The sequence below is a fragment of the Hylobates moloch genome, unplaced genomic scaffold, assembly GCF_009828535.3.
Source record: "Hylobates moloch isolate HMO894 unplaced genomic scaffold, HMol_V3 SCAFFOLD_20, whole genome shotgun sequence".
Classification (NCBI taxonomy): domain Eukaryota; kingdom Metazoa; phylum Chordata; class Mammalia; order Primates; family Hylobatidae; genus Hylobates; species Hylobates moloch.
In genome coordinates this window covers 212,304-283,268 of record NW_026652295.1, presented here as the reverse complement: position 1 = coordinate 283,268, position 70,965 = coordinate 212,304, and the positions used below count along the sequence as shown (strand labels likewise).

General features: G+C 49.1%; 1 protein-coding gene and 1 long non-coding RNA gene across 4 annotated transcripts in view; both read right to left on the bottom strand.

Moving 5' to 3' along the window:
• Positions 1-1,951, bottom strand: part of LOC131382166 (uncharacterized) — a 38,372-nt gene extending 36,421 nt beyond the window's left edge. Inside the window, exon 1 of the long non-coding RNA XR_009211414.1 lies at positions 1,568-1,951. This is a non-coding gene — a long non-coding RNA (uncharacterized LOC131382166). The remainder of the gene's footprint in view (positions 1-1,567) is intronic.
• A 39,430-nt stretch (positions 1,952-41,381) lies between these two features.
• IRF4 (interferon regulatory factor 4) lies at positions 41,382-57,725 on the bottom strand. 3 transcript variants are annotated; one of them, XM_032140541.2, is made up of 9 exons: positions 57,668-57,725; positions 56,098-56,368; positions 54,533-54,719; positions 53,597-53,685; positions 52,790-52,934; positions 51,104-51,211; positions 48,275-48,628; positions 44,938-45,050; positions 41,382-42,607 (listed from the first exon to the last, which is right to left on the bottom strand). In XM_032140541.2, exons 2-9 carry the CDS (start codon positions 56,311-56,313, stop codon positions 42,464-42,466), a joined length of 1,356 nt encoding a protein of 451 aa, XP_031996432.1. In that variant the 5' UTR covers positions 56,314-56,368; positions 57,668-57,725; the 3' UTR covers positions 41,382-42,463. The 3 variants fall into 3 exon arrangements, with proteins under 3 accessions (XP_031996432.1, XP_031996433.1, XP_031996434.1); XM_032140542.2 differs by having other exon boundaries at positions 52,790-52,931; XM_032140543.2 differs by lacking the exon at positions 51,104-51,211 and having other exon boundaries at positions 57,668-57,710.
• Between the last annotated feature and the right edge of the window lie 13,240 nt (positions 57,726-70,965).

Below are 70,965 nucleotides of genomic sequence, written 5' to 3'. Positions count from 1 at the left end.
AAGGGACCCGGGTGATGAGGATGCTGAGTTCACCAAAAGCGCTGCTCAGGAAAAGGCACCCTTGCCTTCCCAATATCCCCAGGTCCCTGGGATCTAGCCAGGACCCTACATGGCCTTTTACCATAGCAGGCTATGGTTTCCTGCTCTGTTTCCTTGAGTGAGCTTGTGTGTCTGTCTCTGGGCTCCCCCGGAGTCGTGCTGAGAGCAGCTCTGGGTTCTTCTCCCCAGGTCAACCACATGGAGAGACAAGGACATACGCAGGTGCACCCAAGGAGGGGAGGGGGCACTCCATGCTGGAGCAGACGCACTGCTCAGTCCCACTGGTAACAGCCGTCCCTTCCACTGAAGCTTTTGCTTCCTAGCACAGTAGCCCCCTGTGTTCAGAGTCCTTTCCCCTGGCCCTTCCCATTACAGGGTGGGAGGCTCACTAGGTGTTCAGCCCTGGCTGCAGCAATCATCTCCTGGGATGCTGGCTGGCGCGTTTGTGCATTCAGTGAAGCTGAGCTACATGACTTTTAGTGTCAGAGATGCTCTGAATTTCTAGGGAAACTGGCTCAGGACAAAGGCATTTGGGATAGTTCAAGACTGGTAGGAAGCCCCAGAAAGTGAGACCAAGCTGGGTGAATTTGTTAAGCAACATTTATCCAGCATGTTGTGTAATGCCGGACCATTCATGTGTTCAGTAAATTTTAGCAATATTTTTAATTTCAAGAGAAAAAAAATGGCCACACATCAGTTATAATGTAGCACACTTGACACCCAGCACCGTATAACTGCCTTACACGTGGGAATCCATTTAACCTATGAGGTGGGCTCTATTATCTCTTTTTTACATTTATGGAAATAGCCACGGAAGAGCTAAAGAATTTGCCCCAGGTCCTCCCCAAAAGGACCTGCAAGTTGCCGGGCACACCACCTCACCACGGACACACTCTGGCCCCACAATCAGGGGCTGCCTTGTGCCTGCAGCTTGGCCATCCCTGAGTGACATCACGGTTCCTGGCCTTGTCCGCACGCCCCCAAGCCTGCTTACCCTGCTACTACTTGGAACTGACTCTGGAACAAGCGAAGAGTTTTCTAGGCTCAACTTAACTTCCGTGCCTTTTTGCCAAAAGCAAATTAAAACCTCAGATATGGATGTGTTGGGGCAGCAATGGCATGTATTACTTCAGCCCCAGCCTAAAGGCTGATTACAAGCGACCCAGTGACAACATGAGCCTGGGACACTGCCCTGCTCAGATTGTAGGTTTTTCTTAACATGATCCCCTTACTATCCCAACAGCTACCACAAGCAGAGGAGAAATCGGGTAGTAAAAAGGAACCATTCCCTCTTTTTCTCCCTTTATATGTGAGGATAATGCCCGGAACCTGGCGGCAACCGCGAGTGCCCACAGCTGCTTCCTGACGAAAGCACTGAGCTCAACCTAGCAGTCCTGGCTTCCTGTGGCTGCTGGAATGGTGTGGCTCTAGGGTGTGAACAGACACTGGGTCCCAAAAGCAGTGAAAAAATAGGGCATGGTTCAGGGAACAGCCCCTTACTGTGGAGGATCCCTCTGTGCACACCTACCTTCCGCGCAGCAGCACTCAGAACCCGTCCTGCGCTCTTCTTAGTCCCCAGGTGTCCAGAATTAGCGGGTTTTTGGTCTGACTGCAACAACAAAGCTGCGGACCCTCGCGGAGTGTGTTGCAGTTTCTTAAAGGCGGCGTGTGCAAAGCACGTCTAGAGTTTGTCCGCTCTGGTATTCAAATGTGTTCGGAGTTTTTTCTTCCTGGTGGGTTCACGGTACTGCTAGTTCACGAGTGAAGCCGAGTGAAGCTGCAGACTTTCGCGCTGAGTGTTACGGCTCCTAACTCGGCGCGCCTGGAGTTGTTTGTTCTTCCCAATGCATTCGTGGTCTCGCTGGCTTACAACACCGAAGCTGCAAACCTTCTGCGTCAGTGTTGCAACTCATAAAAACAGCAGGGACCCAAACACTCATCAACAACAATGAAAAACAAAGCTTACACAACACTGAAACAAACCCCAGCGGGTTGCCACCGCGGGCTCGGGCAGCCTGCTTTTATTGTCTTATCGGGCCCCACCCACATCCTGCTGATTGGTCCATTTTACAGAGAGCCAATTGGTCTGTTTTACAGAGAGCTGATTGGTCCATTTTGACAGGGTGCTGATTGGTGCATTTACAATCCCTGAGCTAGACACAAAAGTTCTCCACGTCCCCACTAGATTAGCTAGATACAGAGTGTCCATTGGTGTATTTACAAACCCTGAGCTAGACACAGAGGGCTGATTGGTGCATTTACAAACCTTGGGCTAGATACAGAGTGCTGATTGGTGTATTCACAATCCCTTAGCTAGACATAAAGGTTCTCCAAGTTCCCACCAGATTAGCTAGATACAAAGTGTCCATTGGTGCATCCACAAACCTTGAGCTAGACACAGGGTGCTGATTGTTGCATTTACAAACCTTGAGCTAGACACAGAGTGCTGATTGGCCCTCACAATCCCTTAGCTAGACATAAAGGTTCTCCAAGTTCCCACTAGACTCGAGCCCAGCTGGCTTCACCCAGTGTATCTCGCACCAGGTGGCAGGTGGAGCTGCCTGCCAGTCCCACGCCCTGCGCCCGCACTTTTCAGTCCCAGGGCGGTTGATGGGATCCGGCGCCGTGGAGCAGGGGGCGGCGCTCGTCCGGGAAGCTCAGGCCGTGCAGGAGCCCACGGCGCAGCGCGGGGGAGACTCAGGCATGGCGGGTTGCAGGTCCCGAGCCCTGCCCTGCAGGCCCGGCGAGAAATCGAGTGCGGCGCCGGTGGGCTGGCATTGCTGGGGGACGCGGTGCACCCTCTGCAGCTGCTGGTCTGGGTACTAAGCCCCTCAGTGCCCCGGGACGGCAGGGCCAGACGGCCGCTCCGAGTGCGGGGCCTGCCAAGCCCACGCCCACCCGGAACTCTAGCCTGAGAACCCCTCACACACCCACTGGATTCCTCTGTGGCACCTGCCGGCGCCTGGAACTGCATCCCCATGCTTAGGGCTTGTGTGACTCCTGAGCCAAACAGCCCGAGAGGAGAGGCCCGGCCCCCACCCATCGCGGTGCCCAGCGCCCACCTGCGCCAGGCTCAGGGAACACTGGCTGAGCTGGTGATCTGTGGGACCCAACGCGGGGTGCCTCCATTTGCTCAGTTATAAAATCAGGGGGCTCAGTGACTTCCAAGCTTCGATATGAAACCATTTCTGTAGAAGGATGCTGGATCAGTCTGCTCTGGCTGCCTTAACAAGCACCACGCACTGGGCGTGCACTCGGGGCTTCAGCAACACACATTTGTTCTCTCTCAGTCCTGGAGGGCAGATGGCTTTGAGCCACGTGTGGCAGGGCTGGCTTCTCTGGAGCCCTCTCCTTGGCTTGCAGATGGTGTCTTCTCCCTGTCGCCTCGCAGGGGCCTCCCTCTGTGTGTGTGTCTGTGCCCTCTCTTCTTAAAAGAGCACCATTCGCGTTAGTTTAGGGCTCACCCTAAAGACCTCATTTTAACCCAATTCTCTTTCTAAAGGTCCTGTCTCTAAATGCAGTCATATTGAGGTACAAGAGGCATCTTCATCCATTCTCTGTCACTTATAACAGAATATCTGAAACCGGGCAATCTATAAAGAAAAGGAATTTATTTCTTGAAGTTATGGAGGCTGAGAAGTCCAAGATCATGGGGCTGCATCTGGTGAGGGCCTTCTTGCTGGTGGGGATTCTGCAGAGTCCTGGCAGTGCAGGGCATCACATGGTGAGGATGCTGAGCACGCCGGCTCATGTGTCTCTTCCTCTTCCTATAAAGCCACCAGTCCCAATAGCATGATAAACCATGAATCCATTAACGCATTAATGCATGAACCATCTATTAAAGGCCCCACCTCTCAAGACTTCCACACTGAGGATTACTTTTCAACATGAGTTTTGTGGGGACAAATCTTCATAGCGTGGGGGTTAGGACTTCAACATATGAATTCGGAGGGGGACACAGTCAGCCCACAACAGATTATGTCACAGCCTCGAGTGGAGCCACAGGACCTCCCGGGGGGACTCTGCCAGGCCTCCATGGCAGTGGCCTGGAGGAAGGAGGCAATTCTGAAAGCAACATCTGAATGATGAGAAGGTGGTTTCGAGATTGCTGTGCTTGTGCTTACGAGCCTGTTTATTAGAAGATTTTCCAGTAAACCTCCTTGTGAAAATGTGGGGATTTTTTCTCCCATTGTTTTGCTGTCCGATGGCAGCCCAGACAGGTGAGTGGAACGTTGGTCTCACCGCTTCCTCTCCACTGCGGCGCTCGGTGCAGCCCTTCCTCTGGCTCGTTCTCCCTCCCTCCCTTAAATACAGAAATGAGTCCCTGAAACATTACTTCAAGGGATGCTTACTCTGTGGGGCGGCCTGCATTGGGAGACTCCTGTGGAGGAGAGAGGGACCAGCCCTGTGGCCTGGGCTGTTTGCATCTGGAGCCCTCGCCCGCACTTCCTTTCGGGAGGCTGCCCGGCTTTCTCATTGTGCAGAGTCCATCCTGCAGACCACTCCTCTCCTGTACTGCATGGCGGAACGCTCCTCAGCACAGTGCTCGCCTCACCCGGGGAAACTGAGTGACCTCAGAAGACAGAATTGCCACGCCAGTAACAGCCCGCATCCCCCGCCCCCATGGCCTCAGCTCGGGAGGGGCCATGCTGCGCGCTGCGTGGTCAGCAGGCTTCGAGGGGCACCGGAGGCTCACCCGTCTGCTGTGTGCACGTCCATGTTATGAGCCCCGCCCTCCCAGCCCCGCAGCCTCTCCCTGGCCTGGACATGCGGTGCCACCCATGAGCACCTGCTGTTTCCATCCGTGCCACCCATGAGCACCTGCTGTTTGTCATCCGTGCCACCCATGAGCACCTGCTGTTTCCATCCGTGCCACCCATGAGCACCTGCTGTTTCCATCCGTGCCACCCATGAGCACCTGCTGTTTGTCATCCGTGCCATCCATGAGCACCTGCTGTTTGCACCCACACAGCGTCTAGAAAAGGAAGCAGCTCAGGGAGCTCAGGACATGCGCTGGGAAGAGGCAGGCGGGCAGAGGGTGGTCCCCAGATTTCCATCCTTAAAAAGGGGTGCTGGAGAGCCGGGTGAGGTGACCGGCCCCATCCTCCCAGCCCAGCGCGCTTGCGCCTGGGTTTCCCCAGCCCCTCCCGGCCGCCTCAGCCCCTGCCTGTGTTCCGTGGGGGCTTCTTGGTTTCTTGTAAAAGACACAATTAGAGTAACCCCAGAGCTTGATTCCCACCTCACTTCATAAACACAACAGGGAAATGCCGGTGACACACAAGCGTTCCTCAAACCACCTTGTTTTTGAGCTCTGCAATGGAAACACACCACTTCCTTCCACTGGGTCAGGCCCACGCCTCCCGGCGGCGGGCACCGCCCCCCAGCTGCCTGTGCCATCCCAGCCAGAGCCCAGATCATTCTTTCCACTAAGACGCCTGAGTCTCCTGGTGGAACCCAACCCTTTCAAAGACTGTGGGTTGGTGTGGGGTTTTTTTGCTGTTGTTGTTTGGGTTTTGGTTTTTCTTAAATTGCATAAGACAGTAAATAGGTTAAATGAGGTGAGTGGGGGTGCTCACCTGCAGTCCACATTCCCAGTACCACCCCCAGCACTCCCTACTCAAGAGACTCCTCTGTGTGGCTGTTTGGACCCAAATCAGCGACCCTGAAGCATGAGCAGAGGCTGGACAGGGAGGCAGAGGCAGGGAGCGGCAGGCACTGGGGGAGGGGACAGACCTGCGCCTTCTTGTCGTGGCCACTCTGAGCAGCCACCTTGCACTGCTGAGTTCTGCTGCTCCAGGGCTGCCCAGCACTGCAGCTAGAACTTCTCCGTGCGGGCCCCCAGCACCCCGTAGAGGCCTCCTTTTTGCATGTGAATAGATGATCCCTGCCTCAACTTCCCCTCCAGGGGCTGCCCCAGCTTGTGCCTCATCTCCCCTACTGCTTCTCATCCTTCCAGGGAGCCAGGTTGGGCCAGGGGAGGGACAGGTCCACCAGGTGGGCATGCAGGCAGGTGGGCAGGTCCTGGAATTGGAAGGCTAGGCCCAGCGCCTGAGGAAGCAACAAGAATTAGACTCTGGGACTGAAGTGTGAGGGACACGCACCTGATATTTCCATAAAAAGTGTGACTCGGCACTGAGCCAGGACCCCTGGCAGACAAGCCCAGGGGCTTCCTGCCACATCACAGCTGGACTCAGGAGAAGCAGCCGAGCCCAGGGCAGAGATGGCTGTGCCAGGCTGGGCAGCTCTGAGATCCCCACCAGGCTGGCTGCCCAGTTCCCTCTCCTAGCTTTGTCCCTCAGTCCTCCTGCCCGGCCACCCCGTCCCTTCTGTTCACCACAGCCTCCAGCCCCACCTAGGCACTTCCTGAAAGCCCACAGTGACCCCAGTATTTTCACATCACCAGCACATAGGATGAGCATTGCTTCATTTGGAAATCGCGGTGTCCTCTCCTAGAGGAGTGGACACAATAAGACCACATCTAGCTTTCAGCATGACTCTCAGAGACCCACTCTGGCCCCAAGCTTCCTGTGACGCTGGTGACCTGGAGTCATGGGCTCTAGAGCTCCACAGAAACAGCCCATCACGGGCCGGAGACAGAGTGACCGCCCCCGTCCCCACCTCCCAGATTCCCTGGCTGCCCCAGTGGGGGCCCCATCACGGGCCGAGCACAGAGTGACCGCCCCCATCCCCACCTTCCAGATTCCCTGGCTGCCCCACTGGGGGCCCCATCACGGGCCGAGGACAGAGTGACCACCCCTGCCCCCGTCCCCACCTCCCAGATTCCCTGGCTGCCCCAGTGGAGGCTCCTCCACTCTGGGGTCCGTCTTCCGTGCCCCTGACTGACCACTGCCCCTTCTTTTTCCTGCCCGAACCTCTGACTATAACGGGGCTGCCCTTCATTTCGAGAAAGATATTTCTGTTGCAATCAACCCATTTTTCCAGGGGCCTGAGTGCCACTGTGCCTGCATTTCTCTGGTAACCATTTCTTGAACAGTTTCTATGATGGTTTCTGGAAAGGCCCAAACCAGGGCCCTAAACAGAGTCTTCAATCCTGTTACCTGTTTTGGTTCCAGAGACTCCACTGCATGACAGCAAAGCTAAAAACCCAGGAAAGCAGACGTGCCAAAGAGCATGTCTTGGGGGGGGTGCCCTGCCTCCCTCTGCTTGTTTACAGCCATCCTGATGAATCCCCTAAACTATCACTTCAAACCCCTAAAGGCTGGAGGAAGAAAAAAGCAAATGCCACCACTGTTGCCATCTGAAAAGCAAGAGCAGCTCTGAGAGCTCAGCACAGCCAGTGTTCATGAGTCCCCCACGCCTGGCCCAGCTGTTCTCCCTCCACACCTCGCCCTGCCCTCCCTCCAGCCGCTCTCCCTCCACACTGCGCCCTGCCCTCCCTAGCACCATCCTCTCGCTTCCTCCCCAGTGTTGTGGTTTGGTCTTTGATTTCAAACTCACTCAACATCCATTCAGTACATGTTGAGCTGTCATCAAATTCATTCACCACGCATTTGCCTAAAGCCTGTCGTGCGGCATCTCTGGAGCTCCCTAAGGCCCTACGCCTGCTGTCCCTCCCTGCAGGGGCCCCCTCGGTGCCAGGCTTGCTCCCGGGACCACACCTTGGTCCCTGAGGAAGTCTTGTCCAGTGGACAAAAGCACGAAAGGCCTGAGGACTCATCTGCTGCGAGGGGACTCCCCTTAGTAAGCTGGGACCCAGGGCCCACATTGCTGTCTGCATCCGCCTGTGTAATTCACGCAATGCCCACCCCAGCTTTGTGAGCCATGTGCTGCTGCACCCCCACTTCACAGATGATGAAAACTGAGGTGCCCCAGGCGCCCAGCCGATCAGTGGCACAACTTGGAACAAAGCCACAAAGACCCCACCACGGCACTCAGGAGACAAGGGTGTGCAGGAGAAGGTGAATAGTGCAGAGCTCACCCGCACCGCGTTCTATGCTCCAAGGAAGCTGCTCCAGTGCTAATGGGAAGATGTGTTGTTGTTGTTGTTGTTGTTGTGTTGATGTTGTTTTTTGAGATGGAGCCTCGCTCTGTTGCGTAGGCTGGAGTGCAGTGGCACAATCTCTGCTCACTGCAACCGCCGCCTCCCAGGTTCAAGCGATTATCCTGCCTCAGCCTCCTGAGTATCTGGGACTACAGGCATTTGCCACCATGTCCAGCCGATTTTTGTATTTTTAGTAGAGATGGGGTTTCACATTGTTGGCTTTTGAACAGCATTTTGGAGCTCTTCTTCCTTCCCTTGGTTCCTTTTCCCCACTTCTCTGCTTTACTTTGGGCCCCCAGTTAGTGGGTTAGAAACTGTAGGAAAAACAAAAAGCTGTATGAGGAAGGGAAGGCCACCCCAGTGCCCCTTGGCCCTGCGGGGAAGAGTTTCCTGGTGCTTCAGGGACGTGGCTTCCCCATTGGCTCTCAGCTTGTAGGGCAGACAAAGCGCAGAAATCACCGTTATGGTCGCCAAGCAAAGCTCACATCGTCAGCTGCAATTTGATCACAGATGACCATAGGCATATTGTAGTTTCACCCCAGAGAGTGACCGTGTGGCTAAGCGGATGGGAGAGGGGGCTGCAGGAAAGGAAGGGGGGATGCCATGGAGGGACAGCCAGCAGGACAGCTGGGGACAGCGCTGTCACCATCGGGGCTTGGGAGGGTAGACGGCTCTCAAGGGCAAACTCTCGCACTCACCGAGGAAGTCAGTAGGTAAGACAATCAGCAACCCGGGGCACAGGGCACGGAGTCTTGGGTGGAGTCCTGGGTGGAGGCAGTCCTGGGTCCACAGTCCTGGGTAGAGGCACCTGCAGAGTCACAGGTGGAGGGAGCCAGGTGCCGCTCTGGGGAAGGAGTGCCTGGGGCTTTTTCTTCCCATTCTAAGCCTTGCTGTGTTCTTTGATATTTTACCACAGATGTCATTACCTTGACAATGTTTTACAAGACCAGTGAACACAGGACCAGAGGAGGTGGGTGCTTGTCTTGGTTTCTTGTTTGGGCAATAGCTTCCCACCTGCAGTTAATGAATATCTTCCCCCACGTACCCCACACAGTTGAGGCTCAAGGGAGATACTTAGATAGTTCCAAAGCAGCCAGGGCAGTTTCAAGTAGTAGCAATAGTAGTAGTGATTATTGCATTATTATCATTTTTAGAACAGGGCAGACATGAAAAACAGTCCAAAAATAAAAATAAATTCAGACACTAATGAGAGCCATTCAACACCATTTCAATGGAGGGGGAATGTTTATAAGGGAACACCTGAGGCCTGCAGAGATGTTGCCTGTATCTGAAAAGGTGCTGGTTGCAGTGAGGGTGGCCCTGCTCTCAAAGAGGCAAACCCACGGTATGTAGACAAAATTATTCAAAGGGTCACCCTTGACCCACTCACTCCACTTGTTAAGAACGTACTCCTTGGAAATAACTATCGATCTACATGCACACATCTAAGGGGGCCAACCCAAATTTCAACAGTGGAGAAACAAGTAACAAAATGTGGCTCTTGGCTGGGTGCGGTGGCTCACGCCTGTAATCCCCAGCACTTTGGGAGGCCGAGGAGGGCGAATCACCTGAGGTCAGGAGTTCAAGACCAGCCTGGCCAACAAGGTGAAACCCCGTCTCTACCAAAATACAAAAAAATTAGCCAGGCATGGTGGCGTGTGCCTGTAGTCCCAGCTACTTGGGAGGCTGAGGTCGGGGAATCCTTTGAACCTGGGGTGCAGAGGTTGCAGTGAGCCAAGATTGTGCTACCGCACCCCAGCCTGGCGACGGCAAGACTCCGTCTCAAAACAAACAAATCCCCCAAAAAATGTGGCTCTTAAATGTGGGCCCTGAGCAGGGGTGAGGTGGGAGGTGTGTTGGCAGCTGGAGCTGCCCACGGGCTCCACACAAGTGTCCTGTAGTGTGTGGCAAGGACAGGGGAGTGGGTGGGCTGCAGGAGAGGGACAGGAATGTCCTCGAGCTTCTCTGTCAGCGCCTCCATCACCCATGTGTCAGCTCGTAAGTGTCCGCCTAGAGGTGATGGGGTCACTTCCTCTCACATTTCAGCTGTTGAAGTCAGTAATGTGGCTGAGCTTTCCTGCAAAGAAGCCAAGGGAGTACAACTCACCAGAAAGTTTGCGAAACCTCATGCTTTCTATAAAGGGAAATTGATTTTGTCTTCAGTGATTGGAGGGGCGTGCCAAAGTGTAAAGACAGTGGCACTGTGCCGTAAACAACGAGCTGACTCCTCTAGGCAGCTGTGGAATAGGAAGGGATGGGAGGAGATGGGATGGATGGGAAGGGATGGGATGGAGTAGGGTGGGATTGAAAGGGAAGAGATGGGATTGGAAGGTAAGGGATGGGAAGAGAATAGACAGTAAGGGAAGAGATGGGATGGAATGGAAATGGATGATATAGGATGTGAAGGGATGAGACAGGGTAGGAAGGGATGGGATGGGATGGATAGGATGGATGGGTGGGAGAGGATGGAAGGGAAGGAAATGGATGAGATGGAAAGGATGGGATGGGATGGATGGGGTGGGATGGGATGAAAGGGATGGGGTGGAATGAAAGGGATGGAATGGGATGGATGGGATGGGATGAGATGGAAGGGATGGTAAGGAATGATATGGAATGGAATGGAATGGAATGGGGTAGAATGGGATGGGAAGGATGAGGTAGATTGAAAGGGATAAGATGGAAGAAAATGGTGGAAAGGGATGGGAGGGGAGGGGATGGCATGGGACAGGATAGGAATGGAAGTGATGGGAAGGCAAAGGGTGGGACAGGTGGAATGGGAAGGGAAGGGTGGGACGAGCTGGGATGGGATGGGATGTGATGAAAGGGATGGGATGGATGGAAGGGATAGGATAGGATCAGAAGGAAAGGGGAAAGGAGAGGAGGGCAGGGGAGGGGAGTGGGGAGGAAGGGATGGGATGCCTGCTCCCCAGATGAGGGCCAGCCTTATTAACTCCCAGCCTAGGAGTGGCATCCTGGGCTGGACTATTACTCTCCAAGACCCTGCTGACATGCCCAGCCCCAGCCTCAACCCGAGAAGACAAAGACCACTTTCTCACTGGCAAGAGGTTTGAATAAAGGTAGTTCAGCAGGCAAGTGTGATATGAAAGGACCTCAGCAAAGGGAACAGGATACTCACGGGGCAGTTCAATGCCAAATGTGCCTGTGCTGCCAGGGCCATCACAATGTTGGTACAAGATTGGTCCTGTGAACTGCAAGTGAGAGAAATAGAGATACACAGTGAGATCATGCAAGCGAACGCAGTACGCTCATGAGAAGGTGCTGGATGAATGCCAGGTACTTCGTTATCGCCCAAGCCATAAGTGGTAGATTACAGAGTGTTAATTACTATGGAAGACTTGGATCGCAGCTGCCTTGCACGTGGCTGCACTGACTCTATCCTGTTGGAACTCTCTTTGCAGAAGAGCTGTTGCAAAACCCTTTGCTTAGGCTTCCTCCAGTTTTCACAGCATCACTGGCAGAGAGTGATTTTGTTACACCCCATCAGCAAATCAGCAGGGCTCTCCTGGGAAATTTAAATTTCCAATGTTTTCTAGTATTGCGTGATGCTCTTCTTTTTGGCCATATTTTTGGACAGTGAACATCCATGGAAAAATCTGAGTTTCAATGCACCTAGACTGGTAGAATATATTTGGTACATTTATGTCAGGAAATACTAAGATTTCTTTCTGGTAAATTCAGATGAATCTAAATAAAGCAAAATGACGGATATTTAATACAATCCTTAGTTGATGTGTATGGTATATTTATGTTAAATATTCTGAGACATATAAAAATTTTCTGAGACATATGTCTTTAAGATTCATTTGTTTCTTGGCACAATGTCTGGGATTTCTTCCAAAATAATTCTAGGGGAGGGGCAAAGGGCAGGTCACAGATGAGACAAGGCTGGGGCTACTGATGAGTATATGTGGCCATTATGCTATTCTTTCTGTCAGTGCGTGATTTAAAAGTCATTTCATGTACATTTTGAACAGACGAGTTCCTATAAGGCATCAGAGCAATTCTTGGTCTGCTGCTGACAATGAAAAATGTATGATGAGATCAAATACCTGGGAGGTAAGAATAATTTTCACATGTTGTTAATGGATGAAAAAAAATTACGTGCAGTGGGCTGGGTTTGACCCACAGTTCGTCGTTTGCAGACTCCTGAAATGATATCAGAGAGAGATGAGCACAAAGCCAAGAAGGGAAGGCGTGAGTCCCGGAATCAGCCCACCGGCCCCGTCTGACAGCGTCTCACCAGGGAAATCTCAGCGTCTCTAAGGAAAGTCTCAATGGAGCCATGCTGACCCCTTCACAGAAAAAGTCTGCCACCCCCTGTGGTACATCCTATATGTTTATGCTCATTTGTTTATTATTATTTGTATCCCCAGCCACAGAGGGCAGGTGTCTGCTTCTTCAACACTCTTCACACTGCAGAGATGAGATCAAGCGCAGTCAGGCTACCTGGAGCGGAACTTGTCCCCCTTGTGAGCTGGGTGACCATGGGTAACTTATTTGACCTCTCTGTCCCACGTCTGTAAAATGGGATGATCGTAGTACTTCCCTCGTAGAGTTCTTTTAACGAATCGATAAGTTAATGCCAGCCAGTAAATGACAGCTGTGTATGTGTTGCAGCAACTATTGCCCTTGTGGCAGTCAGAAGTCATGGAGGCTGAGCTCCTTTGTTTTGCATTTCTACAACTCAGTGTCCCTTCAGCCAGTTTTCCTAGATCTACTCTATTTGCCAAAAAGAAAAAAGAATCCACTCTGTCCTAAAAGAAGACTGACTTCTCTCACGCTTAACAGGTTCAAATTGCGGCAGCTTTCATAGAATGGTGTTTTCTCTGCCTTTACTATCAAGGATTGGGGGCTCCTGGGACACAAGTGCAGGGGCCCCTCCCTGTGCACACTACTGGGTGCTTCTGCCAAGCACCTGTTTTCACCACCGCACCCTGAAAATACAGCCTCCTTCAGCATTTGGCTAAGGATGCATCTCTGGAGAAGCCTGCCCTGGTGAGGCCTGAAGTCTGGTTCCCGTCCTGGCTCTGCCACCACTGCACACACCTCTGCTGGGCATGTGATCTGTTCAGTTAATATCATGTCTTTGCACCTGTCTCCGTTAAAAAACAGTCAAGTCAGTGGTGGGAATGTAAAATGGGGCAGCTGCTGCAGAAAATAGTATGGTGGTCCTCAAAAGTGAAACAGAATTACTACCTGGTCCAGCAACTCCACTTCTGGGTAGAATTCTAAAAGAAGTGAAAGCGGGGCCTTGAGATATCTGCACACCCGTGTTCATCGCAACATTATTCACAAGAGTCAAAAGAAAGCAACCCAAGTGTCCATCAACAGAAGAATGGACCAGCAAAACGTGGAATGATATATGATGGAATGTTAGATGGCAAAACAAAGGGGATTCTAACACGTGCTACAACATTCGTGGACCTTGAGGATATTTGCTAAATGGAATAAACAGGTCATAAAAGGAAAAACACCGTGTGATTCCACTTCTGTGAGCCTCCTACAGCAGTCAAATTCATGGAGACAGAGCAGAATGGTGGCTGCCAGGGGCTGGTGGAAGAGGAATGGGGAATTGGTGTTTGATGGAGACAGAGCTTCAGTTTGGGAAGATGAAAACGTCCTAGAGGATGATGGTGATGGTTGCACAACCATGTGAATGTGCTTGATGCCACTGTAAAATGGTTAAAATGGTGCACGTAAAAATGGTTAAAATGGTGCATTTTTATATTATGTGTATATAAAAAAATTGATGTCCGTGCTTCCTTCGTCTTTCTATTCCCTGCACCTAGCTGAGACCCCTGGTGCTGTCTCCTGGACTCATTCCAGAGCAGAATGAAACACGTTCTCTTGAACATTCACAGTTGTTTCCAGTGAAATTGATTTAGGGAAATAGCCAGATATTACTCAGGGTCCAGTGGTGTTTGGTTCAGCACTTGTATGTGTCGGCAAATGGATGCGACTGTTTGCCTGTGAATCCCACAAACAGAAGCTTAAATCTGTGACCACCACACAATGCGTGCCCAGATAGCAGCACAGCTGGCGCAGCAGGTGTCTCCTGGGCCCAGAGCTGAGCACGGAGGCCAAAGGATGTGGACTTTCCGTGGGAGCTTCCCAGCTCATGAATGAGATGAGGCTTGGCCTGTTCTGGGAGGGAACTGCTCCGAAGGACAGAACTCAGGAGGATGCCACACGGCGAGGGCAGTGTCACGGCTGATGTGCTGCCCCTGCCAACGCCTCAGAGGAGCCCCTGGACCAGAAATCCTGCCTCTGCAGCTCTGCAGGCCTCCATCAGTCTATTAATACCTCAACTGATAAAGAAACATTTCTTTCCCATTCCAACACATCCTAATCAAAAACAAATGAGACCAGCTTGCGGGCAGATTGCCTCATGTTCAGTTCATGCCAGTGGCTGAGGCCAAGGAATTGGGGGAAACCACAGTGTTTCTAATAACTGAAAAACTGTGTTTGACCTGGGCGTTTTCCCCGTGAAAGCTGAGAGTTGATCAAGCCCGCAGGGATGAAAACTGGGCGTCGGTGGACAAATGAGTCACAGCGCTCCGTCCCTCACGGTGGCCCTCCTGCTGCCCTTCGTGGGCTACTGCCTCTTCTTGTGTCTTTCTCCACTGCTCAGCTTGCCCATAGGGGTCTCAGGCACCGCAAGGCCGCTTTGCAAAGAATGGATGGAGCATGCACACACAGTGCCCAGCATATTCCTGCTGGGCCGCAGAGTACTGAGCTCCTCCCCTGTACTACTTCCCAGCTCTGCAGTTAAGGTTATTCTCATTGGAATGGTAAAATGTTTATTCCAAGTGTATGTCATCCAAATGCTCAGTGAAAATAGACCATCTAAGATGAGTTAACCTCTGCCCCCCAAAATGCCGTCTTGTATCTCTGATAGAATTCTTGCTGACTTCCTTTGAGAAGTGGAGCCAGGGGTGGCAGTCCTAGCCCCGTTACCGTGCATTTAATTTTTAAGCACATCTTGCTGAATTATCCCAAGCTATTTGTTGGTGCCTGAGGATACAGAATGAGTAAGATGCCACTCCAGGCCCAGGTGAGAGGTGACAGAGTGCGGGCAGCCTTCGGAGCCCTAACTCACTCTCGGCGCCTCCTGGGCCTTGCTGCCCACTCTGGCCGCGCTTGAGGAGCCCTTCAGCCCACCGCTGCACTGTGGGAGCCCCTTTCTGGGCAGGCCAAGGCCGGAGCCAACTCCCTCAGCTTGCAGGGAGGTGTGGAGAGAGAGGCGCGGGTGGAACCCAGGCCAGCGCGAGTTTCGGGTGGGCGTGTGCTCAGCAGTCCCGCACTCTGAGCGGCCGGTCGGCCCGCAAGCCCCAGGCAGTGAGGGGCTTAGCACCTGGGCCAGCCGCTGCTGTGCTCGATTTCTCACGGAGCCTTAGCTGTCTCCCCACAGGGCAGGGCTCCGGACCTGCAGCCCGCCATGCCTGAGCCTCCCGGCTACCCCCGCCAGTGGGCTCCTGCACAGCCGGAGCCTCCCCGAGGAGCGCCACTCCCTGCTACAGGGCGTCCAGTCCCATCGACTGCCCAAGGGCTGAGAAGTGCGGGCACATGACGCGGGACTGGCAGGCAGTTCCACCTGCGTCCCTGATGCCAGATCCAGTGGGTGAAGCCAGCTGGGCTCCTGAGTCTAGGGGGAACTTGGAGAACCTTTATGTCTAGCTAAGGGATTGTGAGGGCCAATCAGCACTCTGTATCTAGCTCAAGGTTTGTAAATGCACCAATCAGCACCCTGTGTCTAGCTCAAGGTTTGTGGATGCACCAATGGACACTCTGTATCTAGCTAATCTGGTGGGGACTTGGAGAATCTTTATGTCTAGCTAAGGGATTGTGAATACACCAATCAGCACTCTGTATCTAGCTCAAGGTTTGTAAATGCACCAATCAGCCCTCTGTGTCTAGCTCAGGGTTTGTAAATGCACCAATGGACAATCTGTATCTAGCTAATCTAGTGGGGACGTGGAGAACTTTTGTGTCTAGCTCAGGGATTGTAAATGCACCAATCAGCACCCTGTCAAAATGGACCAATCAGCTCTCTGTAAAACAGACCAATCGGCTCTCTGTAAAATGGACCAATCAGCAGGATGTGGGTGGGGCCAGATAAGACAATAAAAGCAGGCTGCCCGAGCAAGCAGTGGCAAGCTTGTCCAATTTCATTGCATGGTGTGGGGGAGTTTGCCTTTTTTTTTTTTGCTGCTTGCAGTGAACCTCGGTGTTGCTGAGTCTTAGAGTCCAAACTGCCTTTTTGAGCTACAGCTTTATTCCTGAAGCCAGCGAGACCACAAACCCACCAAAAAGAACAAACAATGCCAGAGGCACCGCTTTAAGATCTGTAAGAGCGTGAAGGTTTGCGGCTTTATTCTTGAGCTAGTGAGACTACAAACCCACCAGAAGGAAGAAATCTGAAACACAACCGAACATTAAAAGGAACAAACTCCGGACAGGCTGCCTTTAAGAATTGTGACATTTTGCGAGGGTCCACGGCTTCACTCTTGAAGTCGGTGAGACTTAAGAGCCCACCGCTTCTGGACACACAGGGGTGGAGGGAGGGTGCCTGTGTGCTTCCAGGGACTCAGCTGTATTCAAACCATGGGGTCCATGGTTCCACAACCTCAGGAAGCCTGTGGGGTCGGGAGGGCAACGGGAAAGTGACTACAGGACTTTGCCTCTTTTGTGTCCTGTGCTGGGGGTGCCTGGCCATAGCTGAAAATCGCTTGGGTCCTGGCATTTTGAAACTTCCTTTGCAGCAAGACAAATGCCAAGGGAAAAAGAAAAAACGTGAATAGTTTGGTGACAGACACAAGCCATGTCTGTCTTCTCCCTTCCTCCTTCCTGGCTTATACCATGGCTGGTCTCTGTGGCCCTCGGCCCTTGTTCCAGACCTGCAGGTACTTGCCGTCCGCTCACATAGGGAACATGCTGTGAAAGGAAACAGGAAAACGAAAGAGAAGGTAGCAAAGATGATGGCAAAGCACATGTACCCTAAAACTGAAAAGTATAATAATAAAAAAATTAAGAAAAAAAAGTGTACCAGTGTCTGGGATGATCCCTGGGGATCAGTGCTGCCCTTTGTCCTGGCAGGGTCACAGCACACGCCCTTAGCTTACGCATGGGTAAGCAAAGCTGGGTCTAGGAGGCATTTTCTGGCCTGCGCGGTGCTTGGGGTCCTGGCCATGGCCTGATGAATGTTTGCTTCTCTTTGCTGATCCTTTCCTGACCTGAATGAAACGAGACTATAAAAGTTGTCAATTCAGCTTTTTTCTTTTTTTCTAAGTTTAATTTTGGCTCTTCTAGGAACATTATGTATTTGAAAAACAGAATGCTATGGTATTCTTCAGTGGAAAATAATTTTTCTCAGATCCAAAGCTACTAAAATCCCTGCTTTGGATCTAGGGTTGGTATTTTTTTTGTTTTTAAAAGCAAAGGTGCAGTAAAATTTATTTTTTTTTCAAACAGGGTCTTGCTCTGTTGCCCAGGCTGGAGTGCAGGGGTGTGTGATCTCAGCTCACTGCAGCCTCCACCTCCTGGGTTCAAGCGATTCTCATGCCTCAAAAAGCCTTGTGAGTAGCTGGGACTACAGGCATGCACCAGCATGCCTGGCTACGTTTTGTGTGTGGTTTTTTTGTTTTTTTTTTTAGTAGAGATAGAGTTTCACCATGTTGGCTAGGCTGGTCTCAAACTCCTGACCTCAGGTGATCTGCCCACCTTGGCCTCCGAAGTGCTGGGATTACAGGCATGAGCCACCGCACCTGGCCAAATTCACTCTTTCTGGTGTGCAGTACATCAAATTGGGTAAACGTTACCATAAGCATTACCATAAGCACTACCATAAGCATTATCACAAGCATGGCACTGAACAGTTGGGTCCCTCCTCGTGCTGCTGTGGGGCAGACTCCTCCCACCCTCAGCCCCTGGTATTCCCTGATCTCTCCTCTGTTCTTATCATTTGTTGCTTATTCCAGAATGTCGTGTAAGTTAAGTGAAACCTACAGTAGGTAGTTTCTTGGGTCCGGCTTCTTCCACTTAAGTGCATTGAAAATTAATTCATGCTTATGTGAAGATAAGTTTTCATCTTTCTTGGTTAAGGGATGCCTAGTAGCAGAATCTTTTGGTCAGATGGTAAGCGTATGTTTAACTGTATAAGAAACCACCAATCTGTTTCCCAAACTGGCTTACCATTTTTCACTTTCACCAGCAACACGTATGAGTTTTGGTGGTTCCGTGTCCTCTTCAACACTGGGTATTGCCAGATTTTTTCATTCCCATTTTAGCGATTCTAATAGGAGTGTAGAGCCCCTTGTAACCGAATTTGAATTTCTGAAATAATGGATGACATTTAACAGCCTTCCATGCGCTTATCTGCCATCCACATATCTTCCTAGGTGGAGGTTTATTTGCTCATGAAATATTCAAACATGCAGATGTAACAGGTTCTCCTCTGCCCACTCACCACTGATGTAAGGAGGATTGAGTCTTTGGCTGTCGGTGTGCAGCATTCCCATGGATGCTCTTGATTATTTATTACTTATGTTGGTCACCACAAACGATATAGCTTGAGAGACAGCAGGAACATAGAATATTTCTGGAAAAGCACAATGGAAATGGAGATTCCTGCCCATCTTCAACATCAGACTGTTTGGCAATAATAGACACTGGGGGCTACTAGGTGGGGGAGAGAGTGGGGTAAGGGTTGAAAACTACTTGTTGGGTGAAATGTTCAGTACCTGGGTGATGGGATCCAACGTATCCCAAACCTCAGCATCAGGCAATATACCCATGTAACAAACCTGCACATGCACCCTCTGGCTGTAAAGCAAAAGTTGAAATTATATATACATTTAAAAAAGATCCGGCTCTTCAAGCCCACGTCTCCTGATATGCTCCATGAGCTGGCCAAGGCTGCATGGGTTCTGTTGTGTGGCTGCTCCGACTTTTCTCCTGTGGTATCTTTACAGGGTTGGCTAGGATGTGAGTGTAACCTCTGGTGGATGTGGTCACATACAACTGTCTCTTAGTTCTTTGCAAAGCTATGACTGTTCCTGTGAAGGTGTGGTTTGAGGCGGCTGCTGGATTTGACCTTGACTTCAGGAAGTTAAAGGCAGGCGCTTATTCGGAAGTCTCCCTTCCCCCACCGCACCACCCTGCGAGAAGGACATGCATTTCTAGTGTAGGCTTCTGCGTGGCTGCCTGGGTCATGCGTTTTTGTAACTCATTAAGGATGACTCACAGGGAAATGAACAGAGGTGGCAGCTCTGCGTGGGTCTGAGGCTAGTTTAGCTTATTTGTCTAGTGAAGGGGGTAAGAAGGCCAGTGCCATGGCATTGAAACCAGTGGATACCAAGCAGGTGTCAGCCATCCTCAAAGCACATATTTCCATGTGTATCTAGGAAAATAGGTGGCATGAATGAACTAACGGTCTCCCACCACTGGGAAACAAACCTGCTGGAGCCCTGGTGCTGGCGGGCCAACGACATTCTCTCTCTATGGGAGCAGAGCATGTTTTAAAGCTGTTTCAGACGGTGGTGATGCCTCTACTGGAACAGAGACCCATTTCTTGGTCTAATGTCCCAGCAGAGCTAGAAAGCTTAACTCAATGTCTTACTTTCACAAGACCACGTGGCTCCAGGGGCATCCCCAGTCCTCAGAAACATGCCCAGGAGTACATCGACAGATAGTGCACAGGAAGCAGTAATAGCAAAACGTGGCAGAGCAGGAGTGTGACACCCACCACTGCCTTTCACCCCATTCGCCTCAGTCCCCCCTTTCTTTCTTCACCTCTTCCGTATACTTTTCTTCCCAGGCTGATTTCCTTCTTTATCCTCTGCCTTCTCATTTTTCCCACTGTTATTGGACCTGTTTCATCCTGCCTGTTAGTCTAGCAGTTAGATTGTGTGTCTGCTTCCTCCAGTTGACTGATGGTAAAGAGGGTTGCTGTGCACTGTTGCGCGGGTTTTATGCTGCACAATTCCGAGGCACCATTCACACTGTGGTCGCTGTATGTGTATTTATGAATATATACATATATGTAATACGTATACATTTATTAGCACAACTTTCTGATTGTTGGCAATAAAATTGGTTTCAGAAAGAGGTGCCTCTGTCTAATTTGTACAAAGGTCCAGTCAGGCGGATGATGGAGCACGTCTTTTCAAAATATATATAGGCTCTATTTTTCAGAATAGTTTTAGGTGCACAGAAAAATTATGCAGAAAGTACAGGGAGTTCCCAAATGCTGTCTCCCTCACCACCAGGAACCAAGTCTTTTTAAACATCAAGCTCCCATATCCAAGCCCAATGTCTGCTACCCAGGAGGTTTTCAATACATGTTTTTTCAAACATCAAATTGAGTTATTCACAACTGATGATCTCTACCAGAATGTGGTCCTGAATTACCCCGATGAAAATCTGAGAAAGGATGTATTTCCTAGAACCCCCAGAAAGAATTTTACCCAATGAATGGCACAACTCTTAATAATAGCAATAGGGTTCAGCATACCTCTGTGTGCCAGGCACCAAGCAAGATACCTCCTGGGGATCTTGGACTCTATGGGATTATGTAGGCCTCACAGGTTAGTGGAGTAGGTATTTGTACCCTCATTTTTGGCTTGAGGAAGCCTGGGTTCCAGCAGGATAGGACGATGTCTAAAGTCACATCCGTAAGAAGGAGCAGCACCAGCATCGGAGCCCAGGCTGTGCCTGCTGACCAGAGGTATGTCCTCATCTTCACAGCTGAACACCATAGCCACTGGCCACATGTGACCATTGAGAATTTGAGGGGGGCTGGTCTGCACCAAGACATGCAGGAAATACGAAATGCACACTGGGATTAGTGCCAAAAAGAATACTAACTCATTAATCATGGCTTTGATTGAGTACGTACATGTTGAAAGGATATTAGATTATATAAAGTAGATTACTAAAATTAATAATATTAGATTACTATAATAGACTACTAAAATTGATTCCACCTGTTACGTTGTACTCTTTTTGAATGTGGCTACCAAGAACTTTCCAGAAGGGTTCTCATCTGCAGGCTGTATCAAGTTTCTATGGGACACTAACTGCTAGGAGAAACTTAGAGTTTCCTATTCTGAAAGGGAAGAACACGTCAGGGACGCTGAGGACCTGGGCAGTCTGTGCTCCGTCAGCCATCCAGCCCTGGGCAGGCCCCTTTCCTGCACGCTACCTGAGTTTCCCTCTTAAAGAATATGAAAGACTGGACTGGGTATAAGGCAGGAAGCTCTCTCTGGATGCCTGGTTTTAGGCACCCAAAGAGACATTGTGCCCTGCTTCTTGTCTCTCCTAAGAACACAGCCAATTACCCTGGTGGTTTGTGGTTTAGAGACATCACTGTCCAGCAGAGAAGATAATGGTTTTCTCAGGGTCTAGAGGAAATTGTTAGGATGCTAATGCTCTTCCCTTAACCCTGAAGGGCACAAAGGCCATGCTTCTCATTCACTGGGGGGACTCGTGGAGGTAAAGGAATCATCAGATGTAGGAGAGTCAACTGGCTTTGGTTCTTAGCCATTTTTAGCACAGTGTTCCTCTCCTACTCTTCATTTCTTTCTTGTGGTTTATTTCATCAGTGGAGGACCTTGATGTAATTCTTTCCCTGTAATTTGTAGATAATATCTCTCTCACTAAATATAGAACAATGCCTCTATCTGTGCATTTACAGGGAAGTCCTACCTTGCATGGAAATTCAACAAGAAATTAGAATTACTAATAATGACTTAACAGTTGAATTTAAGATGACTAAATGAAGAGAATAACATCATTGGCATAAACATGCAGGGTAACAATTGTACCCATTGCAACATTTCCCTTTAGGTTCCAGCCTCACAGCTTCCAGAGCAGGCACCCTCTGTTTATACAGTACTCTGCCCATTTTTTCAGCTGCCTTGGTGGAAGCCAGCATCTAGAAAAAGCAAGGTGGTTGCCTCCCTGTGTGCTCTGCTCAGCGCCTGCAGAACTGTGTTTGATGTTCAACATTTTAGGAGCAGGACACAGGAGTGAAGGCAGCACTTGCTTCTCTCCTGCAGTGCCACGACTCACTCAATGGATTCTGCTCATCTTGGGATGAAGGATACGGCCGGAGACAGTCGTCACTCCCACAGAGTTATACCACTCGACGGGGGTCTCATTTCCACAGGACTTCTCTGGTATTAAAGAAATCCTTCTCAAGCCTGGGTGACATGCATGAGAGAAATAATGAAGAGATGACACACCTGAACCCAGTAGAGACAGTCCAATGGAACTGTGGGATATTGGCAGCGGCCCAAGAGAGATGGGGACGGAGGCTACCACTTGGGCTACCTTTTACTTTTTCAGATTTTATTTTTATTTATTCATGCCTCCCTGCCCCTGAGGAAGTGAAAACGTTGGGTTTCAAGAAAAGAAGGGTCAGCAGGAGCAGGAGAGCAGGGACGCATGTTTAAAGGGCTGCCGTGCCGCTGCCTCCCCTCAAGCCACTTCCTAACCAGCGCAGCAGGTGTCTCGGCAGGTAGAGGGCTCGAGACTGTGCTGCTGCTTGGACCCATTAGAGATTCCACAGGTGCCAGGTCCGGACAACTGAGGTCTCCTCGGGCCCTCTCCTGTCAGGGCTGCAGGGCCTGCAGAAAGGTGCTCTCACCTCCCACAACTTCCAGGGGCTCGTGAGTCATGGGCATGAGGGCAGTGGGCATTTGCCCTGGCTATGCAGCAAACTGGTCCCTAAGAAACAACTCTTGCCCCAAGATGTGGACAAAGACATGCACGTGAGCCCGCTGGGCATCTTCCCCACTGAGGGCAGCTGCACATGTGTGGCCACGTCCCTGTGCCTTGGTGCTCCTCCCATGCTGAATACGGCTGCCGTTTATTGAGCACCTTCTGTGTGTTGGGCAGTGCGGGAGGGGCCTCCTGTTTTTTTCTTGGCTAAGCCTATAGCAGGGCATCCTGGTTCTGCAGAGGAAACCCTGCACACACTAGCCGAGACTCTGTCCTGCCACCCCTCTCCAACTCAGACAAATGCAGCTGTCTCCACCCCACTGTCCCAGGAGGCAGAGGCAGTCCTCACGGAAGCAAACACGCGTGCACTCCAACCCTCTGCAGCTCCTTCTGCAAATGTGGTGCACTGGGATGGCAGAGCCTTGGCTGTTGCTCAAGAATCGCCTGCCATGCGTAACCAAGGCAAAGAGACAAGGAGAAGCCAGATTTGAAAGAAATCTGAAGATGATGGCATGAGACTCCTCAGATCCAGTGTCAGCACTGGGTCTCTTGGTTTGGCCAGGCAGATGCCTGGTGGGGGGAGGGGGAAGAAGGGAGGGTCAGACACACTCACAGCAAGGAGTGTCCGTGGCTGGAGAGAACCCAGTGGGTTTCCCGCCTCCCAAGGCCAGTGTGGTGGCCTGTCTTTCCCTGCCACAGCCAAAGGAGGGGGTGCTCCGAGACCTACACAGAGAGCCTGCAGACAGCTGCACGCAGGAGGCTCACACGCTCATCTCCCTGGCCTCGATGTCTGAGAAGTGGGGAAAGATGCCTGGAGAGAGAGGGAAAGGGAGACACAGACAGATGTGGGGCAGCCCCGGTGCGAGGAGGCAAGAGCGGACCCAACAGAAGTCGCTTGGCCTGGCTGAGTTGGCCCATCCTGGGAAAAGTGCCTTGGGCAGGGCCTGCAGGGATGGGACTTCCAAGAGCTCTCCTTCCATCCCTACAAACCAAGTTCCTGGGGGACTTTCCCCTGCCTCACCTAGGACTCATTCACCAGAGCCAGCCTTTGGACACCTCTGCCAGCCAGAGTTGTCCAAGAAAAAGCTGTATTATAATACTACCAGAAAGGGAGAGACCCCAGTCCCTCTCCATCTCTACTGTCCTTCCTTCTCACCCTAATAGCCCCAAGCTGCTAAGACCAGAGGTGGAAGGAATGGGGAGCAGAAGAGCAAACCAAACCCACCCAGGGTGTGCTGATGCATGGCTTGCAAGCTACATGGAGGAGTGGGTGGGGCAAGCCTTGATGCGCAGTCTCTGCCCATCCCTGTGGTGTAAAATACTCCCACCACCTTCAAGCTCTCAGCCTGATGCCTCTGAATGCAGGGCTGGAAAAGTCTGCACTTCAGCACACCCTTCACCTCACAGAGGCAATACACACAAACCGCCTCTAAAGAAGAGATGCTAGTAAATGCAGTTGAGAAACAGGAAGTAATGAGTAGCTGGAGTATGGATTACCTTTGTTGCTAATATAATTCATTAGAAGTTTACGTAATGTATTTGTTATGGTGGCTCTGTTGAAAAACAGCAGAGAAGCAGACACTTGGCTCTGGCCCCCGGGGCCTGGCCCCCCCACCCTAGGCCTGCCTCGGCATAAGCAGGACAGGAGGCAGAGATGCCCTGAGGGGTGCTTGCATTTGGCCAGATTCCTCCCCCTGTGCCTTTGCATCCGCACACAGAGCGCAGAGCCCAGGGCTGCTCCCAGGCCTTTGACTGGCAGGAAGCCGTGCCCTGCAGCCTCATTTTCTCCCGCCTGCAAGGAGGCTGCGTGACACTGAGCGGTGACAGTCCTCACAGCCTGCGCTCTCAGCACCTCCTCTGCCTGGGCTCCCACTTTGGCGGCACTTGAGGAGCTCTTCAGCCCACCGTTGCACTGTGGGAGCCCCTTTCTGGACCGGCCAAGGCCGGAGCCGGCTCCCTCAGCTTGCAGGGAGATGTGGAGAGAGAGGCGTGAGCGGGAACCGGGGCTGCCCACGCGCTTGCGGGCCAGCTGGAGTTCCGGGTGGGTGTGGGCTTGGCGGGCCCGCACTCGGAGCATCCGGCCGGACCTGCCGGCCCCGGGCAATGAGGGGCTTAGCACCCGGGCCAGCGGCTGCGGAGGGTGTGCTGCGTCCCCCAGCAGTGTCAGCCCACCGGCGCTGCGCTCGATTTCTCTCCGGGCCTTAGCTGCCTTCCCGTGGGGCAGGGCTCGGGACCTGCAGCCCGCCATGCCTGAGCCTCCCACCCCCTCCATGGGCTCCTGTGCGGCCCGAGCCTCCCCGATGAGCGCCGCCCCCTGCTCCACGGCGCCCAGTCCCATCGACCACCCAAGGGCTGAGGAGTGCGGGCGCACAGCACCGGGACTGGAAAGCAGCTCCACCTGCAGCCCCGGTGCGGGATCCACTGGGTGAAGCCAGCTGTGGGCTCCTGAGTTTGGTGGAGACGCGGAGAACCTTTATGTCTAGCCCAGGGATTGTAAACACACCAATCAGCGCCCTGTCAGAACAGACCACTCGGCTCTACCAATCAGCAGGACGTGGGTGGGGCCAGATAAGAGAATAAAAGCAGGCTGCCCGAGCCAGCAGCGGCAACCCGGTCGAGTCCCTTCCCACGTTGTGGAAGGTTTGTTGTTTCTCTCTTTGCAATAAATCTTACTGCTCTTCAGTCTTTGGGTCCACACTGCTTTTATGAGCTGTGACGCCGCAAAGGTTTGCAGCTTCACTCTTGAGCCAGTTGAAACTGAGAACCCACCACAAGGAAGAAACTCTGAACACATCCGAACAGCAGAAGGAACGAGCTCCTCACATGCCGCTTTTAAGAACTGTAACACTCACCACGAGGGCCTGAGGCTTCATTCTTGAAGTCAGTGAGACCAAGAACCCACCAATTCCAGACATAGCACTAGTAGCCCTGGAGCTGCCCCATGAAGGCACTTCCGGGAGCTTTCTGGTTTTGAGAGTTTTGCTCGTTGGCTTCAAGACAAGCCTCAGCAGGGTTCTGCCCAGGCCCTCTGCCCTGTGACCCTCGGTCGGACCGTCCCCCTATGACCCCCAGATCCCTGCTCCAGTGCCTCTGCATTCCCACTCCCTGGCTGCCACTCACCTCTGCCCTGCTGTGCCCGCTTTTCATCTTCGGGTGCGTGGGTTTACGTGCCCTGCTGGTTGGAAACGTGGAGCAGGCCCCAGAGCTGCTGCCCGCAGAGGGAGCCCGGCCCCTCCGAGGTCCCAGGAGGACGCCCTGACACCTAGGCGCCAGGCCCAGCACGGGGAGGGGAGCGCGGAAGGGAAGGCCCAGGGAGGCTCCGTCAGCAGGGAGGGCGGGACGGCCCCGGTCCGGGGCTCAGCAGCGCCCGCTGCGGCCTGGAAAGGACCCTGCCGACCGGAGAGCCCGAGGCCCAGCGTCAGATGGCTGGAGGTGTTTTTCCCCTGACCGAAAGTTGTGCTTTTGCTGCTGGTGTCGGCTTCCCATCGCCAAGCAGTTCTCCTCCATCTTTTCGGACTAGCGGGGCTTTTGCTGGGCCGGCCGGGAAGGGCGGGCTCGGGGCCCGCAGGAGCTAGGCCGCAAGGAGACGGCTTTGGGAAGCCTTCCTTGTTCCCTGTTCAGGACAGGTGAGCAAAGTCACATGCAACTCCTTACCGATGCCCTTCCGCGACAGGGCCCAGCACCTCCTGCCCTTCTCCCGGGCACCCACGGGCTCCTGGAGGTGGTCCTACCCAGCACGGGCCCCGCGGCCACACCCATCTTTCAGGGGTTTCTCTTTCAAAGTCTCCAGGACGAAAACAGCTGTCCCGAATGCTGGGGACCTACCCAGGTCTCAGGCAGACTCTGGTAGCACTAACGTGCTTCCATTCTCTACCTGGTTCCATAGCTGAGTTTTCTTCTGTGCTGCCTTTTTCTTTCTTCCTGAGGGCTCCCTGCCTCCATCCTGCAGAGGAGGTGGCATCCTGCGCCACACACAGTCTCTCTGGAGGCTGAAGAAAAAGTCTGGAATCAAGAGTAAGAGGCACAAGGGCTCCCTGCTCCTCACCCGGAGTGTCTTGGACAGAGCAGTGGGAGAGCAGGGACTCCGTCCAGGCAGGCCACAAGCCCGTGGAAGCCCCATGGCCCCTCCACTCACCTTCCTCCCTCTTCTGGCTGTGGTCACTGGTGAGGGGAGACATGAACTAGCGCCTGATTCCAGGTGGAAGAAACCAGGTAGAAGGGGAGCGACAGCCTCCCAGGCCAGAGGAGACTAAGAACAAACTGCCCAGCCAGGCAGGTCCAGGGTGGCCGCATGTGGCCAGGCAGCTCACACTGAGAGGGGACGTCACTCCATCCGTCATTCTGCTTGTTCTCTCCTTTGGACGGTTAAAATTATTTTTAAAATTTCAACCTAAACATCTTTTAAAGTTTAATGTTTTGTATCATGATCTGGGTCCTAAATGTCAAAAAAAACCCAAAAAAACTGAATTTTGCTTTGCCATTGCTTATGAACATGAGGGAAAGCAGGTCACTTGGTTGTTTCATGAACCTTTAAAACATTGAGCAAAAGTGATGTGGTCATAAAATCACACGGTGGTGAGTAAGCCCCGGCGCGAGGTCACCCAAGCAAACACAGCCACAGGGATGACTAAAGCGTTGGAGCGCTTCTGAAGTGACTGTCTCAGCTTCAGTTCTTTGCATTTCTTGGCTTTTTTTTTTTTTTTTTGGCCAGGAAAAGACTCCAACATGTAATCATTTACAGAGAAGAGTCATGTTTCAGCAACATGGAAAAAATGTAAATCAATATATGAGACTGGCCATGGACAGGGACTTTATGTTCCTTATCCAGAAGGAAGGCAGAATTTTCCAACAAAGCTGTGAAATTGTAGGAAGGCATCCAGTCACCAGGTTTCAAAGAGAGATTTGCTTGTTGGAGATTTATGGCTGATCAGAGAAAACGGTTGGTCAGAGAAAGAGGAAACTCCTCCCTCTAGTCTATAACTTGACCTACTGATTAAAGTTACAGGGTAAAAATGAAGATCTCCCCTGAAATCAATAATCAAGTAATTAATTCTTCTTAATTGATTAAATTTTCTATTCATCTGATAAGCTTGAGGCCCCAAAAGCAGATGCTAGGCACCATGGGAGGCAGACAGGAATTTGTTGTCTAAGGAGTAGTACTACACCTGCCACAGGTGGAATCCAGAGGACTTCAGATGCATCTAAAGGCATTTTAATTCTTATTAATTACTTTAAAAAGATATTGGAAAATAGATATATCATTGGCCCATCAAACTTGTGGCTTTTACACATTTTATTGCTTAACATGATGCTAAAGTAGATATTTAACTTTAGGCCAGGCACAATGGCTCATGCCTGTAATCCTAGCACTTTGGGAGGCTGAGACGGGCAGATCACCTGAGGTCAGGAGTTCGAGACCAGCCTGGCCAACATAGTGAGACTCCATTTCTACTAAAAATACACATATTAGCCAGGTGTGGTGGCACATGCCTATAGTCCCAGCTACTCAGGAGGCTGAGGCAGGAGAATTGCTTGAATCCGGGAGGCAGAGGTTGCAGTGACCCAAGATGGTGCCATGGCACTCCAGCCTGGGTGACAGAGTAAGACTTTGTCTAAAGAAAAATGTTTAAAACCAACAGTTTTAAGAAAATAACAATACTTTTAAAAGTATTTTAAGAAGTAATGTTTTAAATGGATAACAGATACTAAATGCATAAATCATATTTTAAAATTAAATAATATTTAAATAAATAATCAATAAAAGTTTGAAGGCAGTGTAAATAGGACTAAAATTTAGGAAACACTGAGGTAAGAAGATACTGCCCTACTCTCAAAGGAGCTTCTAATGAATACCAACTTAATAATAGTAATAACTGCTGTGCTTTAAATGTGTCCTCCAAATTTCATGTGTTGGAAACTTAATCCCCACATTGATTTGCTGATGATATTTGGAGGTAGGGCCTTTGGGAGGTAATGAAGATTAGATAAGGTCACGAGGGCGGGGCCCCCATGATGGGACTGGTGGCTTCATAAGGAGAGGAAGAGAAATCCGAGCTGGCATGCCCATGCCCTCTGGCCATGCGACACCCTCAGCCATGTGATGTTATGATGCAGCAAGGAGGTCCTTACCAGGTACCAGTGCAATGCTCTTGGACTTCCCAGCCTCCAGAGTCATAAGAATACATTCTTTTCTTTATAAATTACCCAGTCTATGGTATTCCATTATAGCAACAGGCAACAGACTAAGGCAACTAGCCAATATTTACATAGGATTAACTGTGCCCCAACTATTACTCTTAGCACTTTATCACTAATCCCGACAACTACCCTATGAAATAGGTGTCCTGTTTCATAGAAGAAACTAAAGCACAGAGTTTTATAGGATGAAGATGGAGTGCCTGGGTAGGACCAGCCAGGATGATATCCTTTCACCAACACTTGCTGACCATGGGACCCTCTCAAGATCCCTCCCTGTGCTCTATGCACCCATCTGTAAGGTGAGAAATGAAATGCCTGTCTCCCAGGATTACTTCAAGGATTACAGGAGTTGACACATGGCAGTGCACTTAGCACCTAATAAATGTTAATTAGACCTTCATGCCTAATCCCAAACCCTTGGTTCTTCTCCTTTCTTTGTGAAACAGGCTTGTTCTCTCTGCTCCCATTCTCTTTCCCCACCTAAAGAAATTGGCTCCCATCTGTGGGATACCAAGCATCTTAGAAAGTCTGGGTGTGATGCTGGAGGGCTGCTCACCAGTGGTGTGGATACAGGTACACCATGCCACCTCTCTGACTCTCGGTCGGTCAATGGTGGAAGGGAAGGCAGGCAGGCATCAGAATTAAGAGATAAGGCTATGAAACCAGAAAGGCCTGGATTTGAATCCTGGCTTCCCCTTTTAGTAGTTGTATATTAGGGTCATGGCTTTACACTCCTGGGCCTCAGTTTCTCACCTTAAAAATGGAGAATGAAAATATTTCCTTCTCGGAAATGCCCTGCCCATAGCGTCTGTCTCAGTGCTTGCTGGCCTCCTGCACCCACCCAGAAGCTGTGCAATTAAAGCTGGCTATCCCTGGAAAGAAGGGAGGGTCGGGAACATGGGGAGTCTTCAGAAGATGTTTGTTGAATGAATCCTTTTTAAAATATCAATGTTCTTCAGAAAATAACAAGTGTTGGTGAGGATGTGGGGAAACTGGAATCCTTGTGCATTGCTGGTGGGAATGTAAAATGATGCAGCCACTGTGGTAAACAGTATAGTGGTACCTTTAAAATATTAGTTATAGAATTTTCATCTGATCCAGCAATTCCACTTCTGCGTATACATATGAAAGAATTGAAAGCAGGGTCTTGAAGACCCATTTGTCCACCCATGTCCACAGCAGCGTTATTCACAATAGCTAAAACACGGAAGGAACTCAAGTGTTCAGGACAGATAAATGGATGAACAAAATATGGTCCACCCATGCAATGGAATATGATTTAGCCTTAGAAAGAAAGGAAATTCTGACACATGCTGCAACATGAACGAACCTGGAGGACATCACACTAAGTGAAATAAGCCAGACACAGAAGGACAAATATGGTAGGATTCCACACATACAAGGTATCCAGAGTAGTCAGTTTCATAGAGATAGAAAGTAGAATGGTGGGGACTGGGGGCAAAGGGGCCAGGGAATGGGGAGATAGTGTGGGATGGAGACAGGGTCTCAATTTGAGAAGATGAAAAAGTCCTGCAGATAGATGCTGGATATGGCTGCACAACAACGTGAATTACTTAATGCCACTGAACTGTACACTTAAACATGGTTAAGATGGTAAATTTTATGTTATGCATATTTTCCACAAATAAAAAAGAAGAATCAATGTTCTTATCCTTCCTGTTTCCAGGCAACCCCAAATGCTGACATTAGCATGAGGGGAAACAGCAGGGCCAAAGGCAAAGAGTCAATCCTTAGCTGTACAGAGACTGCAATGACTGAGGAAGGGCAGAGACTCAGGAGGGTCCCAGAATGGGGGTGAGAGCGAGAGGGAGGTTCTCACATGGAGGTTGGAGGTGAGGAAAGGGGATCCCATGGGGATGGGAGGGGAGAAGGGAGATCCTGATTTGTGGGTGCTAATGGGGGAGGGAAGGGAAATCCCATATTGGGGTGCTGGTGGGGGAGGGAGGTCCTGCATGGGGTGCTGGTGGGGGAGGGAGGTCCCGCGTGGGGGGGTGGTGGGGGAGGGAGGTCCCGTATGGGAGCGTTGGTGGGGAGGGAGGTCCCACGTGGGTTGGGGATGAGAACAGGTGGCCGAGGGAGTTTCCACATGGGTGGGTGGGGGTGGCAGAGGGAAGTTCACAGGCTGGGGGTCCCTGCACGGAGGCAGCTGCAGCCAGAAAGCTGAGAGAGCGTTCATCCGCAGTGTCATAGCTCAGAGGACAAAGAAGCATCTTGGGAAAGATGAGGTGGGGGAAAGCGTATGGAGGGGAAATGATAGGAAAAGAAATTAATGGAGACAGGACTGGGAGATGAGCCCTGAGTCCCTGAGTCCCTGGTCCCTTCATCTCAGAGCTGGTCCCACCCCCAGAGCTCTGGGGACCCCACAAGGCAGCTTGAGAAACTGGAAGCCCACCAAAAAATGTAAAGGGACATATCAACTTAGAAAGACTACGTTTGTGCTTTTCCCCCTTTCTAGTAAGAAAATATGTGGTCTCAGGAGAAATTCTGAAAAGCACAAAAAAGCACACAAGAAAATTAAAAATCTCCATGACCCCACATCTCAGGGGTATAATTTACACTGTTGAATGTTCTTTTAAAAAAATTCTATGTATGAGCTCCATAAAATTTAAAAAATATATCACATTATTTTGAAACCTGTTTCTTTTTACTTTACAAAGTAACAACCATTTCCCCATGCCATGAAATACTTGTATACTGCACAATTTGTAAGTGGTTCTATAGCATTTCATGCATAGGTGGCTCATCACTTAGCCAGCATCCTATTGGACACTGTTGGACATGGTAGACATCTAAGTTCGCCAACTGTGTCATTGCCTGATGATTCGATGGTGCTGACTATGAGCCAGGCGCTGCACCAGTACTGGGTGTTTACTGGAAAGTATAGCTCCCTTCCTCAAGGAATTTATAGTACAGAAGACAAATTAATAAACAGACAATTACAATGAAGAATGGGCAGTGTTATGCTGTGGACATGCGTAGAAATCTAAGTCCAGAGCCAAAGTTTTTAAGAAATATACTTCATATTTTCTTTAACAATATAATTGTTAATTTTAAGGTCATATTCCACTAGGGTGATGCAAATTCAAGTTCAGTTCACTTTGGATCCCCCTCCTTCCCTTGAACTGGGGCTGTTTGGCTCCCACAGAGCCAGAGACTGCGGTGGGGGGCAGGGGGTCTTGTCCTCAATGCAGTCTCTGCTCAGACACACCCAGGCATGCCCACTCTTTGGCCCCATGGTCATCGATCCACACAGGTTACCGTGGAGTCATCCTTCAGTCCTGCCCACCTGGCCCCTTCGTAACCTGCGGTTCTCACTGTTCCTTCCCACAAACTTTTCTCAAGTTTGCTGTCTCCTCACGGCTTTTCCCAAGAGGCAGAAGATCGTTCCCCTTTATCAGGGAGTGGCTGAAGTCTAAACACTCATTTCTTCCTTTCTCAGCGAGCACTCGCTCTCCCTTCCTCAACCCTCAGCATTTTGCTTTAGTCTCAAGTAGGAGGCCAGGAGGGGAAAGGGGCTTATCTTTCTCACATTCCCAGCCAGTTTGAGTCCTGAGCGCCAGTGACCCAGCTGCTTGGAGAATAAGGAAAGGGGAATGACATAGTGGGGGAAAGTGTTTCTTAATACAAATATCACACTTTGGAGACCCAAACAGAGGGTGGAATAAGAAGGGAAGCAACGCCTGCAGAAGGGGAGTGTGCCACAGCCAAGACCTGTGGGTGCAGACTAGCCAGGGGAGCAGAGGCAGATGGCAGAGGGGAGAGAAGAAGGAGGCTTTGAGGACCCCTTAAGGACAGACATTTTGCCAACACGCTACCAGCCTGGCAGGAGGAGGGGTCACTGAAAAGACCAGTTTGCCTTCAAACACCATATAATTCATAATGCTACACTAATACAGAGAATATATGGCTGCCTGGGTTAATTTAGGTATAGCCTGCCCAGAGCTCCTTTGCAGAGAGATGAGATAGGACCCAACATGTCTTTCTGGCCTAGGGGAGCACTGGTGGCACACTGGAACAAGCGTGTTTGTCAGGCGATAATTGTTTTTAGGAAATCAAATCTAATACAGTCAAACTTGTGCTGCAGTTACAGAGCAGTTTACGAGAATAAATACTGGTACATAAAATTACTTCAGAGCAATCTGAAGGGCTCAAAACCCTTTGGAATACCCTTTTAGATATAATCAGTTGATATATTATTTGAAGAAAAACTTGCCTATGTATGTATACTGACTTGAGTCCACCTGTAATTGTTAAGCAAATGGAACCCCAAGAAGACGAAAGATTATTTGTCCATTATTTCTATTTCATTAGGAAGGAAACCAAAATACTTCTTCCAAAAATATTGAGGATTATTAACTTAAACACACTGAAAATGCAAGGAAACACTCTGCCCCACCTCTATTTGCCTGATGTCAGGACATAAATCCTTCCTTACTAGAAATTGGCCCAGAGAAGGCATCAGCAAGCACCAGAACAATCTGGGAACAAGGTTTACTATCTTCCCACATTTTCCCAGTCTTTAAAAGACTGGAACTGCCCCCTCCTTTGCTTTGTCTCTGTGCTAAGATTTATTGTTTTTTGTTAAAATACTACTTAAGAAAGATTCCTCATCTACTCTGTCCTGAGAGAGAAATACATTTGAACTGAGGCTTTCTTCTATGTGATGGGTACAATACTCATCGATAAATTTCTTCTGGCTTTTCTCTTGTTAATCTGACTTTTTTTTCAGGAAAGTGTCTCAGGTAAGAAAATACGAGGATTGAGAAAATAAATCAGATTTTCTTTCCTTCAATTTGACAACCACAAAAGAACGCTTTGCTCGCACTAGGGCCAATAGATGGAGCTCTGAGAGATCTGACAGAAACCAGCAGAAAAGGGTAAAGTTTCTTACCAATGTCAGCTCTTCACATCTCTATTTTTAGTGCTCAGTTGAGAGGGGAAGGTAAGTTTTTTCTTTTTTCCTTCGTTTCCAAATTTAAATTAATAGGAGAAAATTATTTGTATAAATTGGCTCTGGATATAGTGACTCTGGTGTTTTTATTTTGGCTTACTGGTTTACATCACTTTGAAATAAATTAGACTGGCTATATTTAAAGTAAATTTCTTTTAGAGAAGTTCACTTTTCAAATGCCTGTAAGTCATTGCAAGATTGACAAAATGCTCTTCTGCCTAACTCTCTAAGCCTTTCTCAGCCCATGGAAGATGTTAATCTTACCATGTTTTTGAAATGTTATTCAGGGAATTAATTAAGCAGCATTCGAGCAGAGATTGGATTTGACACAGAGTTAAAGTTCTTTAGACCCACTACCAAATTGATTTCCTTAGTAAATAGCTTGGGAGAGAAATATTTATACAAATTAGTTTAAATGCCTTGTTTTTAATCATTTATATGAGTCTTGACTTTTTGTGCTACCCATTGGTAATCCTTTCTACCACCATGAACAGCTTTTGATTTCCTCTCTTACAGACTGTCTTTTTTAATTCTTCTATCTATGGACACATGGGGTTGTAAGGCCTTTGTGTACTTTGTCAGATGAGAACCTGAGACCCTAGATGGGGCGCTAGTGAAATTTTCCTTTCTTTAAGTTACCACATGACCAGGCTGCAAATTTTTCAAACTTTTATGCTCTGCTTCCATTTTAAATATAAGTTCCAGTTTCATGTTATTTCTTTGTTCACACATATAGGCATAAGCTATTAGAAGCAGCCAGGTCACATCTTAAACACTGCTGCTTAGAAGTTTCTTCTGCCAAATACCCTAAATCATTGCTCTCAAGTTCAAAGTTCCACAAATCTTTAGAGTAGAGGCTCTTTGCTAATGTGTAACAAAAGTGACCATTACTCCAGTTCCCAATAAGTTCCTCATTACCATCTGAGACCTCCTCAGCCTGGCCTTCATTGTCTATATCACTATCAGCATTTTGGTCACAGTCATTCAGCAAGTCCTTCGGGACTTCCAAATTTTCCCTTATCTTCCTGTCTTCTTTTGAGCCTCCACACTCTTCCAATCTCTGTCTGTTATGCAGTTCCAAAGCTGCTTCCACATTTTCAGGTATCTTTATCACAATATCCCACTACTGGTACCAATTTTCTACATTACTGCATTCTTGCACTTCATAAATAAATACCTGAGACTGGGTAATTTATAAAGAAAAGAGGTTTCATTAGCTCACAGTTCTGCCAGCTGTACAGGAAGCATGGCAGCATCTGCTTGGCTTCTGGGAAGGCCTCAGTAAACATACAATCATGGTGGATGGCGAAGAGAACCAAGCATATCTTATACGGCAGGAGCAGGAGGAAGTGGGGGAGGTGCTACACACTTTTAAACAAACAGATCTTGAGAGCACTCACTCACCATCATGAGAACAGTACTGAGAGGATGGTGCTAAACCACTCATGAGGGACCACCCCCATGATCCAGTCACCTTCTACCAGGCCTCTTCTCTGGCATTGGGGATTACATTTCAACATGAGAGTTGGGTGGGGACACAGATCCAAACCATATCATATGGATATGTTATTAATATGTGTTCTAAAATTGTATAAGATTCCCAAAAATCTGATATGTTTTGGTAAATGTTGTTAGTTATAATTATGGGTATTATGTTAAATTGTTGTAGGCCACAGAAAGTAACCAAATTTCCATGTCAATTGTGTCTTTAACTATGTCCATTTTAAGTCTTGTTATCTGCTATTAATTGCTTTACTATGATACTTTCTCTAAAAGCTCTTTGCAGATCCTAAAGTGTTGCATCTTCAAGAAGGTTCACAGAAAGGACTGCAAGAAGTACTCTTGAATACAGGTTCCTGACAACTTTGAGACCATATTATTGGAGTCATTAAAAATTCCCAGAATGCTAATGAAAAAAAAAACTGGACTCATAAAATTACTAACCCCAAATCAAGCAAAACAAGAATTACATGAAACTAAACCAAGGAAGGACTAAAATGATTTTTTGCAACATTTTTTGTTTAAAACATTTGCTGATTCTTTTTGTTTTCTTTCCATAGTTGAGAAAACTTTTTTCCCTCTACAGCTTTACAGTAATTTTGTAAAGTATATTTTTGTGCACAAATATTGAAACATTTATCCTTTTCTTTACCCGAGCCCTCCAGGATTTAGAAACTGTATGTGAGAAATTTCATTTTTATGGCAAGATAGTTATTTGCATAAGTTCACTAGGAATCTGCTCTCTTCGGATTGGAACAATTGGAAACACAGGTTATATCACCAAGGCTATGACTGGGACGTCATTTTTCCAGATATGACCAGACTGCTTTAAGGAATGAACGTTAACTTTAAGGAGCCAATAAAAACCTTGAAAGAACTGGCCTGGCACTTTGTTCTTGAACTGTGTGGTGCCCTTCCAGCATTTCTAGCCCTGCAGTAAGTACATAATGTCATTTTCTGACAAGCCTGGGAACCTCAAAACATTTTGGAGACCTCAAGAAAAAAAATTTACCCAGGTATCTCAGATAAAATCTGTTGGTAAGTCTGTGGCATGGCTTCCTAGCCTGGAAAGGGTTTTAGTGTTCTAATCTAATAAAATTCTTTATGAAAAGTTCCAACAAAGCCGACTTAAAAAGAGCTTATATGTTAAATCACTGTTCTTGCTGTACTTATGTAAATGATCAGGTTAAATATAATGACACTGAACTTGTTTTGTAAGTAAATTGGACTTACCGTGATTATCTTTGGTAAACAGGGAGGTGACTATAAAGAGAAAAAACATGTTTCAGAACAGCTATAGCATAGCTGTTATTAGATTCTAGCCCTGTCCATTGTTCTAGAGTTTTTAAAAATTATCTGGACTGAATCCTGAAGTTTTAGTTTCCTCTAATATCTGCTGTGGCTCCTCAGACTAACATTCCCAACTTTCTCTCACCTTTCTGACTTGAAATCACTAGAAATTAAAACATGCCTTTCCCGAAGCCCTGCAAACGAAAGCTGAACAACTTGATATAAACTTTGGAGAAATCATCACAATTTATTTATGGACAAAAACTTCACTGGAACGTCTGATGCAAACTATAATCCAGAAAAATCTGTCAGATTCCCGCCACCTGTCCACTCCAACTTAAAATTATTTGAACCCAAATCTAGAAATCTCAGCTGGTTGCTCTCCAGAAACTAGCTTATAGACTGCTCGAAACATAGACCTTTGTTTTCTTTTTGTTTCCATAGAAATGTCTCTGATAAAGTACCTGTGTGCCTACACCATATGGAGACCTAACTGATGGAAGCCCACTTACACCACCTCTGAAATGGGATGCAATTATTTAACAGAACTGACCTATTTTCAGGACTGAAAGACTGATACAATAAGAGATGGAACAATGTACCCAAATTGGTTCCTTTCTGCTTGTTCCAAACTATGTTCTTCTCCTCCTTTGCCAAATCTCTTATCTTAAAACTTCTAACACAAATCTCTCCAAAACTACCAACTTAGTTTTAACATGTGAAACTTTCTGAAAGTAAAGTTTCAAGGGAGGACTGAAGGAAACCAAAATATTTCTCCCCAAAATATTGAGAATTGTTAAGTTAGTAACACAGAACTCACAGGGAAGCACTCTGCTTAAGCCTGTCTCCTGAGATCGGGACATAAATCCTTCCTTCCTGAGAACAGCACTTGCCAGAGAAGGCAGCAGTGGAATCTGGAAACAGATTTTACTACCTTCTCTCATTTTGCCTCCTTTTAAAACACTGCAGCTGCTGTCTCCTTTGTCTTATCACTATGCTAAGATTTATTGATCTCTGTTAAAATACCATTTAGGCAAGACCCTGAAACCACTGCCTTGAGAGAGATACCTTTGAACTGAGATCTCTTTCACGTGATAAGTACAGCACACACCACCTGCTGATTTTTCTGTTAATCTGACTTTTGTTTTCAGGAAAGTTTCTCAACTGAACTTATGAGGGTTTGGAAAAGAAATTTTACCATTTAGCAAAATCAACATTATGCTAATCTACTATTCTAGGGGGGTTCTAGATCCAAACTACAAACTTTTGTGACAGCTCTATGTAACCTTCAGCTGCAAGGATTTTAGCACCAGCAGCTGCAGCCTGGTTCTTTGAGTTTTCCTGCTGGACTGGAAGTTAGTAGGTGCATACGAGCTGAGCCATGTAATCAGTAGAAGCAATGAAGCTGAGAAAGGAGACTCCCTTGCCTGGCTGCTCAGAGAGAGGAAGAGTTTGGAGCTGAGGTCAACAGCAGACGTATGGATCCCCAGGGGTTCCATCTAAATCCTGTTCTCTTTATCTAGTTTTCCATTCGGTTTTCACATTTGGAATGTTAGTTAACCTATATCCCTTCTTTTTAGCAATGACCAAAATCAGAGGAGCTTCGAATATAAACAAAAGAAAACATTAAAAACAACTTCCTTGAAAGCCCTAAACCTTTTAAAGTACAGGTAAAGGAAGAGGAGGCAGATGCTAATGGGAGAGCAGGATGATTACTCTTCACAGACACTCCTCTGTGTGGGAGGAGCCGCCTGGCACTTGGCCAGCGTTTGTCTCTTTAACAAGGTGAACACTTGGAGATCTGATTTCAGGGACACATACAGCAGCCTCTCTGAAGGAACATAACCGCAGGAGAAAGTGCTTTAAAAGCTATTAGGATGCGTGTTTAATAACACACACACACACATTCCATAACAAATTTTTTAAAGTTTTTATTTACCTAAAAACATAAATTTATCAAACATATCAATTTGCTTTGCAGAGCAATTTACATAAAAATTCATGACGTATACCACCTGCAGCACAGCATTATCCACCTTAGTTTGTGAAGCATCCTTTCCTACAGATCTCAGCAACATGCAGAGCCAGTAGGGGAAATTCAAGCTTTCAGTTGGGGGCCTCTAGGGTCCTACCTGCTGGCAGTTCACTCAGCAGAAAGTGGGGTATAGGGGATGCTGAAGAGGGGGAAGTGGACCCCATTGCCTGTTAAGTCTCATCTGTCTCAGAGTTTGAAGCAACACGGGAATTTCCACTGGAGGAGGGTTGGCCTGCCGGCCTGGCCCTTCTCTCACATCCCCTCTACTTCAGCTACATTTCTTATGCACGTTCCTCAAAGCTGTGAAAATCAATACAACAAAAACTGACCTTTACTGCATTCATGTAACAGGCTATCAGGATCTCAAGGAGATCCACCTACATTGAGGATCAGTCTCAAAAATGGGGCATGTAAAACATAACTTGCAAAATGGTGTGTAAGGTCTGACAGCCTTCATGCACCATTCAGACAGATGCGGCTGGCCACAGAGGACTTGGGGAGATACGTAATACAAATAAAGACCTTAACCAATCCCAACACTTTCAGAAAACCTTTCACCTGTGGGGAAGTGGGGACATGTGACTGGAGAGCAATGAAAGGAAGTTTACACTGGATCTGAATTGTTACTAAAAAAGTAACTGACACGCACACACAAATGGCCTTCCTGGTGGAGCATCAACAAAGCCAAGAGGTGCGAGTACCCAAGACTCCCAGTGTTGTTCCGCCCCCGGGGCTAGCTGTATTTATGCCCTTGCTCAAAGACCACCTTTTTCAAACACTAATACCTACCTGCCCCTGGTGGTAACGATACTGTAAGGGCTGCTCATTCCACTGTAGGATTTTACATTTTTTCTCACCATGGCGCAGTCTCTTTTTAGCTCATACCCAATAGTCTAGCTGGGTTTTCTGTAGGGCGACTAACTCTCCTGTTTTCACTCAGGACTGAGGGGCTTCCAAGGTTTCAGTTGTAAATGAGTCGGTCACTTGGTTCTCTATAGTGTTCCAGGAGATATTAATTACTGCTTGAGGTTTTCCTAAATACACAAAATCTCAAGAACAAGACATAAACCAAGAAATACACCTGGGAGACACATACATTTTTTCCATATGACCCAATGCTCTTTAACAAGTCCCCAAATCTTCAACAGCATTGTCCATTGAGTACAAACTAAATTCTAGTTTGCCAATTCCACTTTATCAAGACAAGGAATGAGGAAGCCGTTCCTTTTCAGAGTGCTGAGACAAGTGCTAGGATTCCTAACCCTGAGTATTTCACAGCTAGTTCATTCCCTAGGTCATACCTGGATCACTCAAAATTTTAAAAAGTCAACATACACATAGATGTAAAGATAGGAAAGGAGGTAGTGGCCCCAGCCAACAAGCATTTTCCAGAAAATTTAGCTCCACTGTTAAAGCAGCATAAAATTTTAAAAAACAAAGAAGAAGTCACCAAGCAATTGAAATGGAGCATCTGCTTGGAGAATTAAGAAGACAGAGTGCTCCTGAGAGACTTCTGAGACGGCTTCTCTGACGTGCTGTGTGGGGTTAAATACTCTTCAGCGAGAGGCCACAGGTAAGGGCCCCGTGAAACCGCAGTTCTTTTAGTATCATCGTTACCGTCCCACAGGGTAATATACCCCAAAATCCTTTGCATCTATAAGATGTATACATCACTGCAGTTCACGAAACACAGTCTGCTGCCCAATACATATCCGTGTTGCATGGCTAATGGAATGTCAAACCCTACTGGGTACATGGCGGCGGAGCTCCACAGCAAAGCCTCTGAGCAGAACGAGGTAAAATCTTCACTGTTAGCTACAAAGAGCACTGCATGAAAGTGTGTGCACGATGACCCCATGAGGTTTTCTTTTTAAGTTTATGTATATTTACAGAAAAGTGAAATGTGTTGGAAGAATAAACACCCCTTCTTGTGGACACTCTTAGAGAGGAGAATTTGGGCTGGGAAAAAAGGAGATGCTTCTTATTTTTTTGCTCTTCTCTACTGTTTGCCTTTTCTGTAGTTAATACATATGACTTTAATATTAGAAACTTTTTAAACATTGAAAAATGATGTTTCAGTGCTCACTGCTCACTAAGCTTGATAAAGGCTGCTGTAGGGATACAGCAGGCGCTTACTAGGTGCTTGTTGAATGAATTTAAAATATCCACTGGAAAAGCAGGAGCACACATTTGAGAGCTACACAATCTTCTGCTGATCCTGGGAGTAACAGTAAATATCCTGTAGTATGAGAAATGCCCTGGAGGTGACGCCCCAGTCTACTGCTGTACTTTCTCAAAACCACAAAATTGTAAGTGATCAGGTTTACTTAAGCAAGTGGAGGTCTTTGGGATTCTATAAATAGATGCATTTGGAAAAAGCCAAGTAATTTTAAGGCCCCGTCAAACTATAATTGGCACAAGGAAGCACAGAACAGAAGAAATAAGCAGAAACAGCCCACTGGGTGTGCAGTTCCGGAGTCAGCTCCATCCTGCTTCCAGTGGTGGGTCCTGGCAATGCTCTCCAGCCTGGGAGTCCCCGGCTCCTCCTCCTTTAGTGTCACCATGGCTGATCACTGGACAGCCAAACAAACAGAGGAGCGTGGCACAGAGGAAGGGAACGGATAGGTAAGTACTTGAACAGAAGGGCAACGGTTCAAGTATTAAGATTTATGTTCCTTAATTTCTTCTTCTGTATGCGAAGAATTTTAGCATTTCTAAAGAATGAGGGTCAAAAAGACACAGAAAAAAGAATTAACCATTGCTTAGACATTACTAGATTGTAGAATAGACAAAAATGTCCCATCCAAGAGTAGCTCTCATGTTTTTTGGCTCAAGAAAATAGGAAGTTTACTAACTAGCTTCCAGGGAAGGCCAAGGAGAGGAAGCCAATGGGAAGGACGGCAGGGCAGAGGGGCCCACACCAGGAGACGGCGGGCAGGTGATGGATGGGCCTCCCCAAGGCTACAGGCACGGCTTCAGTCAAAGATTCCATTTCCTTCACTCAGCAAGTGTCTTCCACAAGCACTGCAGCTCCTACATACATTAATACATTTCTTTTATGTGCGAGGCTTCTTCAATTTACATCTTACTTCCCTGAGAAATGGCACAGACATACCTACGAGCAGTCAACACTCTAGTCAGTGTCAATACTGAAAGGCAAGTTTTCTCTGTCTTCCAGCAAGACATAATCTACAACAAATTAAAGAGTGCATTTCAGTAAATGTAAACACATCACTTGGTCAATTTTCACAGTGATCATCAATGATGGCAGTCTATAGAAGACAGGAAATGCAAAGCTACCCTTCCTTTTGAAATAAGCTCATCTGCCAATCAGATGTCACTGATTTTCCATGCTTGTCTCGCCGCAATTCTCCTCAACTGCTGAACTGAAATCTCCACTTCTTCGTTCCTCAAAACAGTAAGAGGGTAGTCAACTGGATGCTTTCACTAAAGTCAAATATTTACAAGGAAAACCATTTGTCTTGGGTGGGTGCAGTGGCTCACACCTGTAATCCCAGCTACCAGGGAGGCTGAGGCAGGAGAGTCTCTTGAACCCGGGAGGCGGAGGTCACAGTGAGCTGAGATTGTGTCACTGCACTCCAGCCTGGGAGACAGAACAAGACCCCGTATCAAAAAAAAAAAAAAAAAAAAAAAGGAAAAAGAAAACCACTCATCTTGACATTTTTCATTCTTGAATGGAGGAATGGCGGATAGATCTGTGGTAATCTTCTGGATTGCTGATGTGTTCTGCTAAATCGTAGCCCCTCAGGAAATGTCCACTGTTTTGCTGAGCAAAATAATATAGTTGTCTGGCTAGCAGAGGTTCTACCTTTAATAAGAGATTTTAAAAAGACATTACTGAGATATCCTGCAACTGGCTCACTATTAAATAGCGCCCAGATTCTAAGGAGACAGTAACGTAAAGCCCAGAGTTACATCTTAGAACACATCAAAACATTTCATATTTGGAGCCATCTAAAAAAGCAATTTTTTGGTTAGTCCTTCCATAGATCAACATGTAAGAAAACAGCCAAAGCGACTTAATTCTGGGTTAAAGATGTTACTTTCAAATCAACTGCCACTTAAAATGTACATTTAACTAAAACTGAATCAAATCAAGTAAAGTGATCAAATTAAAAGGAAGTCTGAGGTAATCTGCAGGGTAATTTAGGCCAATGATTTTGTTTTTCCACAACTGCAGTTCGAAAGAGACAAGGAGCTCATCCTGAATGATCTGATTTCTAGGTAATCTGTATCGTTCTAAACCAGAGGTCAAAGAAATAAAAAGCAAAGTTAAACAACAACAAAACTACTATTGTGGAAAAAGAGAAGTCAACTGGCCTCAAATTTATCCCGTCTGGTTATTAGCGTGGATCACACTCACCAAAACACAAAAACGCCTTAATGTTCAGCTTTCCTGAATTTACAGCATCTAAGGCAAGCTGAATGCTCTCCATCAGTCATGATATTAGAGTCTATATTTTATATATAACGACTTAAGCAAAACTCCTAAGTACCTGAAATGAATTACATTAATGATTTTAAAAAGTGGAACTCATAGGTATACACATGTGTTTATTCATTTTATGGACCACATCTGGGGATCCATCTGGGGATTCATCTTTCCCTGACTTAGAGGACAGTGACTTGCATCATCCACGTCACCCTTAAAACTGGATTGATGTGATAGCTGAGCATCAAAATGATCATCAACTTCTTTTTTTTTTTTTTTTTTTTTTTTTGAGACAGAGTCTCACTCTGTCACCCAGGCTGGAGTGCAGTGGTGCAATCTCAGCTCACTGCAAGCTCTGACTCCTGGGTTCAAGTGACTCCCTTGCTTCAGCCTCCCGAGTAGCTGGGATTACAGGTGTGCACCACCACGCCCGGCTAATTTTTGTATTTTTAGTAGAGAGGGGGTTTCACCATGTTGGTCAGGCTGGTCTCGAACTCCTGACCATGTGATCTGCCCACCTCGGCCTCCCAAAGTGCTGGGATTACAAGCGGGAGCCACTGCGCCCGGCCGATCATCAACTTCTTAAATGCTGCTTATCAATGCCAAGTTTATTTAGTCATTTAGCAATTCCTGTTGTTAACAACGTATCAGTTATTATTTCAACAATCATATCAATTATTAAATCAATCACTGGAGAGAACTCATGAGAAAACTCCTGAGTCTATGGGATTATATACTGGTTGGTTGGTTGGTCTTTATTTTTAAAATCAAGAAGGGGGGTTGTATGTTCAAGATTAAACCATGTTTCATTTCAGTTCTCAATGAGAAATAGCATCAGAGCTAGAATATGATGGGAACTTTGATGTTAGGGGGTGTAACTTTTACCTGGTATTGCTCAGCATGCAAAGCCCATTAATAATGCTTGCAAGTATGTAGCAATGTGAAGTTTTCAAATTCAAAAGTCTTAAGGGTTCAAGATTCTGTTTTCCATGGCAAATTAATGCTTCATGTTGTCTATAGAAACCTTTTCTCATAAAAAAGAAAACTCTAACCCTAATCCTAACCCTATTCCTAACTCTAACCCTTTAGCGTTACTTGCCACAGTTGAACCCATCTTGAACTATGCTAGAGAACATTACAAGAGGGTCTGATTTACTTGAATTCCTTGAAAGATTTAGCCTCTTTCAAATATCATATGCCCAATAATTAAATAATTTCTAAAATTCCAGAAATAAAAGAGGTGCTAGGACACATCTGCAGAGACCTACAAAATGCCTCCAGGGAATGGATAGTTTCCCATTTGGGAAAAGCTTTTCCACTGAATGAAGATCCACTAGCTAGACAGCATTCTTAAAGCAATCTTAACATGGAGAATTTTAAAGGGCAGCTTTTACCATCAATCTTTTTCCATCCCTATAAAATGGAAATATGACAACTTTCCTAAAAAAGATGGGGAAAGAGGCACCCTCCTTTGAGGCTGTCCTCCCTGGTTCTTTGATGAGCAGATCTCAAGTCTGGGAGGAGCACGTGGGTCCTCAGACTGTGCTGCTCTTTGGACCATGCTTCCTCCCTCACTAGTTTAAGGGTTATGCTTATTTTTCCAGGTCATTTGACATTTACTTTTCATTTGGGACTTTTCTAAATGAAACTCTGGCCTTTACAAAGAACAGGAAGCCACTATGGTAGGAGCGTAACTGAGGACTCACGTGAGCTGTGATGAGCTTTCTTTGCCTCTGAGGGTCTGGAAACTCCTCTCCAAAGCACAGAGTCACCTGGAATCTTGGCAGGGAGCGGCCGTGGTGAGCAAACGCTTGCAGCTCTGCAGAAGCCCACAAGAAAAAGACCATATTCAGAAACCCTCATCACCGAACACACCAGGTTAAACAGGAAGCAAGAGCTTACTGTGACTCTGAACACTGCAAGAGGAATGAGCACTCTTTACTTCCCTGAGTAGGGCTCTTGATGTGAACATCTCAGAGACAAAATAGCATGTATGCATTCCTCTGTGTGCTTTTCCCCCAGGGCCCTCGGTCTCCCTCGATTCTTCAAGAGGAACTAGTCAACAGCTAAAGAACACTGCTTTGCAGCATTGGACCCACGGAGATTCAAAAGGTAGTAGACCGCAGTGAAGTTGGGAGATAAAGAACAAGAAACGTAGTCACGCAATGGCAAAAGACTAATTTATGCCATGGACAAGTTTTCATTTAAAAAATCAGAATGTTTTGACATCCCAGGATCATTTTAAAGCCTCATCCCCTCACTACAGAGCCCACATAACCCAGTATCTGTGCTACTGTGGACATCCACGTAACTCAGGCACCACAGAAAATATGTAACGTCAAGGTGCTGACGAGCACCAGCCGTCAGCAGCTGAGTCCCACTGTCACTGTGCCTGAACTGCGTGACTCTGAGCAGACTTCTCGCCTGTCTTCAGGACAGAACAGTAACTTGACTTGAGAAGGGGAGTGGGGCAGCCCCCCTGGCCTCCCGCTTGTGGATGTACACATATGCATCCTGAAGCCACCACAGCTACCCAAAAGACACGAAATGGACTGGAACGTTGTTGGAAAGACGAGCGCCCATCCCCTGACTTTAGCCCATGCCCCCTCCCCTGTACCCAAGACAAATCTTCTGCCTGTAGCTACAATAAAATGTCATGCCCGCAAAAGAAACGAGTTGACACAGGAGCCGCTAAAGCTTCTGCAGAACAGATGCGTCCTTATCAGATACACACCCTTGGGCCGGGCCCCAGGGGCTGTCCCTAGTGCTGTGCAGACCTGAATAGGAAGATATCAGAGATCTCCACTGTTCTCTTCAACTGAACAGAAGTTTCTAGCTAACTTACAGGACTATTTGACTTCCTGCTTTTTTTTTTTTCCAGAATTCAAATCAAACCCAAATGACTTAGTCAGAATGTGTAAAACACATTCACGCTGCCGTGATCTGAGACTACACCTACACAGGCTAATCAGAATGGCGAGCTGGCACAATTCTCTGAAAAAGCATGCCTCCAACCCTAGATAACATGAGAGTGTTTGGTGGGAATCCTTAATTATGCAGAAGCTGGTCGGCACAGCGGCAGTTTTTACGTTCACAGCGTCCTCCTTGAATCTCAGTGAACACTCTGAGGTGACCGGCTGCAGTGGGCAGAGAGCACAGCCCTTGGTTACAGAGGAAGGAATGAAAGCCGAGACCAGCTCTTGCTCACAGATTAATAGTAAGTTCTAGGCATGCAAGTCCACAGCCCAGGACACTCACAGGCGTCCACCCCCTGCCTGGGCCGTCTCTCACGCAGTGCACCTGTGACTCAAAGTGCACCTTCCAGCTTAGTCACCACGGGGGCTCTACCTCCCTAAAAACGTCCAGGAAGAGGCACTCAGAGAAGCCAGTGCCAGTTCCTTGTGACACTTTCGTTAGAAAGCCCTCACCTTGTGGCATCTTCTGAATCCACTGGCACCGAGGTCCAGAGCCTTCAGAAATCCAGGCCCACGGGGCCTTAGCCTTCCTGGCCCATGTGAGCTCTTCCAGACCCCACGGCAGACACAGGAGATGCTGACAGGGGGGTCCTCCCAGTTGCCCTTCAATTTCCTTGGCCCCCCATGAACACCATGTCCAACCCCAAGAAGGATGGCACCGCCCTGGCTGGGGCTTGGGGATGGTTCTGCCCTTAGAATGAGAGGTGTCCAGCCCCAGGTGACTTCCTCACTTGCCGCCGCCTCGGGGAACCAGCACAGTTCTCCCTCTTCCTATTGTCAGCCTCTGTGAGAGCTTAGTTATTTTTTTGTGGGGGGAGGGGGGAATGGAGTCTCGCTCTGTCCTGGAAACTGGAGCACCGTGGTGCGATCTCAGCTCACTGCAACCTCTGCCTTCCACAGGTTCAAGTGATTCTTGTGCCTCAGCCTCCTGAGTAGCTAGGACTACAGGCGCCCACCACCACACCCAGCTAATTTTTGTATCTTTATTAGAGACGGGGTTTTGCCATGTTGGCCAGGCTGGTCTTGAACTCCTGGCCTCAAGTGATCTGCCCGCCTCAGCCTCCTAAAGTGCTGGGATTACAGGCACGGGCCACCACACCTGGTCTGAAGCTTAGTTATCTGGGGACATATTTGCTTTGGGCGCCAAAAGAAAATCTGGATGAGCTTACAAAAACTTGGGCCACTTACACCCAGAAGTATGTGCACATGTCAACAGCGCCAGAGCACACAGATGTGTCATATTTTTATTTTAAATAAGTTGAATGAAGAAGCACAGTCAAGAAAAGGGGAGGCACATGAAAAATCAAAGACACAGGAATTTCTGAAGGGGCTCAGGAAGGCCCAGGGCTGGGAAAAGGCAGGAAGAGTTGGCGGTGGGGTGGCGGGTACAGCAGCTCCCTCACACACGGGAGGCTCCCTCCACCTGGACAGCCCCACAAAACCTGGGAGGAAGCCCAGCATGACAGGGCGAGGGGCTTCATAGAAGCCAGCCAGAGGTTCACTGAATTGTCATGAAATCCAAGGTAGAAAAACAAAACTCACTGGTTCTGAAAAATACGCTTAGAAATGTTCATATCACAGAGCCAACTCATAGCACTGCCCTACAGCTTCTCCTGTGCAAAACCAGTCCAGTCCACCCCACCCTCCGTCTCACTCGTGGGGCAGCATCTGCATGAGGGTGACACATCCCACAACCAGAATGTTAACAATATGCTTCTAACCTTTATGATTTCTCTGGGAACCTGAAAAGAGCCGCCACATTAGCAGATGAGTTTGTTGAGATCATAGTGCAATAAAATGGAACTGTGTTAAGAGGTGACTGTTGAAAACCAGAATTGCAAGAGTACAGCCTGAGCCACAGTCCACCTGGACCATCTGATCCGGACTCTCTGCCCACAACAGAGCCAGACAGAAGCTCTCCACCGGCGTCAAGCCCCAAGCACCGGTGGGCACCGGAGTCAACAGGAGGAAGGCCGCAGCCTGGGGTGGGAGGGGCCCTGTCATTTCTGACCCCTGTGGCAGGCGGGCCATCGCCACCTCCATTCTAAGAGATAATGAGGCGCCTTACCTGACAAAAACTGCTGTGTGTCAAAGAGCTTGCAGGTCTGGTCTCTCTCCAGTTTGTTGGGTCGGTCGCTGCACAGCGCCAGGGGCCCATCCCAGTAGATTCTGCTCTGGCACAGTCTTTTTGCATAGAGCCCGTCGGGGGCCATCCAGAGGACCACGCCCCTCTCCAGGTGGCTCAGCAGCTTCTCAATGTTCTTCCTCTGGCCATTGTCCTCTGGGTAGGGGAACAGGACCTGGTCCAGGTTGCTGGCCTCATAGGTATGTCCATGGGCGATCCGGCAGCCCTCGGGGCTGGACGTGGTCAGCTCCTTCACGAGGATTTCCCGGTAGTACAGGCAGATGTGCAGCCGGCAGTCTGCAAACACAAAGCTCCGGAGTCAGTGCTGGGGGCCAAGAACACCACCTCGAGGCCAGCGACTCCACAGAGCCAAGCACCTGTGGTGGAACTCTAGTGTCCCACATGCTCCGTGGGGGAACAAAAGGTTCCCGCATCAAGGAGGCCTGGGAAACGCCGCGTGCCCTTGTCTCCTCCAGAGATCCACAGGCAGCATGAGCTGGGTCAACACTTAGAGGAGTCCCGTGGAAAGAAACCCATTTAATTTGTCTAAACCAGTGTATTACAAATGTATGTGGCCACTGACTCTTTTTTTAAGGGACGAGTGTATCTTTCATTAATTTTCTGGAAATGTAAGTTGAATTCTTATTATAGAGCATCACTATTAAGAACTTACTAAGTCTTATTTGTGAATGATGATGATGATAGTGGTGATGTCATTTAAGTCATGTGTCACTGAACGAAAATTCATCTTTAAGCAAATCAATTTTTACTTTGGAGGAAATGAACCCTAAGTTTAATTTCTACTAGCAAAAAATATAAAGGTGTTTCAGAGAGAAGCAAGTCGGTCCACATACCTGAAAGGTCCCCAAAATAATAACATGACATCGTTTAGGTAAAAAGCACAAGTGTGTATGTGTGTGTACATATATATAAATTATGTATATAACTAGGTGCTTAATTATTTATGTCTATATAATTTATATATAAACACACACACATATACACATTAAAGGGTTAGCACTGAGGTGTTAATGATTTCTGGGTGGTAGAATGTGATGTTTTTATTTTCCATTTTTGTTTTTCTGATTTTTAAATTAGTTTTCCACACTGGATATGTGGCGTTTTTATCACAAAATTAATTCTTGTGAAAAGAAAGAAATTAATGAGAAAAGTACTCTAAAAGTTCATGTAAAGTCTGCTGAATTTCCCACTGGGCTTTGTGTTTAAGTTGGAAAAGAACTCTAAAACTGTGCTCTCTGAAACTTTAAACCACATGAATCCATTTACAAACGTTTTGTTGATTTCTGAAACCTCTTTAAAATATCACCCATGAGTCGAAAGAACCAGGCTAGGTTTGCACAAGCTCCTCAGCCCGACTGCAGGGGAGTGGCACAGACAGGAGGCAGCTGCCACTGGTGACTGCATGGAACCCCAAAATCAATGGGAATCACAGTTATCTAATAAATGCACTCATGGCTGATAATTAATCTGTATCATGCATACCAAAAAAAGAAACCCACAAAACTATCTTATTCCTTAATAGCAGGTTTTGAGACTTAACCCACATCACTGCCTCAATTCTCTGCTTCAACACACTGAAAGCGAGTCAGACAGTGCGCCCCAAAGAGAGTGGGTGTTGGCCATTCGAGGTGATTCTCGGGGCAGGTTTCATTTCATTTAATGTCATCAGAAATCACGAGGTTGCCGAGATATAAATAGCTGTTTATTTCCTACTCTTTAGGCACCCACACAAGTCTTAGGTGTTCAAGACAAGGGTTTGAAAGTTTCTGAAAACAAACACAAGCCTTCCTGCTCAGAAGCACCTCCTCCCAAAGGGCATCCTCAGTTACTCAAGAGCATCTCAGAAAAAAGGTGCAAGCCTCATTCGCAACCAGAAAGAGCTGGCAGGTCCAACTCCAGCTCCCCTCTGAGCAGCAAAAGTGCCACAACTCTCGCCTCCCTGAAACCTTCAGAATTTAGTTAGTATTTTTCATCACTGATTTTTAAAGGTGCCAGAGGGCAAGATGAGAATTCCAAACCTTAAGCTATTTGGTTTTAATATAAAAACAAATCCCATTTAAAAACAATCCAAAATATTATCTAAAAGATAAATATACATATAGCACGTACGCTTGGCAAGCCTAGAGGTGCCTTCTTTATAGTAGGTAAGATCTCCACGGTGCAGGGATTTTTTTTTTTTTTTTTAGAAATAAAACTTTAAAAATCAGATTGAATCCATATTTGTTTGCAAGCTATATTAAAGTTCAGAGGAAGACCAAAATGTGTATTACTTTTAGGCACATCAATGTTTTAAAGATGAGGGACCAGAACTAATGTCCCCAGCGGGCAGAGGAGGAGGACTTATTTGTGGCTCAACCTGGAAGGATGATCAGCTTCTCAAAATGAGAAGCCCTTCTACACTTACCAGCAATTATTCCACATTGTGAGAATGTTGGCTGAAGAGGGGCCCTTGGTAAAGGTAAAGGCACATTCCTAGAAATTTGGAGAGGTGCCAGTGAAGAAGCCAAAATGACTCCATTCCAGCCAGTGGCTGAAACTGTCAGCAGAACCACAAGCAGTGATGCCAGGTTTTCTAATGGTGCTCCTAAATCACTCTGGTCACCTCACACACAGGATGCGTCTACATCTACTCCAGACCCCAGGGGGAGCAAAGCAAGTGTCTAGAGTCCCATCGAATCTGCCCAAAGATGACAGAGCTGGCAGCAGAGGCTGGCCTCCTGCGGTGCCTCCAGAACCAAACCCTGCACTCACCTGAGAGCGCCAAGGCTTCGGCAGACCTTATGCTTGGCTCTGTGGGGATTCCGGGAGCCTGGGACTCAGGTGGGGCACAAGCATAAAAGGTTCCTGTCACCTGGCAACCTGCATTTGCAAATAAAAATCAGATGATGTCTAGACAGAGAGTCCGACGCACTGCGGGGCTTCCTGGGGTGTGTGTGTGAAGTCTGGGAAGGAAGGGGCTGGCGCCCAATCACCTTCCCACCCACTCCCAGCACCAGCGACTAGCAGGGCACACTCTTGTGAGGCAAAGATGAGCTGGAGACCCACTGGAAAACCAAAGCTGATGGAGAAACGAGCCAGTGCGCAGCTCTGGAAGGAAACTTGGAGCGCTCTCTCTGTAACTGACCAACAGGGAGACTGAGGCTCAGAGACAGATGACATGATTTGTCCTTGTTCACAAAGCGGGTTCACAACAGAGCTGAGAGTTCAGGTCTACTTGAGTCTGTGCCAAAGAGCCCAGTTAAAAACTAACAAATTGTTTAGTCCATTTTTATTTTGCTTGTCTCTTGTGGTTGGGAGAAGACTGGACCACGTTCCTGAAGACAATGTTGTATGAAACATGAATGGAAAAAGAACGTGGCACAGAACACCTGATCTTGCTGCTGCTTCATTTACTGTTACCGATGCTTCAAGACAGGTCTCTACCTACTCCATCACTTTACGTAGATCCAAGCATCGCCTCTTTCCCATGGTTACTAATTCCATAGAGCCAGAGCACTGAACACAAGTCTGAATTTCAGGAACTACTTTTATGTTAGCCGATTCCTCCACTACCACACTGGAAACCAGCCCTTGCTGCAAATCCCTCTTGAAAACCCAATGCAACTGAATTCTGAGCTTTTCTGTGAACATGCCACTCAGTACAAACATTAAAGAGCGGTTCACCTCTTCACTACCTGCACCAAGGATAACCTGAACGTGACTGGGGAAAAAAAGGCCAAATTGCAAAGGAACAAATATTCCTAAAACATCCAAAGGGTTCAGTGTGTTGACCTGTCTCAGGACTTCTATTTAAGTAACTAACTCAAAAGTCCTGAAGGCCTGAGTTACTGCATTGCTAGATTCTCCCTGCACCCAGCTAATGAGAGCTTCTGCTGAGGGAGCTCATTTTGATGTGTGGGGAAATCCTGAGGGCAGGGGACCACATCTAATCCAGAATCAGTAAGTCTCTCTGGGACCCAATGGTAGGTAGGCACCTGTAGAGACGTTTTATGTGTTTGCCTTGGTATTTTTCCATTCCTTTTTTAGTATCACCTCTCCTCTAATACCAACAATAGCAACAATGAACACACCACTATTCGAGAGAAATATACCAGCTCAATAATCTCCCAGCATCCCTACTTATTATTTATGAGCTTCCACAATCTCCTCTCTATATAAAAAGTGGGGGCTGTTTTCCACTGCCTGGAGTGATCTCTGTGGTGTTTAAATAAGATCCCATGAAGGGCAGTGCCTAGCATGGATCCTGAGAGTAAACTTGGCTGTGGGATGCCACCATCCCACAGGAGTGAGAAAACCCTCCTGTCCCCTGAGATGCACACGCAGCCTCTAAGAAGGGGAAAGAGCTTTGGTGCTGCCCAGGACAGACCAGGATTCACCGTGGCCCATGGCCAAATTAGCAATTAGCTCTTCTGTTTCCTGCCCTGGTATCCTCCTTACCATTTTCACAAGCTGGGCCTTGCCAGTGGTGGCCGCGGGGTCCAAACGTTACGGGACATTGGTACGGGATTTCCGGGTGTGGCTGATCCGGGACATAGTCCCTCCAGCTTCGGTCGAGGGGTGGCATCATGTAGTTGTGAACCTGCTAAAGGAGTGCAGGAGAGGCTGAGATGAGAAGCACTAAGAAGCACTGGCATTGAGACGGGGGGTGCTTTTATAGCCTCCAAACCCCTCAAGGAATCCCTTATTAGACTGACAGCCGAAGCATTTCATCATCTGAAAAGACTGGAGTGAATCGTTCATCACACTAAGTGGAAACACCCACGGAGGATCATAATGGACAATGGAGATACTTGTACTGTTTTACGTAAAGCTTCGTCATATGGCTAAACCTGGCACCAAAAGTACCACAGGGGAATTTGCCTTCTTTTACCCACCAAAGTGGATGAAACAAAGCTGTCATTCACATCAAGAAAGCCTGAAGAGATCAGCTGCCCTGTGGTTTCACATGATAAGGCACTACTTCCAAAATCTTCCACTCCCACAAAGCCATCTGTTCCCCAGAAGACCTGAGACGCATATTCCAACAGGCGGACACGCCCGACCCTCCCCTGCTTAAAACCCACACCAACGGCAGCACCATGTGGAGAGTGAGACGTTCGTTCAGTGACCTGGGGTTTTTCTGGGCTGTTGGGCCAGCCATAGCAAAGGGCAAGTCCTGCTGTCTAGGCTGCTGTGGTTCTCTGGCCATGTGGGCAGCTGGCCCACACAGCCTTGCCCTCAGGGAGCCCAGTGCCCCCACCATACCTGGGCTGGGAGCGAGGGGTAAGGCGTTGTCATGGTGTAGGGGTGGCTCATGGACATCTGCGGGTCCTCCAGGGTGAGCTGCTTGGCTCCTACGTGTTTGGGGAAAAGGGAAATGGCACAAAGTAAAAACAGGAACTGACCTAACTAAACGTCAAATCTTGTAAAAATACCTGAGCATTTAGTTCTTAGAATGCATAACACGGTGTTGACAAATAAGGTATTTTTCAGCAACTCCCTTGGGAAGTTATTTGTTCATGCTACTAAACTGATTTTTTTTTTACAAGGTCTGAGTTGTATAGGACAAGTAGAGAAATACATGACAGATAGCATGCGAATGTGCCTTGTGACATAAAGAACCCCGCCAGCCAGATGTTTCCCAAGTGAGGTCACCTGAAGGATTTGTTCGAGATGCAGATTCCTGAGCTCTCTTCCAGACACACTGGTCAGAATCTTGAAAAGAGGGGTCCAGGAACCTGACTTTTAATAAACACCTCAGCTGACCATGTTACACTTTAAAAGTTGACAGTTTTATTACCATGCATAGTAATGAGATATTCCTCTCATTACTCCTCTTCTGCAAAATAGTTACTCACTAAAGACTATTAGACAAGTAAATTTTAACAAGTTATCCAGGTTTCTTTTTTCTTTTCTTTTTCTTTTTGAAAGACTAACTGGAAAACACACATTCAATGCACACACACCCCCACATACGTTGAGGCATACAGTGTGATTAATTCTCCTATGCTAAACACCACAGGAATTTCAACTTGTGACCCACATTAACTCAGGCAAGGAGGCTGGGCTTCACCGTGAGGCAGAAGGCAGGCAGGCAGGCAATACAAAAGAAAGCCAGACAGTGATGCTCAGAATGAAGTTAAGGTGCCTCAAGGATCTGGCTGCCTCTGTTAGGTGACCCGAATTCAGGAAAGCCCCTACCTTTCTTGGCTCCCTCAGGAACAATCCTGTACACTTTGTACGGGTCTGAGATGTCCAGCTGGCTCCGCTCGACCAGTTCCTCAAAGTCATTGCTCTTGTTCAGAGCACATCGCAAACGTGTCTTCCAGGTAGGGGGGTCTGGCTTGTCGATGCCTTCTCGGAACTTTCCTTTAAACAGTGCCCAAGCCTGGTGGGAAAGAATGAGGAGAATGAAAAGTCAAAATACAGGTCCGGTTTATTAGCTTTCTTTTTGGAATCAGAGTCCTGCTCTGTTGCCCAGGCTAGAGTACAGTGGCATGGTGATAGCTCACTGCAGCATCGAACTCCTGAGTTCTAGGGTCCTCCTATCTCAGCCTCTAGAGTAGCTGGGCCCTGGGCCTACAGGTGTTCACCACCATGCCTGGCTAATTTTTTTTATGATTATTTTTTGCAGAGGCAGGGTCTCACTATGTTGCACTGGCACCCTTCCACCTCATCTTCCCAAAGCTCTGGGATAACAGGTGTGAGCCACCACGCTAAACCCAAAATACAGATATTTTATAAGGAATCTTGCAATTGTATTTTTAAAAGAAAGAATAGTACATAGGTCCTTCAGATTTACACCGTTGCTCAAAATGTAAACTGAAAGACCCCAGCTATCCTCTAGGAAAATGATTTTCCATCCTGGACCCTATCACCGTCGAGTTGAAGACACATTTTCTGGGTATTTATAAAAGGTAGAGTGAGATGCGGCGGTTCCTTGAGGGGGCTCTACCCACCCAGTGTCTGAGGTGGGCTAGCCTAGGACTAAGGACAGCTGCGGTGTGAGCTGCCACCCACAGGAGACATCTGGATGGCCGCACAGCTGAGGCACTCAGCAAATTCAGACCAAATTCCCGGAGGAAGTCCCCTTCCCCTCTCTGCCCACAGGTGGGGGCTGGGCCCAGACGCGTAGTTCTCTGGGCAAACTGCCTTAGGGGAGAACAATCGCCACAGGGACACACGTGTGTGCACTCGCGCAAAGGATAAGGCAGACAGATCCAGACAGAGGCCCTGAGTTCCAGAGCGATGGGGGAAAGAAGAGAAAGACACAGAGGTGGGACTACCCGAAGAGAGCCAGCCGGAGAGGAGAGAGGCTGACCTCGGGAAAAACAAGCAGAGAGAGACTCAGAGAGAAAAGCAGCGAAAGAGAAACAGAGACAGACGCGGGGAGAGAGACGAAGACAGAAGCCGGCACAGGCGCGGACGCACCGACAGAGAGACCCACGGACGGAGGAGGCAGCCAGGAATCCGGAGGGAGGGCGGGAGGCTCGCGTGGAAACGAGAACGCACAGACCAACAACCGAAACCCCTCAAGCCTTTGGCCGCCCTTCCCCGGGCCGCGCCGAGCCTCCAGGGGTCTCCCTGCACCCGGCTCCCCGCAGGCCCCCCAGGAGCTGAGGCCTCCGCTGCTCCCCCTGTGGCTCCGGCGGCGCCACCTGACGCTTCCGCCGCCCGCCCGTCCGCCCCGCGCGGTCCCCGGGGACCCCGGGCTCTATCGCTGGGCCCTCCCCGCCGCGCCCCCGCCGGCTTCCGAGGCCGGAGACCTTGAAGAGCGCGGCGTCCTCCTCGCGGTTGTAGTCCTGCTTGCCCGCGTGCTTCCAGGGGATGCGGAAGATGCTCTTCTCCTCGTTCTCCCACACCAGCCCGGGGTACTTGCCGCTGTCGATCTGGTCGATCAGCCACTGGCGCAGCTTCCCGTTGCCGCAGCTCACCGCGCTCATGCCGAACTCTCCGCCTCGGCCGCTGCCCTCCAGGTTCATGCCCCGCGTGCCGTCCGCGCCCGCGCCCGGGGTCCTCCGCCCGCTCTGCTCTGCACTGCGGGGAGAAGAGCTGCCCTTCAGCCACGAGGCACAGCACTCCGGGCACCCCGCCCCGATCCCCTGTGTCAGTGACCACGAGGCCCTGGCGTCTCTGAGGCTGCGAAGCGCGCGCGTGCCGCGTCGGGGTCGTCCAGGCCCCCGGAAGAAGGCACCTTGGCGGCCGGCCCGGGCGCATCCCCTGGGCGGGCACAGTCGTCCGCCTTCCGAGCTGGGCCCCCGCGAAGGCCCCTACCCTCCTGTTCTACCTCTGCACTCCTGTAACGCACCCGCAGCCCAGAGGCTCCCGACACTCGCCGCTCGTTTTGCACACTCTCCCCATCCAGCCGCCACCCCTCCTGGCCCTCCGTCCGCACTCACTTGTAGCTCTCCCTTCTCTTCGCTCACTCCCAAACCGTTTCTCGCCCCTTCCCCGCGACTCTGTCAGTTTCCACTCGCCTGGCGGCCTCCACGCGCGGAGGACCTCGCCTGCGGCCGGGCGTTCCAGGGGCGCAGCACTGGGTTCCTCCGCCCTGCGCTTTCCCTGCTCGCATCCAGACACTTCGCCCCGAATAGGACCCCTATCCCTGCCCAGCTGGCGAGCATTAAGTGGGCTCCGCAAACAACAAGTGGCGCAGACGCGGGGGCTGCAGCCCAGCAGCGGGGGATTCCGCGCGCAGAGCGTCCGCCCGACCCCGGAGCAGGCCCGGGAGAGCGGAGGCGGGGAGGGCGCGGGAGAGGGCGACGCCAGCTGCGGAGCCTGGGAGGCAGGGACCGCGCCAGGCCGGCTAGGCCACCGCACGCAAGGCTCGGAGCGACCCGAATGTGGAGCTCCTCCTCCCCTGCGCTAGCGGGTGAGCGCCGCGCTGGAGGCCGCCGTGCGTTTGGGCCCCTTAGGAACGAAGAGCAGGGGAAGGAGCCTCGGATTGGGGTCCACAGGGCCGGGGCTGTTTCTCGCGGGCAATTGTGCCGTCTTGCGTGTGTGCCTTGGACGGCCCCGCCTCAGCCACTGCTGGGGCCCCGACAGTCCCGTTAGCTCATCCCGTCCAGCTTGTGGCGACCCCCGTCGCAGGAGCGAGGAGGGCAGGCGGGGAGGCTCCGGCAGCGCTCTGGGAGGCGGGCCTTGGAGCCCAAACCAGCGCCCCCCGGCTCAGCGCAGATGGGGTGGGAGTCGGAGCTCCAGGACCCGGCGCGCTCCCTTCCCGCTCCGAAGCCGGGGTACCCTGCGCTGCCCTGGAGATCGAACCTCTGGTTCGCGCTCCCGGTCCTGTCTGGTATCAGCCTCACAGCCCTCCTCCTGCCCGACTCCAGGCCTTACCTCTCCCTGGACTCGGAGCTGAGGGCAGCGGTGGGTCCCAAGATCAAGCGGTGAAACTGAGAGTGCGAGGTGGGAAAGAGGAACTTTATAGAACTCTCTGGGGCGGGGCCTGGGGCGGGGCGGGGCGGGGCGGCGAGGCCTGCGGGGGCCGGGGGTTGGATTGGGGAGAGGGACTTTGCAAGCCGAGAGCCGGGGCCGGCCGGGCGGGCGAGCCCCGGGGCCAGCGTGAAGGCTGGGGGCTGCCGCGGCCGGGCTGGGTTCCCGCGCCCTTGGCGAGCCTCCGCGCGCCGCGCCCGGGGAACGCACCTCCAGCCGGGCGCGCGCCGCCTCGGGGACTGTCACTGGGGCCGTTTCCCGCGAAGGGCGAGGTGCGAAATGCGAATCTCGCCTTTGCGCCAGGACCTCGGGAGGCCAGTCAATCACTAACAACAGCTAAACTGCAGCGATGTGGCCAGAGCGGGAAATGGGGGGCGTGTAGTAGCGGGAATCCGGGGCGAAGGGGACTTCACTTTGCAGAGCGTGTAACGGAAGACGGAGGAATGGTCCAAATAGAACTGGAGGTGGAGGTTGCGGGAGCACCCTTGGCAAGGCCATCGCCGAGAACCCTGCCTCTCCGCGGTGTTTAGAGAACATCGCACTCACTAAAAAGAAAATAGGAAATGGCCCAGCTCCCTGGAGTTAAGCTTGATTCAAATACTGTCTCTGCGTGGCTGACATGCTTACATCCTTTTGCATCTATTAGGCTGGTGAATTGAAGTGACTCAGGCAATGCCCCGACCCAAAGTTTTAATTATCTTAGCATGAAAGAGATGGGGGCGGGGAGAGGATTCCCCAGAGGTCCAAGTGCTTAATCACTTCCAGACTTCAGTTCACCTTAAAATGATGTCGTTTTAACCTCAACCTGGAGGAAAGCAGTTTACTAGTGGGGTATAAAAGCCCAAAATAGGTGGGCGCTGTGGCTCAAGCCTGTAATCCCAGCACTTTGGGAGGCTGAGGTGGTGGATCGCCTGAGGTCAGGAGTTCGAGACCAACCTGGTCAACACGGTGAAACCCCATCTCTACTAAAAATACAAAAATTAGCTGGGCGTGGTGGCGGGCGCCTGTGGTCCCAGCTACTTGGGAGGACTAGCCACGAGAATCGCTTGAACCCGGGAGGCTGAAGTTGCAGTGAGCCGAGATGGGCCACAGAGCAAGACTCCATCTCAAAATAAATAAATAAAAGCCCAAAATAGGAATAATACTTAAGTGGACCAGGGCTTTTACATACTTTTCCAAGATGTCTTTAATCGCAAAATTAACCCCCTGAGCTTTCACCCGTTGACCTTTCGATCGTCTGGGATGCGGAGTATGTGTATTTACTTCGCATTTTCAGGTAAACCATCAGATCACTGGTTTCTATATGATTTTAGACCACCACCACCTTAGGTCAACCTGCAACTTTTGAAAAGATTTTGATTTCACTTATTTCTCAGTTTTTGTTTTAATCTTATATGTTGGGTCAATGTCTCCTAACCAAAGAAGAAACTATGTTTAGGCTAGAGGAAAACAGGTAGTGAGGTATGGATAGGTGTGCTTTTCCTAAAACCAGCAGACATTCTCAGAAATTAACAGGATGCCATTTTTTATTTCACCCAAGTAAGTTTTCCATTACCAAAGTCTGTGTAATAAACAACAGGGTTTTGTTCACAAAAAGTTTTGGTCACAACCTGTTTTTCTTCCTTTCCTTTCACAGATTTATTCATTTGACAAATATATTTTGAGCACCTACTACTGGTCAGGAACCATCCTAGGCACTCGGAACACATCAGTGAACAAAGCAAAAATCGTTGCCTTCTTATTGCATTATATTTTAATCAGTGGTTACCTTTCCCTCAAACGTTCACAAACATGCCAGAGAGTTTGCTAAGGACAAAAATGGCAAATGAGAGCATTTTGCACTTTCGTACACATGTCCTCTGCACCGGGTTTAGTCATTTTCAACATACCCTCCCCTCACTCATCCACATCCTCTGCTTTTAGTTCAGAACAACAGTCGTGTGAAACTCTGAGCCTTCACACCACTACCTTGTTTTTAAATGTAATTGCTAATCTTCAACGCCATCTTCTGGTTTACTCATTTGCCATATTTATCCACTAGAAGTTATTTTTCTTAACGATGATGTGAATACAAATAATAAAACATTTTAATCACTGAAACTCTGGATGGCCTCGTTACCCCTCAGGGAGGCAGTGAACAGGTAGCAACTGGCAATGGTGACCAAGGACTTTTATATCTTAGTCATGATTGAAACAAAAAACGGCAAAGGTTCTCAAATTGAAAATCTTCCCCACCAAACTCCCACCCCCTGCACACACTGAGACTTGAGAAAATCGGTGTTCCTTAGTAAAAGGCTGGATATTTATCAGCAAATGACACAACTTGTTGACAAGCAGAAACTAATAGGAAATCAGTTCATTGAATGTGTACCCAAAACAAAGGCTGACTGTGATATTCCACGAGGAAGTTACTTATTTAGTGAATTATCCGTATGTTGAGGTTGTAGTTGGCACACCATCTGAATGGAGCATTTCCATTTTCAATTTCACATTTATCATAAAGAGTCTGCAAGAAAAGCTGAATTTACCTCAATTCAGTATTTTAAAAGCCAATCTTTAAAATTATACATTCACATGCAAGTAAAATATTTTAGAAAAACCCATCCTACACACACACACACACACACACACACACACACAATAGATTCTTAAAATCTTGGATAACACTATTTTCTCACTAATTCACTCTTTAAAAGGGGGAGGGGCTACAATTGGCTAAAAACAATGCAACAGTATCCATGAAGAAATATAAAGGGCAATCATTTTTAATTACCAGAAAAAATCAGAAAAATACTGAAAGTGTTATTTTCATGTAATTTATATAGAATATATGTCTCTTCTAATCCTCTTGGGTTATATGTGTTTGCAAATCTAATTATTGGCCATGACACATTGCATGGCCAAAAGGTAGTATCATTGGGGATTAAGTAAGTGCTTGAGTTTTCAAGGCTGTGAGGCCTTGGAGAACCATTTAACCAAAGTCCTACTTCTGGGTGTACAAGGAGGGTGGGGGTGTCCCTGCCTCCCAGCAGTATTTGTTGTGATGGTGAAATGATGCTTTGCGCAATGCCTGGCACATCATCATGTTCAACAAATCAGGGCTATTATCATTTACTACCCACTTCAATAATTAGGGGCATCTCACAGACTTTCACTCATTTGGCCCGCAAACCAAACCTGGCAGGCAGGGAAGGCGGGATTCAGCCCAAGTGTAGGGAGAAGGAAAGAGATTGTGAGAGGTCCAGATGGCTGGCCCAAGGACACAGCTCTGAGGAACTGGTTTTTCTCCTTATACACAGGGATTGGCTGCGTTTGGCATGACTATTTCAGAATCAGCCTCTGAGTGCAGGCTGTCACAGGAGGGGGCGCTTCACCTCTGGTCAAGTCAGCGTGGGCAAGAACGTCTTCCCTGGCCTCATCCTCCTCCCCTGTGAAGTGGAGGTTGGCAGCAGGTGACCACCGAATCCTCGTTTAACCCTAAGTAGGTGTTTTCTTCTTTCTGTCGTAACTTAGGATCATCAATGGCTGCCTTGTGGCCTTTTTGGTTATGGTAAATTCAGAGTAAGGAAAGCTGCATTTTTTTTTTTTAAGCCATGGATCTAACCATTGACCTTCACTTTATTCTTCTTCACAGGCTAAATTCACTTTGAGGAAATGAGAGAAACCCGGTGCTGCCTCTTAGCCACTCTTCTCGAATGTTTAATCCTCTGGAAAAAAAAAATCTAACCTTCGAAGCTACTTATACCAGAGAGGAGTTGGGATGGAACACTCTGGAAATGAGATTATATTATAAATGCTCTCACTGCACACTCAGTTTAAAATAATTGAATGTTATTTGAAAAGTGATAAATTCTTTGGTAATACAATACAGAGCATAAACCTGAATTTTTTCATGTAGAGCTGTATACGTTTTCCTAATTCAATTTGCAGAATGCCCTGAGTGCCTTCAATGAGAAATTTGCAGAGCTTCGACAGTAAGCATTCCCAGGACACAGGGTGTTCAGGACCAGCTTGTGATCTCTTCGAGGGCACAGAGTTAGTAAGCAGGGCTTTTTCCTAGATGCAGAGTAGAACCCACTTTCAGGCTTGTAGGAAATGAGACTTGTGATTGTAATCGATGACGTAATGAGAAGCCAAGGATACAAGGTGAGGCAGTCTCCTTTTCCTGTTTATAAACAGCTCTTCCCTTTTCACCTGCTCTTCTTGCCAGCATTCTAAGAAGAGTCCTGGTAACACTTCCCACCTCTCTGACGTGTCATGCTCTCTACAGAAGCAGTGACGTGGCTTTACACAGGGCCAGTTGATACTGCCAACTCCTTAACCAAGCCAATGAAAATGCAGATGGTTTGCAATACCTTTGGGCAATTTTCTGAAAACTGAAGCAAGAGGTGAAAGGCAAATGGCTTTGTCTAATTCCACCCATTTGTAACAGCTCCTAATGTTGGGTTATTCTAAAGTTTATCAATGGCTCTTTCAGCGAAATTTTGTGAAACAGCATACCGTCACTTGTCGCACATAAGACTCTGGGCATGCTGGAGAGAGGAGTGTATCTTTCTAGAAAGGTTAGGTTATGCTGTGGTAACGAGACCCCCTGAGATTCTGGGGGTTACTTCTTGTTCAAATGAGATATCCATGGCAAAGCCATGGGGATCCAGAACATTCCTGGCCACCTGATGGAGAGAAGGATACGGGAGAAGCACGTGCTGGCTCTGTTAGTTCCTACCTGGCAGCGAGTCACATGGCTTTGGCTCATATTCCCCCGTAATAAGGTAAGAACTACAGTAAAGGAGGACTTATCTGGCCATAGTGTGGGTACTGCCCGAGAGGGAACAATGGTCAGGAGGCCGGGGAGGCCTCGGGGGTGAGGCAGAGAGCTCTCAGATGGGCAGGTGCATGGGTGGCAAAGGAGGGAAGGACAAGCAGGTACGGGGCTGAGTGGACGTGCTCGGCAGGGAGTGAGGCGGTCAGGGAGTCAGGGGTTGCTGGAGGGTTTCCAGGATCGGGAATGACACAGGAGTCCCCTGTATCCACCGTTTCCCTTTCCACAGTTTCAGTTACCTGAGGGCAACCTCAGTCTGAAAATAAGAAATGGAAAATTCCAGAAATCAACACTTCGTGTTTGAAGTTGCATGCCATTCTTTGCAGGGTGGTGACATCGCACGGGGTCCCGCTTCATCCCTTCTGGGATGTGAACCACTGCGTTGTCCAGCGGACCCCACTGTATATGCTGCTGGCCCGTCAGCCATGTGGCAGCCGTCAGGCCATTAGAGGGCAAGTGCCATGCAGTGAGACGTTAGAGAGGGCAACAGCATCCACAGCTTTCATTACAGCGTATGGTCATCATTGCTTTCATTACAGCATATGGTCATCATTGCTTGATGCTATTATTAGTGTTGTTAATCTCTCACTGTGCCTAATTTATAAGTTACACTTTATCCTAGCTATGTACGTACAGAAAAAAACATAGTCTATAAAGGGCTCAGTACTATCTTCTATTTCAGGCATCTGCTAGGGGTTTTGGAACACATTTATCCCCTGAGAATAAGGGGGGACTACTATTACCAAGAACCTGATAAAGAAGTGAGGAGGAGGAACAAGTTTACCGGGGAGACAGGCGAAGTTAGAGATGCTGTCTCACCATCCATGCTGAGTTATTTATCCGGCAGGCATTGGGAAACACAGAGTTGTCTTTCAATCACCTTTGAACCATGACATCTAGAAGCAGTGAGTGGCTCATAGTAATAAGCTCTAAACATGACTATGTCTTGCCTCTTGGCTCGTGCTTTTGTTGACAGTGATCCTAGTCCTCCTTCAGCCTTTAACAGGGACAGTGGCAGACTCTGAGATGGAGGTTAGCATGTATGATTAGGGAGCATGCTTGGTTGGAAGTCAAGGGGAAGGGAGCAGAACTGGGCCGAGAGGTGCCTGTGATGCAATGCCAAGCCAAATGGACTCCAGTCAACGCTGCAGAAAGCTCTGGAACTAGGACGAGCCTGTTCCAACATGGAGTGAAGGGATAGGGCCCCCGCATCCCTGACTGAGCTGGCATTGGGTGCTAGCTGCCTCTAGAGGAGACGTGACCTGGGAAGGCAGTTTTCTCCAGCTGGAGCAATCACCACAGAAGGCTGCCTGCTGAGAACCACCTCTCAGGAGTAGTCTCAGTACCTGAGGGAATTAACCTCTCACTCCCAAGTGGGAATCCAAGCAGTGCACAGCAACATCCACCCAAGTCTACACCTCATTCTGCTGTGATCCATTTCCTCCCATAGCTCCTGAGGGCAGCTCCTCCTGGTTCCAGTTGGCCTCCATCCCTGGAGGAGGGTTGCCAGTTTTAGCAAATAAAAACGCAAAACTCCCAGTTAAGTTGGCATTTCTGGTAAACATTGAGTAGCTTGTTTTAGTGTAGGTGTATTCCATGCAATATTTGGGATGTACTTACACTAAAGAAACTACTTGTTGTTTATCTGAAATTCAAATAGCAACTTTATCCTGGAGAAAACTTAGAGGAGGAAAGTTAGTGGAACAAATTCCAGCCTCAGCCACTGCAGCTGGAACCCCAGTGAAGACTCAGCGAGTGCCTCCTGCTCTGTCCTTTCTAGATGCTCCCACCTTTCCTCAACAGCTCAGTGGCCAGACCCACGCCTTCATCCTTGAGGGCTTTGAACTGGTCACCGTGCCCTTCCTGGTCCAGGGGTGCGGCACCTCCACGTACCATTTTCCATCAATACACACAGGGAGAGCCAAGAGGTGCCTGGATGGGTTGCCGGGGTCCTGCCCCATTGTACAGCAGCAGCTCCACACCTCCTGATGACCAGGGTCAACATGGGCCTTCTTGCTGCCAACCTCCACCTAAGGAGCCTCCCAGAGGCCTCCCATAGCTTAGAGTCTAGTGGCACCCTTGCTGTGTCTCCTGGAACCTTGCAGAGCCCAGATTTGCGGAAACGAGAAGCACAAATTCCCCAAGGGGTCTCGAGAGTTTTGGTAAGTGGGCTGCTCCTCACCCCTACCTTGGCTCGTACTGAGGACAAGTAGTATGTGAAGATTTCTGACGCACTGCGCGAGCTCTATCCTCCCAGCCCTTCTCCTGCAGCACGCCCTGGCTGCAGCACTTCTGCCTGGCTTCCTGTAGTCAGTGCTGTCTCACGTTCCTGGGAGCCATCCTAGCTGTGTGTTTCAGCATCTCCTGGGGCCTTGCTGGGTGCTCAGTGCTGTGTCCCAGGAGCATGGCCACAGACTGAACCACTCTCTCCTACATGAATCCATGCTCCCCACACCTCCTTGGCCCAGCACTCAGATCCCAGGACCATGAGCACTCTCCTGGATCCTGCTGGCACCTCTTTCTTTCAGGCACAGCCCCATTCCTCCTTAGCATGCCCACCTGGTCCCCAGCTAGGCAGATTCCCCAGCCAGGTGGATCGTGGGTGGGCAGGGGGCATGTTTTCTTGCAGGAGAGAAGCCTCTGTATTGTTTCCAAATGAGGGTAGCACAGCCCTTAGGAGGAGGGGGATCCCAGAGTTTCCACAGTGCTCCCAGCAGCCCAGGGCATATATCCTTCTTTCCCAAGCGCTACCTGGGCAGAGCCTCCCAGCATGTGCTGCAGGGATCTTGTGCAGGGCACATCTCCTGGGAAACAGTGTCTTCTCTGTGCAATTCAACCATTTGTTTCTTTTAACCATGATGCATTAAGCTAGTGCCTCCCAGGTTTGGTGAATGGGGTTGGGAGTGGAGGAGTGGACAGCCTCAATATGAGGTCATTGCACCTCTCAGGGAGAGAAGGGTTGGGAAGGAAAGACCCCACACATGGCTCAGCAGACCAAGCCTGGTGCAGTAAGGCTAGTGGACGTGTGTGAGGAAGACGTAACATGCAGTGACATTTGAGCAGAACTTTGATGGAAGAGCTGGGCTTCTCTAGGCAGGGCAGGATGCAGGAGGATTCCTGGCAGGAGGACCCTGGGCAATGACAAATGGGTCAGGAACCTGAGGCCTGGTTCCCACTCTGGGTCCTGGGTGTGGAGTTGTCCTCTGGCTGCTTGGGAGGACTCGGGAGGGCATTTTGGAGTGGGAGCTGCTGAGTGTGCCTTTGCTGCTTGCTTTCCAGAGGTCAGAGCAGCGGCAGGAGAACGAGGGTTCAGGTGCTTCCCGAGCGAGAACAGATTTTAGCCAGAGGGTCATTAGGTTTATTTCAACATCAACATTAGGTGACTCATCAAAAGTCCTCTTTCAGCTTCCCTCCACGTATGTTTAGCTTTAAAAAATCGGAACATTACCCTTTCTAATGCTCTGAGGCTCCCATTCAGGAATGCAGTTGATTTTTCCCGTTTCAGAAGCGTGAGCGGCTACCCAGGCCAAGTGGGAGGGCGGTTCCACTGGGACAAGGCCTTAGAGGTCTGCCCCGCACGTGTCCCGCAGAGCCACAGCTTCTGTTGGGGTGGGCACCTTCGCAAGTGTGACACGGAATCCCTGCTTTGAACCTTTGAGCTTGAGTGAAGGGCTGTGGCCTCCCAGAACTTTCTGGGCTTGCCTGGGGGCTCCCCAAGGTACTGTGGCGTTGCAGTACCACAAACCCATGCACTCAAGTCCAGACATTTCTTAGGATGCAGAGAGCGACGCGAGGCCTGGCCCATCTGATATGATAGCCTGGCCCACTCCCCTGACAAGCTCTCCTTGCCCTTCCCACTCACTGCACGGGAGGCGCGGTACCTCCATGCAGCACCTGCCCACCAGCGGCAGCCTGCTGGCTGTGAAGCCTCTCTCAGGCACCAGAGAGGCCGTGCGATGCATTCAACCATAGTTTCCTCAGTGATTTCCCGCTATAGCCTGGTGGGGAGGAGAAGCAGGCTGTAAGACTCGGCTTCGGAGATGAGCCCATTGAGATGGGAGAGGTCATTTGGAGATGCTGGATGTCAATAGAAGCGGGAGCACGGGCAGACCCAGCTCTGGCTCAGGTGGGCCGGGGAAGCTAAGCTACACAGACGTAACCAGGCTTGTATTTGCACAGTGCAGCCTCAGCTGCCTCCTGGATTTGCCCCCTCCAGTCTTCTCCCCCCTTACTCCTGACACTTCATGCTGGCCCAGGCCTCTGCCCCACTCGCCTCTTAGCCCACCTCCGTCCCCATGGAGAACACGGAGGTGTGAGATGCACCTGTCAGCTGCACCATCCACCCCTCTCCTGCTGCCTTAGAGGAGGTTCCTGCCTCCCTGCAGCTTATCAGGGTGGTCCAATGAGCAAAAGAGGGAATAACTGGGGGCACCACGCAATGCTTATTCTGTGGCCCTTGAAGCAGCCATTGCAGAGAGGCCCTGCTGCTCATTCATGCGCTAGGTGTGGCTCAGTCAGTTCATCTCAAACCTTCAGAGTTCTGGGAAGGGTTGAAGCACAGGAATGAGACAAGGGAGGCACCCACAGCCCTGCAGGAGTGGACATGCATCCTGCCAGGGCATTCAACTCACAGGGACAGTTTGGGCATTGCACAGCACGTGCCAGCATTCCGGAAAGGTGTATGCTTTTGTCAGTGTTTTGCATAAGGCATGTTGGACAGCACCCAATAATGGCAGCAGAGGGTTTCAAGAGGACAATTCTACCAGAACCATCCTGAGACTTCCATGGAGATGTGGCCTCCTTCCTGCTGAGCTTGTGAGCACCCTGGCTGTCCTCTCGCCATTGCTTCTTGGTCCTTTTGTGCTGTGGGGCCCTCCACCGGGGCGGGCGGAATCCTGGCTGTCTTTGCACACCCCGAAGCCTGCCAGAGGTCCTCAGTGGTCACTGAACTAAACAGCGTCCCTCATCCAGTTCAAACTGAAATTTCAGTTATGAAACTCCCTTCAGAAATTCCCTTTCTATTCTGAATGTTGTGCTTTTTCTTTCAATTCTTTGCAAAAGCACCAAAGCCAGGAGGCAGTGCATTGAGAATACATCCATGGGCTAGGCTGTTTTCTCTGCTCACTGAATTTAGTCTCTGTTTTAATTTGGTATTATCTGCTAAGTGTAAATGGAGCTAACTTATATCAAAGATAAGATCTCAGGAGTTATGCTGTGAGTATTTTAATTACGCTTCTTTGGCAGATGTATTTTGCTTTACCTTGAGCACTCTGATGTTCAAGGCTGATGAGTCTCTGATGAGAACATCACAGTTTCACAAATTAATTCTTCCAGGTTCCATCTGGGCATGTTCATCAAGGATGAGCTGCACAGAACTTTTGGGAAGCTTAAAATGTTAAATGTTGCTAATTTGTGATTTATGTGAACTTTTTATTTTATAAGTTATTTACCTTCCTTTTGGGGGTGAAGTTTGTACTCTTTCCTGACTTCTTTTTATACTGTCTGTATAAAAAGCCCCTGAGACATTCTTCTCCTCTACCAGTCTGGTTTATGCATTATAAACCATCCTCCTTTTTTAATTCATGGAAACTTCCGAATTCCATTTGAAAATCAAGTTCAAGTTCCAGTTGCAAAGTTAAGTTCCAGGATGTGTTCACTTTGATATCCCGGTTAACACGGGGCCATCTGGCATCAGAAGGACACTTGAGAGTTACAGAGAAGGCACCCTTGTGGCAGTCGGAGCGAGATTCTGTTGGCTTTTTCATTTGTGTAGTGGAGGAAGGTGTCCCAGCACGCACTGCGCAACCCCAGGAGGGACTTTACTTTTCCAGGGACCACGGAATCTATGGTGTCACCAGGCCTCTCAGAGAAACGTAAGCAGGAGCCATGTTGCGTGGTGCGGGGCCACTGTCCGTCCTGCTGACGCGCCGCGCCCTCCTCCCCTCCACCCCTCCTGACTGGGATCCCATGCTGCACTCCCCACGTGCCAGTGAACACTCCTCTGCCTTTTCCTGAGTCTCTGCTTCGGAGTGGCGCCCTGGCCTGTGAAGTGAGGAGACATTCTACTGCACATGCTCCCTCCCTTCTGGCAAGGGGGCTCGCAAAAGCAGGACTTGACATTGGTGGCGTTCCTCTTGCAATGGTTTCAAGCTAGAATCGCATCCCGAGTCTGAATAAAGCATGGGTTTCTTCTCAGGTTCTGTGATTTCTTTCACCCCAATAGCTTTTGTGAGGCACAGAACCAAGTCATGGAGGAAGACACAAGGATGGCTAGGACACGGAGCCACTGTGAGGGGACACGCACAGTCCCTTGGCCTGGCACTGGGGGCACGTCAACTCACTCAGGGACAGTGTCACCCTCCAGGGCAGCTGAAGGTGGAATGAAAGACACTGATGACACAGTGGAAAGGGGAGGAGGCAGCTGGGGGAACTAGAGAACGCATCATGAAGAAGGTGGCGTTTCCCCTGAACTTCGAAGTCATGAGATTTCAATCCATAGAAGCAGGAATTCTAGGCGGAGGGCCCAGCCTGGCAGTAACTCCTCCCGTGTGACAGTGGAACAGCAGGTAGTCTGGGCTGGGGGTGGGACCCAGGGCATAGGAGCCGGAAAGGAGGTTTGGAGCTCATCCAGGAAGACCGTGGGGAGCCTCAACGCCAGCGAAGGAGTCTGTACTCCACGGGCAGGTCACTGGCTCTCCAACATCACTGGATGTCAGAATCACTTGCAGGCCCCAACCAGCTATCTGGCTTCAGCCAATGGACCCAGGAATCTGCACTTCCATCAGACAGCTGTGAGATTTTGATTTACGGGGTCTGAGAACCACAGTCTTTGAACAACACAGTTGGAGAAAACAGGGGGCTGAGAGAGGCACATTAGACATTTTGTGCCAGGGGTTCCAGGCTGGACTGGAGGCGCAAGAGAGCCCCAGTGGAAGGACTGGATGCTGCTGGGCCAGGGTAGCCCTGGGGATCAGGGAGGGTGCTGCTCAGGGAGGCTGTCTTTGAACGCCCCGGGAGGCAGGACCCCAGAGACGCTGAGGACCAGGGGCCGCGGCGCCATCACCGGGGACAGGAAACCATGACCGGGAGTGGCACTTGGGATGGAAGGTAGCAAGTCTCGCTGAGAACTGGCTTTGCAGCACCAGAGGGATGTTCCGGAGGACTGTCCCGTAAAAAGCAGCTGGCAGTTCACTCCCAAAGCAGGCTAGGTCGGTGGACCCGGCCTGGGTGTGCGAATATGGCACTCATGGGCAGACACACAGGGAACACAGGGCTCGTGACCTGTGCAGAATGCCGGGGACACTGAGGTTAACAGCAGGCTTCTCTATTTCCGGCCCCAGGCGTCTCAGGTTAGGGCCAAGGGGAGGTCAGGAGGAACTAGGTTTCCTCTGACCGTAGCGCTGATCACTTCCCTGCAGGCAGGTTTTCTTCAGCACAGCTTTGGAGTGGCCCTGGGTGGGAACAGCGAGGTAACTTCCTGTCCAGGCTGCGGGGCTCTGGAAGGAAGTGCCGCAGGTGTCCACGCCTGTTGGGCAGGGGCGGGATTGCCGGGTCCTTCCTAGGAGCACAGCCACCGCAGGGAGGATTCTTCTCCAAAACTGGTTTTGAAACATTAAGCCACATGCGAGGGGGAGGGAGCCTCGAGGGGGTGGCTCAGCCTGGCACCTGTTTACACACTGAGGCCCCCAAGGAGGTCAGAGGACTCCACATAGGAGTCACATCAGACTGGCATTCAGTGACAAGCTGCAGAGGGGTCAACCTCGTGTCTGGTCTGCGGCTGACTTAGTGGGATTATCTGCACCAGCCCTCTAATTTTTCACAGAACCCAGTGGGGAGGTGAAGCAGGCACTGTGATTCCATTTAGAGAGGAACACATGGAGGGGACGGGTTGGTAGCATTGCTTGAAGCCAACAGCAGCAGCTGGGGAGGGAGGACAGCCTCTGCCACACGTCTCATTAAGGAATGAGCCCAATACGATCAATATTGAAAACATTTTCAGCCTCAGTAATAATCCCTGTTGGATGCCTGCCTGCTCCCTGCCTTCATTAAGGTCTTTACCCCAAGGCTGCATCTCAGGGAGGCCCTTGGTGTCCCGGGCACTCCCACGCCTCGGGCGCCTTCGCTTCTCCCACAGCGCCTCTCTTCCTGTGCTGGCCAACCTCTGCCTCTCTTTCGCGGTGTTTGTTTCTGTGAGTGCCACGTGGGCTGGGGCCTTGTCTCTCTTGCTCTCTGAGACTGCCAGTGCTAGAACTGTGTTCCCACGTATTAGATTTCCAAATAAAATCTTTTCAAATAAATGAATAAAGGAGTGAATGATTCCTAAAAAGAAAAAGCAAATTCACACCCATTTAAATGAGAACACACAAGACAATAACCACGCAGC

Excerpts from the sequence above, each read along its gene's own strand:
- IRF4 (XM_032140541.2), bottom strand. The coding sequence starts at position 56,313 with ATGAACCTGGAGGGCAGCGGCCGAGGCGGAGAGTTCGGCATGAGCGCG. Across the intron at positions 52,935-53,596 it reads ACCCCTCGCTCCCAGCCCAG|CAGGTTCACAACTACATGAT; the intron begins GTATGGTGGGGG and ends GCACTCCTTTAG. Across the intron at positions 48,629-51,103 it reads CGAAGCCTTGGCGCTCTCAG|ACTGCCGGCTGCACATCTGC; the intron begins GTGAGTGCAGGG and ends TTGTGTTTGCAG.